Here is a 63,115-nt window from a genome sequence, read left to right as displayed (position 1 = left end):
TGTGTGAGTGGTGATGGGATGGGGAGGTGGTGTGGAGGGCGGTGGGGAGGCGGTGGGGTGTGGGCACGGTACGGGGGGCGGTGGGGATGTGGTTGGGTGTGGGGGTGGTGGGGTGGGAGGCGGTGGGGGGATGGTGGGGTGGGTTGTCGGTGGCTTGAGGGGGAGGTGGCCTGGGGTGCAGTGGGGTGGGGAGTCAGTGGGGAGGTGGTGGGGTGTGGGGTGGTGGTGGGGAGGTGGTTGGGTGTCGGGGCGGTGCGGGGGGGTGGTGGGGAGATGGTTGGGTGTGGGGGGCGATGGGGTGGGGAGGTGGTGTGGAGGGCGTTGGGGAGGCGGTGGGGTGTGGGGTGGTGGGGTGGCAGGGCGGTGGGGTTGGGGGCTGGTGGGGTGGGGGTTTGGTGGGGAGGTGGTTGGTGTGGGGGGCAGTGTGGTGGGGAGTCGGTGGGGAGGTGGGGGGTGGTGTGGAGGTGGTTGGGTGTCGGCGTGGTGCAGGGGTTTGTGGGGAGATGGTTGGGTGTGGGGGGTGATGGGATGGGGAGGTGGTGTGGAGGGCGGTGGGGAGGCGGTGGGGTGTGGGCACGGTACGGGGGCGGTGCGGATGTGGTTGGGTGTGGGGGTGGTGGGGTGGGAGGCGGTGTGGGGATGGTGGGGTGGGTTGTCGGTGGCTTGAGGGGGAGGTGGCCTGGGGGGAGGTGGGGTGGGGGGAGGTAGGGTGGGGAAGCGGTGGGGTGTGGGGTGGTGGGTGGCAGGGCGGTGGGGTTGGGGGATGGTGGGGTGGGGGTTTGGTGGGGAGGTGGTGGGGTGTAGGGGGTAGTGGGTTGATTGTGTGTGGGGGCAGTGGGGAGGTGGTTGGGTGTGGGGTGCAGTGGGGTGGGGAGTCAGTGGGGAGGTGGTGGGGTGTGGGGTGGTGGTGGGGAGGTGGTTGGGTGTCGGGGCGGTGCGGGGGGGTGGTGGGGAGATGATTGGGTGTGGGGGGCGATGGGGTGGGCGGTGGGGAAGCGGTGGGGTGTGGGGTGGTGGGGTGGCAGGGTGGTGGGGTTGGGGGCTGATGGGGTGGGGGTTTGGTGGGGAGGTGGTGGGGTGTGGGGGGCAGTGCGTTGATTGTGTGTGGGGGCGGTGGGGAGGTGGTTGGGTGTGGGGTGCAGTGGGGTGGGGTGTCAGTGGGGAGGTGGTGGGGATGTGGTTGGGTGTCGGGGCGGTGCGGGGGGGTGGTGGGGAGATGGTTAGGTGTGGGGGGTGGTGGGGTGGGAGGTGGTGGGGTGGCGCTGTGGTGGAGTTGGGCAGTGGGGTGGGGAGGTGGTGTGGTGTGGGGGGCAGTGGGGAGTTCATTGAGTGTGGGGGTTGTGTGGGGGGCGGTGGGGAGGTGGTTGGTTGTGGGAGGGGGTGGTAGGGTGGGGGGTCGATGGGCAGGAGGTGGGGTGTAGGGGGTGGTGTGGAGGTGGTTGGGTGTGGGGGCAGTTGGGAGGTGGTTGGGTGTGGGGTGCAGTGGGGTGGGGTGTCAGTGGGGAGGTGGTGGGGATGTGGTTGGGTGTCGGGGCGGTGCGGGGGTGTGGTGGGGAGATGGTTGGGTGTGGGGGGCGATGGGGTGCGGAGGTGGTGTGGAGGGCGGTGGGGAGGCTGTGGGGTGGTGGGGTGGCAGGGCAGTGGGGTTGGGGGCTGGTGGGGTGGGGGTGTGTAGGGCGGTGGGGAGGCGGTGGTGGGGTGTGGGGGGCAGTGGGGAGTTCATTGTGTGCGTGGGTTGTGTGGGGGGCGGTGGGGTGGGGGGTTGGTGGCTTGAGGGGGAGGTGGGGTGGGGGGAAGTGGGGTGGTGGGCGGTGGCTTCGGGGGGAGGTGGGGTGGGGGTTGTGGCTTGGGGGGTCGGTGGGGTGGGGGTTTGGTGGGGGGGTGGTGGGGTGGGAGGTGGTGGGGTGGCGGTGGGGATGGGGGGCGGTGGTGTGGGGAGGTGGTGTGGTGTGGGGGGCAGTGGGGTGTGGGGGGCAGTGGGGTGTGGGGGGCAGTGGGTTGATTGTGTGTGGGGGCGGTGGGGAGGTGGAGGTGAGGTGGTGGAGTGTGGGGGCGGTGCCGGGTGCGGTGCGGAGGTGGTTAGGTGTGGAGCGTGGTGGGGTGGTGTGGCGGTGGCTTGAGGGGGAGGTGGCCTGGGGGAAGGTCGGGTGGGGGAAGGTCGGGTGGGGAAGCGGGGTGGTGGGGTTGGTGGGCGGTGGGGTTGGGGGGCGGTGGGGTGGGGTGGTGGTGGTGGGGTGTGGGGGGCAGTGGGTTGATTGTGTGTGGGGGCGGTGTGTGGGGCGGTGGGGAGGTGGTTGGGTATGGGGGCAGTGGGGTGGGGAGTCGGTTGGGAGGTGGTTGGGTGGGGGGTGGTGGGGAGATGGTTCGGTGTCGGGGCGGTGCGGGGGGTGGTGAGGAGATGGTTGGGTGTGGGGGGCGATGGGGTGGGGAGGTGGTGTGGAGGGCGGTGGGGAGGCGGTGGTGTGGGGAGGTGGTGTGGTGTGGGGACGGTACAGGGGGCGGTGGGGAGGTTGTTGGGTGTGGGGGGCGGTGGGGTGGGGAGGTGGTGGGTAGGGCGGTGAGGTGGAGGTGGTGGGTTGTGGGGACGGTACGGGGGGAGGTGGGGATGTGGTTGGGTGTGAGGGGCGGTGGGGTGGGGAGGTGGTGGGGAGGCGGTGGGGTGGGGGGTAAATGGGCAGGAGGTGGGGTTGTAGGGCGGTGCGGTGGGTGGTGGTGGGGAGGTGGTGGGGTGTGGGGGGAAGTGGGGAGGTGGTTGTGTGTGGGGGCAGTGTGGGGGTCAGTGGGGAGGTGGTTGGGTGAGGGGGGCAGTGGGGTGGGGAGGCGGTGGGGTCGGTGGGAAGGTGGTGGGGGGTGGTGGGGAGGTGGTTGGGTGTGAGGGCGGTGGGGAGATGGTGGGGTGGGAGGAGGTGGGGTGGGGGGAAGTGTGGTGGTGGGCGGTGGCTTGGGGGGGAGGTGGTGTGGGGGTTGTGGCTTGGGGGGTCGGTGGGGTGGGGTGGCTGGGCGGTGGGGTGGGGAGGTGGTATGTGGGGGGCAGTGGGGAGTTCATTGTGTGTGTGGGTTGTGTGGAGTGGGGTGGGGGGTTGGTGGCTTGAGTGGGAGGTGGGGTGGGGGGAAGTGGGGTGGTGGGTGGTGGCTTGGGGGGGAGGTGGGGTGGGGGTTGTGGCTTGGGGGGTTGGTGGGGTGGGGGGAGGTGGGGTGGGGAGGCGGTGGAGTGGTGGGCGGTATGTTGGCAGGGCGGTGGGGTGGCAGGGCGGTGGGGTGGCAGGGCGGTGGGGTGGCAGGGCGGTGGGGTGGCAGGGCGGTGGGGTGGCAGGGCGGTGGGGTGGCAGGGCGGTGGGGTGGCAGGGCGGTGGGGTGGCAGGGCGGTGGGTTTGGGGGATGGTGGGGTGGGGGTTTGGTGGGGAGGTGGTGGGGTGTGGGGGGTAGTGGGTTGATTGTGTGTGGGGGCGGTGGGGAGGTGGTTGGGTGTGGGGTGCAGTGGGGTGGGGAGTCAGTGGGGAGGTGGTGGGGTGTGGGGTGGTGGTGGGGAGGTGGTTGGGTGTCGGGGCGGTGCGGGGGGGTGGTGGGGAGATGATTGGGTGTGGGGGGCGATGGGGTGGGGAGGTGGTGTGGAGGGCGGTGGGGAAGCGGTGGGGTGTGGGGTGGTGGGGTGGCAGGGTGGTGGGGTTGGGGGCTGGTGGGGTGGGGGTTTGGTGGGGAGGTGGTGGGGTGTGGGGGGCAGTGGGTTGATTGTGTGTGGGGGCGGTGGGGAGGTGGTTGGGTGTGGGGTGCAGTGGGGTGGGGTGTCAGTGGGGAGGTGGTGGGGATGTGGTTGGGTGTCGGGGCGGTGCGGGGGGGTGGTGGGGAGATGGTTAGGTGTGGGGGGCGGTGGGGTGGGGAGGGCGGTGGGGAGGTGATGGGGTGGGAGGTGGTGGGGTGGCGCTGTGGTGGAGTTGGGCAGTGGGGTGGGGAGGTGGTGTGGTGTGGCGGGCAGTGGGGAGTTCATTGTGTGTGGGGGTTGTGTGGGGGGCGGTGGGGAGGTGGTTGGTTGTGGGAGGGGGGTGGTAGGGTGGGGGGTCGATGGGCAGGAGGTGGGGTGTAGGGGGTGGTGTGGAGGTGGTTGGGTGTGGGGGCAGTTGGGAGGTGGTTGTGTGTGGGGGGCCACCAACACCCCACCCCACCGCCCCCCACACAACCCCCGCACACAATGAACTCCCCACTGCCCCCCACACCACACCACCTCCCCACACCACCTCATTCCACACAACCCCCGCACACAATGTACTCCCCACTGCCCCCCACACCTCACCACCTCCCCACCCCACCGCCCTGCCACCCCCACCCCACCGACCCCCCAAGCCACAACCCCCACCCCACCTCCCCCCCAAGCCACCGCCCACCACCCCACTTCCCCCCACCCCACCTCCCCTTCAAGCCACCAACCCCCCACCCCACCGCCCCCCACACAACCCACGCACACAATGAACTCCCCACTGCCCCCCACACCACACCACCTCCCCACACCACCGCCCCCCATCCCCACCGCCACCCCACCACCTCCCACCCCACCACCTCCCCACCGCCCTCCGCACCGCCTCCCCACCCCACCGCCCCCCACACCCAACCATCTCCCAACCATCTCTCCGCCGCCTCCCCACCGCCCTCCCCACCTTCCACCCTCCCCACCTTCTTCCCTCCCCACCTTCCTCCATCCCCACCTTCTTCCCCTCCCCATCCAACTCCCACCTTTAACCCCTCTCCACCCACACACCAACTATTCAAATTGTCACCCAACCCCCACCATCTTCCCTCCACATTTTGACCACAACTTTTATCCCTGTCCACCCACCACCACCATTTTCCCCTACTTATCCTCCCACCACCTTCTTCCCTTCCCCATCCACCTCCCCACCCCACCACCCTGCCACCCCACCCCACTTCCCCCCACACCCCACCACCTCCCCACCACCCCCCACCCCACCGCCCCCCAACCCCACGTCCTGCCCATTGACCCCCCACCCCACCGCCTCCCCACCACCTTCCCACCCCACTGCCCCCCACACCCAACCACATCCCCACCGCCCCGGTACCGTCCCCACACCCCACCACCTCCACCTCACCGCCCTCCCCACCACCTCCCCACCCCACCGCACCCCACACCCAACAACCTCCCCACCGCCCCCCGTACCGTCCCCACACCCCACCACCTCCCCACACCACCGCCTCCCCACCGCCCTCCACACCACCTCCCCACCCCATCGCCCCCCACACCCAACCATCTCCTCACCACCCCCCTCACCGCACCAACACCGAACCATCTCCCCACCACCTCCCACACCCCACCACCTCCCAACCGACTCCCCACCCCACTGCCCCCCATACCCAACCACCTCACCACCACCCCCACACCGCACGCACACACAATCAACCCACTGCCCCCCACACCCCACCACCTCCCCACCAACCCCCACCCCACCGCCCCCCAACCCCAAGGCCCCCCAACCCCACCGCCCCCCAACCCCACCACCCCGCTTCCCCACCCGACCTTCCCCCACCCCACCTCCCCCAGGCCACCTCCCCCTCAAGCCACCGCCACCCCACCCCACCACCCCCCACCGCCTACCACCCCACCACCCCCCACACCTAACCACCTCCGCACCACACCCAGGACCGCCCCCACACTCCACCACCTCACCTTCCCACCCCACCACCCCCCAGCCCTGCCACCCCACCGCCCCCCACCCCACCGCATCCCCACCCTACCTACCCCCACCCCACCGACCCCCCAAGCCACAACCCCCACACCACCTCCCCCCAAGCCACCGCCCACCACCCCACTTCCCCCCACCCCACCATCCCCTCCCACAACCAACCACCTCCCCACCGACCCCCCCACACAACCCCCACACACAATGAACTCCCCACTGGGTATGGGGGCAGTGGGGTGGGGAGTCGGTGGGGAGGTGGTTGGGTGGGGGGTGGTGGGGAGATGGTTCGGTGTAGGGGTGGTGTGGAGGTGGTTGGGTGTGGGGGCAGTTGGGAGGTGGTTGGGTGTGGGTGGCGGTGGGGTTGGGAGGTGGTGGGGTGGGAGGTGGCGGGGCGGTGGGGTTTGGGGGCGGTGGGGAGGTGGTGTGGTGTGGGGGCGGTGGGGAGGTGGTGTGGTGTGGGGGCGGTGCGGAGGGGAGGTGGTGGGTTGGGAGGTGGTGGGGTGGCGCGGCGGTGGAGTTAGGGGCGGTGGGTTGGGGAGGTGGTGTGGTGTGGGGGGCAGTGGGGAGTTCATTGTGTGTGGGGGTTGTGTGGGGGTCGGTGGGGAGGTGGTTGGTTGTGGGAGGGGGGTGGTGGGGTAGGGGGAAGTGGGGTGGTGGGTGGTGGCTTGGGGGGAGGTGGGGTGGGGGTTGTGGCATGGGGGGTCGGTGGGGTGGGGGGATGTCGGGTGGGGAGGTGGTGGGGTTGGGGTGGTGGGGTTGGGGGTGGTGGGGTGGCAAGGCGGTGGGGTGGCAGGGCTGTGGGGTGGGTGGTGGTGGGGTGGGGAGGTGGAGGTGAGGTGGTGGAGTGTGGGGGCGGTGCCGGGTGCGGTGCGGAGGTGGTTAGGTGTGGAGCGTGGTGGGGTGGTGTGGCGGTGGCTTGAGGGGGAGGTGGCCTGGGGGAAGGTCGGGTGGGGGAAGGTCGGGTGGGGAAGCGGGGTGGTGGGGTTGGTGGGCGGTGGGGTTGGGGGGCGGTGGGGTGGGGTGGTGGTGGTGGGGTGTGGGGGGCAGTGGGTTGATTGTGTGTGGGGGCGGTGTGTGGGGCGGTGGGGAGGTGGTTGGGTATGGGGGCAGTGGGGTGGGGAGTCGGTTGGGAGGTGGTTGGGTGGGGGGTGGTGGGGAGATGGTTCGGTGTCGGGGCGGTGCGGGGGGTGGTGAGGAGATGGTATTGGTGTATTGGGTGTGGGGGGCGATGGGGTGGGGAGGTGGTGTGGAGGGCGGTGGGGAGGCGGTGGTGTGGGGAGGTGGTGTGGTGTGGGGACGGTACGGGGGGCGGTGGGGAGGTTGTTGGGTGTGGGGGGCGGTGGGGTGGGGAGGTGGTGGGTAGGGCGGTGAGGTGGAGGTGGTGGGTTGTGGGGACGGTACGGGGGGAGGTGGGGATGTGGTTGGGTGTGAGGGGCGGTGGGGTGGGGAGGTGGTGGGGAGGCGGTGGGGTGGGGGGTAAATGGGCAGGAGGTGGGGTTGTAGGGCGGTGCGGTGGGTGGTGGTGGGGAGGTGGTGGGGTGTGGGGGGAAGTGGGGAGGTGGTTGTGTGTGGGGGCAGTGTGGGGGTCAGTGGGGAGGTGGTTGGGTGAGGGGGGCAGTGGGGTGGGGAGGCGGTGGGGTCGGTGGGAAGGTGGTGGGGGGTGGTGGGGAGGTGGTTGGGTGTGAGGGCGGTGGGGAGATGGTGGGGTGGGAGGAGGTGGGGTGGGGGGAAGTGTGGTGGTGGGCGGTGGCTTGGGGGGGAGGTGGTGTGGGGGTTGTGGCTTGGGGGGTCGGTGGGGTGGGGTGGCTGGGCGGTGGGGTGGGGAGGTGGTATGTGGGGGGCAGTGGGGAGTTCATTGTGTGTGTGGGTTGTGTGGAGTGGGGTGGGGGGTTGGTGGCTTGAGTGGGAGGTGGGGTGGGGGGAAGTGGGGTGGTGGGTGGTGGCTTGGGGGGGAGGTGGGGTGGGGGTTGTGGCTTGGGGGGTTGGTGGGGTGGGGGAGGTGGGGTGGGGAGGCGGTGGAGTGGTGGGCGGTATGTTGGCAGGGCGGTGGGGTGGCAGGGCGGTGGGGTGGCAGGGCGGTGGGGTGGCAGGGCGGTGGGGTGGCAGGGCGGTGGGGTGGCAGGGCGGTGGGGTGGCAGGGCGGTGGGGTGGCAGGGCGGTGGGGTGGCAGGGCGGTGGGGTGGCAGGGCGGTGGGGTGGCAGGGCGGTGGGGTGGCAGGGCGGTGGGGTGGCAGGGCGGTGGGGTGGCAGGGCGGTGGGGTGGCAGGGCGGTGGGGTGGCAGGGCGGTGGGGTGGCAGGGCGGTGGGGTGGCAGGGCGGTGGGGTGGCAGGGCGGTGGGGTGGGGGTGTGGTGGGGTGGGGAGGCGGAGGTGATGTGGTGGAGTGTGGGAGCGGTGCGGAGGTGGTTGGGTGTGGGGGGTGGTGGGGTGGGAGGCGGTGGGGGGATGGTGGGGTGGGTTGTCGGTGGCTTGAGGGGGAGGTGGCCTGGGGGGAGGTGGCCTGGGGGGAGGTCGGGTGGGAAAGCGGTGGGGTGTGGGGCGGTGGGGTGGCCGGGCGGTGGGGTGGGGGTTTGGTGGGGAGGTGGTGGGGTGTGGTGGGCAATGGGTTTATTGTGTGTGGGGGTGGTGTGGGGGGCGGTGGGGAGGTGGTTGGGTATCGGGTGCAGTGGGGTGGGGAGTCAGTGGGGAGGTGGTGGGGTATGGGGGGGTGGTGGGGAGGTGGTTGGGTGTCGGGATGGTGCGGGGGGTGGTGGGGAGATGGTTGGGTGTGGGGGGGCGATGGGGTGGGGTGGTGGTGTGTAGGGCGGTGGGGAGGCGGTGGTGGGGTGTGGTGACGTTACGGGGAAGCGGTGGGGAGGTGGTTGGGTGTGGGGGGCGGTGGGGTGGGGAGGCGGTGGGGAGGTGGTGGGGTGTTGAGGCGGTACGGGGGGTGGTGGGGGGGTGGTTGGGTGTGGGGGGTGGTGGGGAGGTGGTTGGGTGTGGGGGCGTTGCAGGGGGTGGTGGGGAGATGTTTGGGTGTGAGGGTCGGTGGGATGGGGAGGCGATGGTGTGTCGAGGTGGGGTGGGGAGGCGGTGGGGAGGCAGTGGGGTGGGGGGTCAATGGGCAGGAGGTGGGGTGTAGGGGGTGGTGTGGAGCTGGTTGGGTGTGGTGGAGGTGCGGGGGGCGGTGGGGAGTTGGTTGGGTGTGGGTGACGGTGGGGTGGGGAGTTTGTGGGGTGGGGTGGGGAGGCGGTGGGGTGGGGAGGCGGTGGGGTGGGGAGGCGGTGGGGTGGGGAGGTGGTGGGGTGTTGGGGAAGTGCGGGGGGTGGTGGGGAGGTGGTGGGGTGTGGGGGTGGTGGGGAGGTGGTTGTGTGTGGGGGGCGGTGGGGTGGGGAGGTGGTGGGGTGGGGATGCGGTGGGGTGGAGGCGGTTGGGTATGGGGGCGTTGCGGCGGGTGGTGGGGAGATGGTTGGGTGTGGGGGGCGGTGGGATGGGGAGGCGGTGGTGTGTCGAGGTGGGGTGGGAAGGCAGTTGGGAGGGCGGTGGGGAGGCGGAGGGGTAGGGGGTCGATGGGCAGGAGGTGGGGTGTAGGGGGTGGTTGGGTGTGGGGCCTTGCGGGGGGCGGTGGGGAGGTGGTGGAGTGTCGGGGGCGGTAGGGTGGGGAGGTGGTGGGGTGGGGAGGAGGTGGGTAGGAGAAGAAGGTGTGGGTGGATGGGGAACGGAATAAGCTGGGGGGAGGATAAGGGGGGTGGAAAAGGTTGGGGTTGGTTGGCAGGGATAAAAGTTGTGGGGAAAATGGGGAGGGAAGAGGGTCAGTAGTAGAATGGGGAAGGTAAGAGTGTGGGGTGTGGAATGGGAGGGGGAAGAAGGTGGAGGTGGAATGGGGAGGGGTAGATGTTGGGAGAATGGGAAGGGAAGAGGGTGGGGTGGAATGGGGAAGGGAAGAGGGTTGGGGGTAGAATGGGAAGGGAAGAAGTTGGGGTTGGAATGGGAGGGTAGAAGGTGGGGAGGGGAAGAAGTTCGGGTGGGACGATAGTGGGGGATGCGTGGGAGGGAAGGGATGATGGTGGTGGATGGGTGGGGAGGGAAGATGGTGGCATTTGGTAGGTAGGGAAGAAGGGGGGGCTGGGTGTTGATTTGAATAGTTGTGTGGGTGGGGAGGGGATAAAGGTGGGAATTAGATGGGGAGGGGAAGAAGTTGGGGGTAGGTTGGGAGTGAAGTTGATAGGGGGTAGGTAGGGAGGGAAGTAGATGGTGGTGGGTGGCGAGGGGAGTAGTTGTTGGGTGGATGTGGAGAAGAACGTGGGGGGTGGATGGGTAGATAAGAATGTGGGTGCTGTGTGGGGAGGGAAAAATGTGGGGGTGGGTGTGTTGGGGATGAGAATGGGGAGAATGGGAAGGGGAAGAGGGTGGGTTGTAATGGGAGGGGAAGAAGTTGGGGTTAGATCGGGACGGGAAGAGGGTGGTGGTGGTGGGGAGTGTAAGAAGGGGATTATGGGGAGGGGAAGAAGGTGGGGTTTGAATGGCGAGGTGATAAAGTTGGTTGAATGGGTCGGGAAGATGGTGGCAGGTGGGTGGGTTGGGAAGAAGGTGGGCGTTCGGTTGGGAGGTAAAGTATGTAAGTGGATGGGGGAAGGAGATTGGGGTGGATGGGGAGGGGAATATGGTGGGTGGTGGGAAGTAGGTCAGGGGTGAATGCAGTGGGAAGAATGTGGGGATGGGTGGGGAGTGGGAAAAGGTGGGTGGTGGGTGGGGAGGGGAAGAGGTTGGAGGTGGATGGGGAGTGGAAGAAGGTGGGGGTGGATAGGGAGTAGAAGAAAGTTGGGGGTTAATGGGGTGGGGAAGAAGGTGGGCAGTGGAATGTGAGGGGAAGGAGGTGGGGTTGGGGAGGGAAGAAGGTGTGGGGTGGGTGGAGATGGGAAGAATGTGGGTTTTGACTGGAGAGGGGAAGAAGGTGGGGGAGGATGGGGAGGGGAAGAAAGTGGGGGGGAGGATGAGGAGGGGTGAAATGAGGGGGTGGTTGTGGAGGGTGAGATGTTGGGGGAAGATTGGGGAGGGGAAGAAGTTGGGGAAGAATGGGGAGGGGCTGGGTGGAATCAGAAGGGAAGAAGGTGTGGGTGGAATGGGGTGGGGAAGAAGGTGGGAGTTGGTTGGGAGAGAAGAAGGTGGGGCGTTGATGGCGAGGGGAATAGTTGGGGGCTGGATCGGAAGGGAAGAAGGTGGTGGGTGGGGAGGGAAGAAGGTGGTGGGTGGGGAGGGAAGAAGGTGGTGGGTGGGGAGGGAAGAAGGTGGTGGGTGGGGAAGGAAGAAGGTGGTGGGTGGGGAGGGTGAAAATGTGGGGGTGGGTATGGAGGGGAAGTGGGTGGTGGTGGAATGGGGAGGGGAAGAGGGTGGTGGGTGGAATAGGAGGGAAAGAAGTTGGGGGTGGGTGTGGAGGGGAAGAAGTGTGGGAGAGAATGGTGAGGGGAAGAGTGTAGGGATGGAATGGGAGGGGAAGAAGTTGGGAGGTGGAATTGGATGACAAAAAGGGGGTTGGATAGGGAGGGGAAGAAGGTGGGGGGTGGAATTGGTGGACAAAAAGATTGGGGTTGGATATGTAGAGGAAGAAGGTGGTGTAAGGGATACTGGAAAGTGAGGAGTAAAGTAAGTGCTAATTAAGAATGAAGTATGATGGGTATATCAGGGAGAAGGGATCATGGAATGTGAGGAAGGTTTAAACAAGTATAATAAAATAGGGGTCTTCCAAACAGGATAGCAAGTAGATAGATTTAGCAAATCTTGGTGGTTGATTAACAAAGACATGATATTTCCTGTGAAACAAGTTTGCAGGAAGACACATAAACTGATAAGAAGTTAGAATACACGTAGACAGAATTACCTAATGCTAAACCAATACAGGAGGAAGAAGAATGTTAAGGGGGAAGGTACCTCTGTACTGAAATGAAATGTATAAAAAGTTGCGTAAGCCCCAATATCAGTGTGTATTCCCAGGGTGAGGGGAAGCACCCAACTTTGTATTGTTGTAAAATTATAATAAATGTTCTTTGTTCTCAATTTTTGTCTCGAATTAAATCTGTGAAGGCAGCTCTGCTTCTCAGAACTGGGGTGGGGGTTGTCCAGGATTGCACTCCCTCCACTGACAAAGTGCCTGACTATGGGGGTAGGTGCACCCCGGCTGATTCAGCTGGACTCCCGGACGACGGGTAGCTGGTCAGTGGACAAAGTGAGTGATACCCAAGAAGAGGCATTGAGAAGAAATGACGGGAGGACGTTAAGGAAGCGCGCTAGGAATAGCTACTGGATTCCGGTAAGAGGAATTTTATTTTCCTGTCAATATGGGAGGAGGAAGTAGCAAGGGAAAAAGTCCTGAAGAAGCAAAGTGGAATAAGATACAAAAATATAGTCCGTCAGGATTAATGTTATCCAATTGGGGTGCGGGGAAAACCCGTGAGAAGGATAAGCAGACCATGGTCAGATATTGTTGTCAGGAATGGGTTATGAATCCCATAAAGGGGAGTGCGGTATATTGGCCAAAGTTTGGATCCGACGAGGACTGGATGTGTCAGGCATTGAACATCTGGCTCTACCAAAATCAAGGAGATAATACCGAGACTAGAGAATATGCAACCTGTTGCCTGAGTGGATTGTCTGATCAGATGATTTTGAGCGAGAAGGAATTTAGAAATAAGAAGATAAGGAACCTTCTGCCCCCGAAATAAAATGATGGGATGTGTTACATTCCCTTCCTCCACCTTATGTTTCCCCTGTGCCGGCTCCCATTCCTTCCCCCTCCCCTACGCTTTACCCTTCTTCACCTTCCCCTCCTCCACAGTTAAAGAAAGAAGGAAAAAGTAGGAGTGGTATGATGACTCGCTCACAGAGTGCAAGATTACCGCCTCAATTGACACGGGAGGGAGGAGACTTTGATTGTGAGGGTCATTCAGAAGAACAGTGTGAGGCCCTTCGGGAGGAAGGGGCAGGACTCTGATTTGTCTCCCTGAGGGCAGGAACCTAACCATCATAGAGGAGGAGATAAGCCAGAAACTAACTGGATGAGACCTTTACGAGAGGTTCCCTTGGGAGGGGATGCAGGGGGTCTCAGATTTGTGAATGTGCCTTTGACTAGTACTGAGGTGCGCAATTTTAAGAAGGAAATGACCTCTCGGATAGAAGACCCTCAGGGATGTGCAGAACAATTAGATCAATTTTTGGGACCTAATATATACCTGGGATGAATTAATGTCTATTTTTAAGGCTCTATTTACTTTGGACGAGCGTGGAATTATCCGCCAGGCAGGGATCAGAGTCTGGGATAGGGAACACCGGGGGGGGTGGGGGGGGGCCAGAGGCGATACCTGGAGAAGTTAAATTTCCCCTAGTAAACCCAAATTGGGATAAAACTACTAATGATGGTCGCACACGAATGGATGAGTTCAGGGTTAATCTAATAAGAGGAATAAAGGAGTCTGTTCCAAAAGGACAGAACTTTAAGAAGGCATTTGAGGTTCCCCAAGGTCCCGAGGTGAGCCCCAAGGTCCCGAGGAGAGCCCTTCTGCATTTCTGACTAGATTACGTGTCGCCATACAGCAATAAGGGGGTTTAAATATAGAATCCCCAGCAGGTGAACAGTTGGTATTGACGGGTTTTATTACAAATTCAGCCCCAGATATCAGGAAGAAATTACAAAAAACAGAGAATTGGCATGAACAGGGAATATCTCAGCTTTTGCAGATCGCACGAAGGACATATGTCCAGAGGTCTGAAGAAAAACAGAAAGGGAAGGCTAAGATTTTGATGCAGGCAGTAAAGGAAGTTGTGGATGGAAAGCAAGGAAGTGTTAGGAGCCGTGTGTCAGCTCCTGGATGTTGGGAGGAGCACCGGGTGTGGGGAAGTAGAGACCAGGGCAGAAGTAGGGGTAGAGGAGAATTCCGGGGATGGCTACCATTCCTGGGACCCCATGGAGACCCTGGCAGAAATTGGGAGACAGGAGCATTAGTTTGCTATTATTGTAAAAAGGAGGGACACTTTAAGAGGGAATGCCCAATGCGGGCCAGGGAGACGCGATCTTACGCATTGATGGAGGCAGATAATGAATAGGTGGTCACGGTTCTCAGTCAATGCACACCATGGGGCTGCACGGAGAACCATTGGTAAATTTAAGCGTAGGACCCCACGGTGACAAAATGACTTTCCTAGTAGACTCCGGGGCAGCTCGCTCTAATAATGTATGATGGCCCGAGGGTGTTACTACAGAAGGGACGGTGATGATTTTGGGAGTGGAGGGGAGAGATTTTGTGGTCCCTAAATTAAAGATGTAAAGATACAAATGGGATGAAAAATTGTAACAGAGGATATCTTGTTAGTTCCCCAAGCTGGGGTTTGCTTGTTGGGACGTGATTTACAGGACCAATTGGCTATCGGTAACAGACCACAGGGATCAGGTATCGGGGTTTAATTTTATGTACTGACGGAGGAGGACCAGGGACTAATAAATCCTAGGGTATGGGCAAAAAGAGGCAATAGAGGAGGGTTAGATGTTCCTCCCCTGCAAGTTAGTCTAAAGGACCCTGACCAGGTAGTTCGACAAAAACGGTATCCAATTCCTATGGCTGGCCGAAAGGGGCCGCAGCCAGTAATTGACCAGTTGGTGAAAGATGGTATACTCGAACCTTGTATGTCACCTTTTAATACCCCAATTTTACCTGTCCAAAAACCAGACGGTACATATCGATTAGTGCAGGACTTGAGGGAGCTGAACAAAATTATTCTCACCCGTCACCCGGTTGTACCTAATCCCTATACAATAATGGGTAAAATCGATCCCCATAGTAAATGGTTTAGTGTGATTGACCTGAAAGATGCTTTCTGGACCTGTCCGTTAGCAACAGAGAGCAGAGACATGTTTGCCTTTGAATGGGAAAATCCTTTTACTGGACGCAAGAATCAATATCGGTGGACGGTCCTTCCCCAGGGCTTTACAGAATCACCAAATTTTTTGGCCATGTTTTAGAACAAGTACTAGATGAGGCCCCTCGGAGAGAGGATTGTTAATTAGTACAATATGTTGAAGATTTATTAATCATGGGGGAAATGTATGATTTGGTTAAACTATACACTGTTGATTTATTGAATTTTCTAGGGAATAAGGGTCTTAGAGTGAGTGAATCGAAGTTGAAAATTGTTCAATCCGAGGTTAAATACTTAGGTCATTTGGTTAGTCAAGGAATTAGGAAGATAAGTCCAGAGAGAATACGCGGTATTTTGCAGGTCCCGCTTCAAAAGAATGCTCAAGAACTTAGGAAATTCCTTGGTTTGATGGGATTCTGTAGAATTTGGATTGAGAATTATTCTATCCTGGTCAAATTTCTTTATGATAAACTTGCGACTCTAGGGGGCGAAACTGTTGTCTGGACGGAGGAGGAGATTAAAGATTTTACCTTGGTGAAACAGCGTCTTGCTAGTGCCCCGGTTTTGGCCATACCTGACCTAAATAAGCCATTTGAACCTATATACAAATGTGAAAGACGGTGTGGCCATGGGAGTATTAACACAAGAACTGGCAGGCTTTAGACAACTAGTTGCCTTTCTATCAAAGATTTTAGATCTTGTTTGTCGTGGTTGACCAGAATGTGTGCAAGCAATTGCAGCCACTACTATTTTAGTAGAGGAAGGACGAAAAATTACGTTTGGTGCCCCGATGATACTTCACACCCCTCACACAGTTCACACCATTCTCTTAAACGTGCCGGAAGGTGGCTTACTGATTCCAGAATTTTGAAGTATGACGCAATCCTTATGGATAGGGATGATTTGACACTGGTTACAAATAAAGATCAGAATCCAGCCGCCTTCTTGGTTTCTCCAGATTCTGATAAAGTCCCCAATAATTTAGAGCATGTATGCACAGAAGTGATTTGCAGACTAAAATTAGAGATGATTTAAGCGATGAACCTTTACGAGAGGGTGAAAGATGGTTCATTAATGGATCTTCCGGCTGCATTGATGGCATTCGTTATAGCTGGTATAGTGTAGTGGACGGGAATGAAGGAGTTGTGATTAAGGCCGGTCGTCTCCCCGGTACTTGGTTGGAACAATCCTGTGAATTGTATGCCCTCTGTAGAGCTCTTCAGGGTCTAGAGGGAAAGGTGGGCACAATCTATACTGACTCCAAGTATGCTTTTGGTGTAGTACACACCTTCAGAAAGATTTGGAAAGAGCGGGGAATGATAACCGGGAAAGGACAAAATTTGATCCATGAGAACTTAATTGTTCAATCCTGAGATGCTCTTATGTTACCTGAGGAGATAGCTGTAGTTCATGTACAAGGCCATCAAATTATTGATAGTCCTGAACCCCAGGTAACAGATGGGCAGATGAAGCTGCCAAACAGGCTGCACTATCAAAAATCATAGAGATGCAGCTGTTACACCCACCCCACATGAGATTCAAAAGACTCCCATCTTTTCACAGGAAGAGGAGGTTTATATGAGAATCAGGGAATGCGTCAAACTGCGGGTTATGGTGGACGGTAGAGGGACGCCAAGTCCTGAATAAGGCCTTGGCTCGTCAAATTAATGATCAGCTCCACCAGCAGACACACTGGGGAATGCAGGCACTTGTTGATGCCTTTGTACGGTCCTTTAATTGTTCTGGAATATATACCATAGCCAAACAAAGTACACGGGGATGTCCAATTTGTCAGCGAGTGAATAAGAAAGTAATGCGCCATGTAATGCCTGGGGTTCACGATATGCCCCTACGCCCATTTCAACGAATACAGATTGACTTCACGGAATTACCTAAGATAGGGGTTGATCAATATCTCCTGGTGATGGTGGATTATTTTACTCGATGTGTTGAGGCTTTCCCGACCCCTAATGATCGTGCTAACACCGTTATCCGTATATTACTAGAGGCTATTGTTCAGTGTTATGGCATTGTTCAAACCATTGACTAAGATCAAGGTACACATTTTACCTCTCAGGTACTCCAGGGTGTGTGTAAAATCTTGGGGATAGATTGGCAGTTACACACCCCATGACACCCCAGAGTTCAGGCCGTGTTGTGCGGATGAATCAGACCCTGAAAAATCAACTCACTCGACTTCATGAGGAAACTGGCCTCTCCTGGGTTAAATACTTACCTTTAGCTTTAATCAGGATTCGCACAGATCCTCGTAAGGACCTTGCTGTCTCACCATCTGAGATGATGTTCGGTCTTCCCTACATGGGCTTCCACACCGATTCCCCTACCCCTGAGGCTAACGACCTCTAAATATTTACAGGGGCTTTCCACTTCTTTGTATGACTTAAAACAGAAGGGATTATTCGCTCAAACCCCACCCTTGGACTATCCCATTCATTCCATTAAAGCAGGCAACACCATGAACTCTAACCTATATGGGACGGCCCTTATTGTGTACTTTTGATTACAGACACTGAAGTACGAACAAAAGAAAAGGGATGGACTCTCGTGCAATGTGTTAAGCGTGCTAATCCACAGACTAAAGACGTTGACAATATCCCCTCTCCCTGGCATGCAGTCTCGCATCCTTCTGGACTGAAAGTCACGCTCCACCGAAAAAAATTGTTATAATGTTATTTTTACTATTTGCGGTATTGTTTTCTTGCTGGTTCCCAATTTTTGGGAAACTACCCAATTGTACACAATGTATTAAGTCCTCCTGGAATAGGGGCAGCAGAGGTGATAGTTACTTTGAAGAATGGATAAGTTTACCTTTAGAATGCAAACGGGGCACAGGTAGGAAGTGCATTCACAGTGGGGTACCTTATTTAATATGGTTTAATTTAGGATCCAAACATGGACCAGGGAAGCAAAACTGTCCTAGGGGAGTGGCTTGGGTCTGCATCCTGGCCTCGACGAGTATTAAAATATGGTACAGAGGAGATGGTGGGAGAATTATAAGGCAAAACATCAGTCAGGGCTATAAATGGAGTAGGATTAAAGGGGATATATATGCTGGTGCTCGCAGACAGGTTGCTATTCACTGTTAGGTGACAATAAGTGGGTAGATTTGAGTCAACAAACAGCTGACTTGCTGGGGTTGAAGAATTGTTGGATTTGTGGAGGCCCAACTAGAGATGGTACCTGGCCCTGGCAAGGTGAGCCTTTGGATATATGGGAACTTCTACGCTTTAATGATACAACTAATAAAATTGAACTCCCCTCCCAAGCTTGGCATCTTGCAAATCATCCATTGGGTGACGAATGCATCCGGAAGGCTGAAGGCCGTCACTATAAGGGGGATTCCAGTTGTAAACGACTTAAGCTGCTCAAGAATACTACAGCGCCTGCCTCGCTCGACCGGGGCCGGGGCCGCCGCCTCCCCCTTGCCTCAGTCCGGGCACAGGGGGAGCAGCGGCGGCGGCCCCAATCCGGGCAGGAGCAGGGAGGAGGCGGCGGCCCCGGCCTCGGTCGGGTGGGGAGGCGGAGGCCCCGATCCGGGTGGAGAGTTGTGGGTGGCGGCCCCGGTCCGGGCACAGGGAGAGCGGCGGCAGCCTCGGCCCTGGTCCGGGCAGTATGGACCAACCTAAGAGGGGAGGCAGACCCCTCCAGCCCGGGTAAGAAACCTGCATAGGAGAAGGTCACTCCGATATAAAACCTACGACCCAAGGACCTCGCTGCCACGTCCCAGCTTGCTTGGCCACGGCACACGAACCATGGGTGTAAAGGGTGGGGCCAGTACTGCGCACACTGCACTCCACCTAAAAGCTCCTTTGCGCAGGCTTGAGGACAGGTCCACGTCCTCCCCCTCCACGTCCTCCCCCTCCACGTCCTCCCCCTCCACGTCCTTTAAATCTTCATCCACGAAGCCAAGCCAAAGAAGAAAAAGAAAGAACAAAGACATGATATTTCCTGGTAAACAAGTTTGCATAAACTGATAAGAAGTTAGAATACACGTAGACAGAATTACCTAACGCTAAACCAATCCAGGAGGCAGAAGAATGTTAAGGGGGAAGGTATTGAAATGAAATGTATAAAAAGTTGGGTAAGCCCCAGTATCAGTGTGTATTCCCAGGGTAAGGGGAAGCACCCAACTTTGCATTGTTGTAAAATTATAATAAATGTTCTTTGTTCTCAATTTTTGTCTCGAGTGAAATCTGTGAAGGCACCTCTGCTTCTAACAGTGGGGAGGGAAGAAGGTGGTGGGGGGTGGGTGGGTGGGGAGGTAAGTTGATGGGGTGTGGTGTGGGTGGGGAGGGAAGATGTTGGTGGTGGTTGTGGATGGAAGATGGTGGGGGTTGGTGGTGAGGGGAATAGTTGAGGGGTGGGTGGGGATGGAAGAAGGCGGGTGTGGGTGGGGAGGGGATTAGTTGCTGGGTTGTTGGGGAGAGGAAGGTGGGGGGTGGGTGGGGGAGTGGAAAGTTGGGATGAATCGGGAGGGAAAAAGGGTGGGGTGTGTGTTGTGAGGGAAGATGGTGAGGGTTGGTAGGGAGGGAAGAAGGTGGGGGTGTTAAGCATGGGGAATAGCTGAGGGGTGGATGGGGAGGTAAGATTGTGGGAGGTGAATGGGTAGGTAAGGACGTGGGGGCTTGATGGGGAAGAGAAAAAGTTGGGGGTGGGTGTTGAGGGGAAGAAGTTGGGGGGAGAAAGTGGGGGTGAAATAAGAGGGAAGAAGGTGGGGGTTGGATAGGGAGGGGAAGAAGGTGTGGGTGGAATGGAAGTTGGTGGCGGGTGGATGGGGAGGGGAAGAAGGTGGGGGTGGAATTGGAGGAGAAAAAAGATGAGTGTTCAATAGGGAGGGGATGAAGGTGGGGAGAGAAGAAGGTGGGGGAAGGTAGTGGGGTGGTGTGTGGGGAGGGTAGATGGTGGGATGGGGTGTGGGTGGGGAGGGAAGATAATGGGGTTTGGTAGGGAGGGAAGAAGGTGGGGATGGGTGGTGAGGGGAATAGTTGGGTGGTGGGTGGGGAGGGAAGAAGGCGGGATGAGGGAGGGGAATGAACTTAAGGCATGGATGTCCACATGGAAATTGGATATCGTGGCCATCAGTGAAACGGTTGCAGGAAGAGTATATTTGGCAGTTAAATATACCAGTATTTTGTTTTCGGCATGATAGAATAGTTGGGAGGGGTGGGGGGAATAAAAGGTGGAGTTGCATTGCTTATTAGAGAGGACATTATAGCAGTGCTGTGGCAGGATGGTTTGGTGGGATTGTCCAACTGGTTTATTTGGGTAGAATTGAGGAATGGTGTATTATAGACGACCAAATGGGCTGAGAATTAGAGGAGCAAATGTGTAAGGAGTTTGCATATATGTGTCATAAACATAAGGTGGTAGTTATGGAAGACTACATTAACTGGGATGCCCATAAAGTAAGAGGGCTGGATGGGGCAGGGTTTGTTAAGTGTGTTCAGGAAAGTTTTTTTAATCAATATGTCGGAGAACTGACTTGAGAGGGGGGAGTATTGGATCTCCTATTAGGGAACGAGATAGGTTAGATGACAGAGGTTTGCGTTGGGGAACACTTTGGGTCTAGTGATCACAATACTATTAGTTTTAGGTTAGTAATGGAAAAGAATAGAGGTGGGTCAAAGATTGAGATTCTTGATTGGAAGAAAGCAAATTTCAAGGGGATGTGAAATGATTTGGAGGGTGTGGATTGGGATATTCTCAGGGAAGAATGTAAAAGATAAATGGGGGATCTCAAAGGAGAAATTCTGAAGGCACAGAGTCTGTCTGTCCCTGTGAGGATTATGGGAAAGGTTAGAAATTGTAGGATGTCTTGGTTTTCTAAAGATATTTGGAACCTGGTTTGGAGGAAGAGGGATGTGTACAACAGATATAAACAGCAGGCAGCGGATGAACTGCTTGAGGAATATAAGAAGTATAAAAAAAAACAAGAAATCAATGAGATCGGCTAAAAGGAGAAACGTGGCTGCTTTGGCAGGAAAAGTAAATATAAATCCAAAGGGTTTCTTTATGTACATTAAAAGTAAAATAATAGTGAAGGATAAAATTGGACCCCTTGAAGATCAGGGGGGTAGCTCTGTGAGAAGCCAGAGGAGATGGGAGAAATTTTTAATGATTTTTTTAATTCCGTATTCACTAAGGAAAATAATATTAACCCAGATGAAGTGAAGAAATATGGTCGGGAGCTCATGGATAATGTAAGGATTAATGATTAATGTTGGCTATAATGAAAAATATCAAGGTGGATAAATTTCCAGGTCCTGGCAAAATAATCCCTCGGTCCCCGAGGGAGGTTAGTGAACAAACAATGGGGATGTTGACAGAAATATTTATAATGTCACTGGCCTCGGGGGAAGTGCCAGAGGACTGGAGAGTGGCTCATGTTGTTCCGCTGTTCAAATAAGCATCCAAAAGTATACCTGCTAATTATAGGCCTGTAAATCTAACAATGGTGGTGGGTAAATTAATGGGAAGTGTTCTTAGAGATGTTATATGCAACTATTTAGAAGGACAAGATTTGTTTCGGAGTAGTCAGCATGGTTTTGTACGCGGTAGATCATGTTTAACAAATCTTGTAGAGTTTTTCGAGGAGGTTACTAAAAAGGTAGATGAGGGGAAGGTGGTGGATGTTGTCTATCTGGAGTTTAGTAAGGCTTTTGATAAGGTTCCCCATGAGAGGTTAGTAAGTAAGGTGGAAGCATTAGGTGTTAATGAAGTAGAGAAATGGATTCAGAAATTGTGGAAAATTGTTTATAGAATTGGAGGCCGGTCATGAGTGGAGTGCATCAGGGATCAGTACTGGGTCCACTGCTGTTATATATATTAACGATCTAGATGATAGGGTGGTAAATTGGATTAGTAATTTTGCAGATGATACAAAGGTTGGTGGTGTTGTGGACCGTGAGGATGATTATCAAAGTTTACAGGGTGATATTGGACAGTTAGAAGAATGGGCTGAAAGATGGCAGATGGAATTTAATACTGATAAATGTGAGTGCTACATTTTGGTAGGAATAATCAAAACCGGCCATACATGTTAAATGGTGGACAATTGAGGAGTGCAGTGGAACAGAGATTTGGGCATCATGGTACATAATTCCCTGAAAGTTGAATCACATTGGATAGGGTGGTGAAGAAGGCATTTATAAATCAGAGTATAGAACACGGGAGTTGGGATGTTATGTTGAAATTGTATGGCATTGATGAGGCCAAATTTGAAATATTGTGTGCAGTTTTGGTCACCAAATTGCAGGAAAGATATAAACAGAACAGAGAAGAGGTTTACGAGAATGTTGCCAGGATTTCAGGGTTTGAGATACAGGGAAAGGTTGGGCAGGCTGGGGCTTTATTCCCTGGAGCATGGAAGGTTGAGGGGTGTTTTGATAGAGGTATTCAAAAGTATAAGGGGAAGAAGTGAGATCGATGGTAATATTCAAGGAAATGTTGGATAGATATATGGACAGGATAGGTGTGGAGGGTTATGGGCTGAATGCAGGTTAGTGGGACTGGGTGGGAGAAGATGTTCAGCATGGATTAGTAGGGCCGAACTGGCCTGTTTCTGTGCTGTAAATGGTTATATAGTTACTGCATTCCCCTATCTAGCCTGCTTGTCACATCATCAAAGAATTCCAACAGCTTTATCAAGCAAGATTTTCCCATAAGGAAACCATGCTGGCTTTGGCCTGTCTTGTCATGTGTCTCCAAGTATTCCATCGCCTCATCTTTGACAATCGATCCAACATCTTCTCAACCACTGACGTCAGGCTATAATTTCCTTTCTGCTGCCTGTGTTCCTTCTTGAATAGTGAAGTGACATTTCCAATTTTCCAGTCCTCTGGGACCAAACCTGAATTTATTGATTCCTGAAAGACAATTTCCAGAACCTTCACAATCTCTACTGCTTCTTTCAGAACCAAGGGTGTAATCCATCTGGTCCAGGAGACGAATCCATGGAAAGGTGCAGCCAGTCAGAATTTTAATTTCATGGGAGTCCACATTTCAGAAGTCTTTCGCTGAAGCCGGAAAATTGACCCAACTGTGAAGGAAGCAGACCAACACATGAAGGTTGTGCATAGTGTCGAAGGTTGCCGTAGGTTACCACAGGATATAGACAGGATGCAGAGTTGGACAGAGAAGGGGCAGATAGAATTCAATCCAGATAAGTGTGAAGTGATGCATTTTTGTAGGTTGATCATATAGGTGAAGTGTTTGGTTAAAGACAGGACTCTTAACAGTGTGGAATATGAGATGGACCTTGGGGTCCAAATTATAGATCGTTCAATATTGCCACACATGTTGATAGAGTAGTTAAGAAGGTTTCTGGAATACTGGCCTTCATTGGTCGGAAGATTGAGTTCAAGAAATGTGCGGTAATGTTGCAGCTCTATAAAACTGTTGAGGCCACTTTGGAATAATATATTCAGTTCTGGTTGCATCATTACACAAAAGATGTGGAAGCTTTGGAAAGGGTGCAGAGAAGATGAACCAAGATGTTGCCTAGATTGGAGAACATGCCTTATGAGGAAAGTTAACAGACAGAGTTTTTATCTTAGGAGTATAAAGGGATTAGAGTTGACAATAGAGGTCTACAAGATTATGAGAGGCATCAATCATGGACCTTTTTCCTGGGGCAATAATAGAAAATACCAGCAGTCATGTGAAGAAGGTAAGGGGAGGAAAGTTTTGAGGAGACACTAGGAGTTAGGTTTTTACACAGTGTTAGAAATAGAAGTACCTTAACAGAAATTGCTCGAGACAAAAATTGAGAACAAAGAACATTTATTACAACAACAATGCAAAGTTGGGTGCTTCCCCTTACCCTGGGAATACACACATACACTGGGGCTCACCCAACTTTTATACAGTGAATTTCAGTATCAGAATACCCACCCCCTTACATTCTTCTGCCCCCTGGATTGGTTTGGCATAGGCAATCCTTCCTGCCTACGTGCAGTTTTTGGAGGACCAGGGGGTATCCTGTCGGTGTCCTCTCATGTCATTATCCCCATTGTCCTTATTCACAACCTTGCCCTTGTCCCCATTCACACCTTTCCAACTCTCAGAGCTACAGTCCCTTCATTTGCAGAGTTCGCTAATCCTGTCTAGGGTTTACTAATTTAATATGCCTAACTTGATAAATCTGTGTATGGCTTACTAATTATATATGTAGAACTTGGTACTTCTGTCTAGGGCTAGGAGACCCTTATCTCATCCAGACTATCTCAACTTCCTACATTCTATTATTCCTTACCTCCCCTTATCTTATTCATACGGTGGGCTCACTGATCCTGTCCAAAAGACTAGAAGATTCTAATCTTACATAGGCTGACTCTGTTTCCTGCATTCTAATTTCCATGCTTAGCCTGTTCTTACTGGTTTAATCCATCACTCCACATGTCTGCACTAGTTTCCCCATCTTTCATATTTTTATGTCAAGTTACTTCATCTCTCACAATCCTCACTTCTCTTTCAGATCAGTGTCACTGATCTGTCAAATAAAATGTGCTATTGCTAAAGTTGGTCTTTCTCCCAACGAATTGGTGAAACAGCGCCTTATTAGCGCCCCAGTGTTGGCTTTACCCAACCTTAATAAGTCTTTTGACCTTTATACTAACGCAAAAAGGGGTGGAGCAACCGGTGTTTTAACACAAGAAAAGGCAGGCAGCAGGCAGCCAGTTGCTTTTCTCTCAAAAGTTTTGGATCGAATTGCAGTGTCATGAGCATCCATTTGGGAAACACACACCCCTTGAGTTATAGAAATAAGGGTCCGCAAAATCATGAAATGAATACCAGCCTTTAGGTAGGGGAGCACCACACTGACCAGAATAGTGAGTCCTGCTGCTATCAGGGCTGTGAGTATCAGGCTCCAGTTCTCAGTAAAAAGTCAAGTCCATCCCACATCAGTCCAAGGTTGCCAAGTCTGAACATGGGCATGGGAAGATTTTTGTCGAAGTCCTGAAGCAGTGTCTTTAACCGCCTGACTGTTGTAAGCATTGTCAGTCCTGATTCTCGCACAAATGCTGCCTCCAGCACCCAACGAGCAATAGAGAGCCAGGTGGTTTCGTTGAATCATTGCTTGTAGCTGTAGTCTTCCTTCAGCCCCTACATTCAGGGCCATCGCCGTCCGTTCGGCGACGATCTCCAAAGCCGCCTGGAGTCTGAACAAACGATTTAAATGCCCAGCACCTTTAGTATTCTGGAGCTGTTTACTTCGTTGATAATTGGAACTCCCCTTACAGTGGTGGGTGGCATTTAACAGTTGGACTGGCTGTGTAACCCAAAGGATGCTTTAGAATAGCACAGGTTGGGGAGGGGTGTTTCTTGTAACTTAATCTGTGAGTTGTAGCCTGCCTGCGAACATTAGCATATGTATCAACTCTCTCTCTACCACATGTACAATCCTGACAATTATCCTGTCTGCCTTTGTGCCCACATCTACCTTGTGCTAAACCATTAAAACTGATGTTGTAAATATCTGCAGAGTCCAAAAACCCATTAAAATCATCATATTGAGAGGTGTTCTGTGCCCCTGGTCCATATTTGAAATCTACATTAACCCCTAAGCAGACAGTTCCTGTAAATATTTATTGATATATTGGTCATTAGCCTCAGGGATGGCAGTATCAGTGTGGAATCCCATGTAAGGAAGACCAAACATCATCTCATATGGTGAGACAGCAAGGTCTTTACGAGGAGCTGTGCGAATCCTGATTAAAGCTAAGGGCAAGCATTTAATCCAGGAGAGGCCAGTTTCCTCATGAAGTCGAGTGAGCTGGTATTTCAAAGTCTGATTCATTCGCTCAACCCGGCCCGAATTCTGGGGGTGCCATGGGGTATGGAGCTGCCAGTCAATGCCCATTCTTTTACAAACCCCCTGGAGTACCCGAGAAGTGAAGTGTGTACCACGATCCGAGTCGATGGTCTGGATCATCCCATACCGTGGAATTACAGAATCCAGCAGTACTCTGATAACGGTGCTGGCACGATCATTCGGGGTCGGGAAAGCCTCAACCCATCGTGTGAAATGATCTACCATCACCAACAGGTACTTGTAAATACCTATCTTAGGAAACTCTGTGAAGTCCACTTGTATGCGTTGGAAAGGGCGTACAGCGATATCGCGACCACCAGGCATTACCTGGCGCATGACCTTATTAATCCTCTGACAAATTGGGCACCCCTGGGTACTCTGTTTGGCTAGAGTGTAAACACCTGAACAATGAAAGGAGCGAACAAAAGTGTCGACAAGTGCCTGGGCTCCCCAGTGTGTCTGTTGATGGAGCTGGTCAAACAGTTGCCGTGCCAAAGCTTTATTCAGGACTTGGTGTCCTTCGGCTGTCCACCACAACCCATCACTTGTTTGACGCATCCCCTGATCCCTCATATAAACCTCCTCCTCTTGTGAAAGGATGGGAGTCTTTTTAAGCTCCTGTGGGATGGGGAGGAACAGCTGCATGTTTAGCAGCTGCATCTGCCTGTCTGTTGCCCTGTGCTTCAAGGCTGTCACCAGTTTGATGACCCCGTACATGGACCACAGCTATTTCCTCAGGTAAAGTCAGAGCCTCCAAGGATTGGACAATTAGGTTCTCATGCATCAATTTCTGTCCTTTTCCCGTTATCATTCCCCGTTCCTTCCAGATTCTCCCAAAGGTGTGTACTACCCCAAAAGCGTATTTTGAATCTGTGTAGATTGTGCCCACCTTATTTTCCAGACCTTGGAGAGCTCGACAGAGGGCATATAATTCGCATGACTGGGCTGACCAGTGACCGGGAAGGCGACCGGCTTCAATAACTACCCCCTCATTTCCATCCACTATACTATATCCGCTATAGCGAGTGCCATCAATACAGCGGGAAGAGCCATCAATAAACCACCGTTCTCCCTCCTGTAAAGGCTTATCACTCAAATCTTCTCTAATCTTAGTCTGCAGGTCTATCACTTCCAAACATATATGCTCTAACTCATTGATTGTGTTGGGAGAGGTTGGAGCGACTAAAAAGGCTGCTGGATCATGTTCTCTACTTGTAGTCAGAGTTAGATCATCCCTATCCATCAAGATCGCTTCGTATTTCAAGTTTCTAGAATCTGTAAGCCACCTACCAGCACGCTGTAACAGAATATTGCAAACGGTGTGAGCAGTGTGTACTATCATCGGGGCACCAAATGTAATTTTTCGTGCTTCTTCAACTAAAATAGCAGTGGCTGCGATAGCTTGAACACATTCTGGCCAACCACGACAAACAGGATCCAAAACTTTTGAGAGAAAAGCAACTGGCTGCCTGCTGCCTGCCTTTTCTTGTGTTAAAACACCGGTTGCTCCACCCCTTTTTGCGTTAGTATAAAGGTCAAAAGACTTATTAAGGTTGGGTAAAGCCAACACTGGGGCGCTAATAAGGCGCTGTTTCACCAAGTTAAAATTATTAATCTCTTCTTCCTTCCAAACTAGTGCTTCACCCCCTAGAATCGCGAGTTTATCGTAAAGAAATCGAACTAGATTAGAATAATTTTCTATCCAAATTCTACAGTATCCCACTAGACCAAGGAATTTCCTGAGTTCTTGGGCATTCTTAGGAGGTGGGATCTGTAGAATACCTTGTATCCTTTCTGGACTGATCTTTCTGGTTCCCTGACTTACCAAATGACCCAGGTATTTAACCTCTGGTTGTACGAATTGTAATTTGGATTCACTCACCCTGAGACCCTTCTTTTCGAGAAAATTCAAAAGTGCAATGGTATATAGTTTAGCTGATTCATACGTCCTTCCCATAAATAATAAATCGTTGACATATTGAATTAACTGACAACTCTCTTCCCGAGGAGCCTCCTCTAATATTTGTTCTAGGACCTGGCCAAATAAGTTTGGTGATTCCGTAAAGCCCTGGAGTACGGTCCACCTGTATTGATTTTTACGTCCCGTAAAAGGATTCTCCCATTCAAAAGCAAACATATCTCTGCTCTTTGCTGCTAACGGGCAGGTCCAGAAAGCATCCTTGAGGTCAATTACGCTAAACCATTTACTGTGGGGATTAGGTACGACAGGGAGACGGGTGAGAATAATTTTGTTTAGTTCCCTCAAGTCCTGTACTAATCTATAGGTACCGTCTGGTTTTTGGATGGGTAAGATTGGGGTATTAAAAGGTGACATACAATGTTCTAGAATGCCATCTTTCACCAATTGGTCAGGTACTGGCTGCAGCCCCTTTCGGCCAGGCATTGGAACGGGATACTGCTTTTGCCTAATAATCTGCTCAGGATCTTTTAAGGTAACTCGCAGGGGAGGGATATGTAACACTCCTCTAGTGCCTCTTCCTGCCCATACTCCAGGATTTATGAGTTCCCGATCCTCCTCACTTAATACATATAGGTGAACCCCAATACCTGATTCTTGTGGTCTGGTGCCGATAGCCAATTGATCTTGTAAATCACATCCCAGCAAACAAACTCCAGCTTGGGGAACTAGTAAGAGATCCTCCGTTATAACCTTTTCTCCCATCTGTATCCTAACATCTCTTAATACAAGGACCGGGAAATCTCTTCCCCCTACCCCTGAAATCATTATTGTCCCTTCTATCCTCACACCCTCGGGTGGGTGTGTGAGAGATGGGAAAATTGATCTAAAATTATGAACATGGAAGAAACTAAAGTTCATCAGTAAATGGCTGTAACCAGTACAAACAGGATGAACTTGGGGGTTAGGATGCAGGAAAGCAGAGTCAGCACGATTAACATAAGAATCTTCTAGTCTTTGTGACAAGACCATAAGGTAAGGAACAATAGAATGTAGGAAGTTGAGGTAGTCTGGATCAGATAAGGGTCTCCTAGCCCTGGACAGAAGTACCAAGTCCTACATATCTAATTAGCTAACCATACACAGATTTATACATATGAAATTAGCCAACCCTAGATAGAATGAGTCAACTCTGCATATCAAGAGACTGTAGCCCCGAGAATCAGGAAGGTGTGAATAAGGACAATAACATGAAGGGACACCGACAGGATACCCCTGGTCCTTCAAGTGTACTGAAACTGCACGTAGGCAGGAAGGATTACCTATGCCCAACCCATCCAGGGGGCAGAAGAATGTAAGGGGGAGGGAATTCTGATACTGAAATTGACTGTATAAAAGTTGGGTGAGCCCCAGTGTGTGTGTGTATTCCCAGGGTAAGGGAAAGCACCCAACTTTGCATTGTTGTAGTAATAAATGTTCTTTGTTCTCAATTTTTGTCTCGAGCAATTTCTTTAAAGGTACTTTAATTTCTAACAAATGGGGGATCGTCCGGGATCACACTCCCTCCACTGACAGAGTACCCCGACGACGAGAGTAGGTGCACCCCGGCTGATTCAGCTGGACTCACGGGCGACGGGTGGCTGGTCAGTGGAAGAAGCGAGTGATATCCGAGAAGAGGCATTGAGAACAAACGACGGAAGGAAGCGCACTAGAGCAGTACTACTAGAACTCGGTAAGAGTATTTTACTTGTTTATAAGCATGGGAATAATGGGTAGCAAGGAGGAGAGTCCTGGTACAGGATGTGAACACCAGATAGCTACGTACAGCCCGCTTGGGTTGATGTTATCTGAGTGGGGCACAGGAAAGACCCGTGGCAAAGAGAAACTGACAATGATCAGGTATTGTTGTATTGAATGGGTTAAATACCCGGTTAAAGGGAGCTCCGTGTACTGGCCAAAATTCGGATCCGAGGATGAATGGATGTGTCAAGCTTTGAACCTATGGCTCTATCAAAACCAGAAAGACAATGTTGAGAGCAGGGAATATGCAGCCTGCTGGCTCAAGGGACCCATTGAACAACTGGTTTTGAATGAGAAAGAATTCAGGGATAAGAGAGAGGAGGAACCTTTTGTCCCTGAATCACAGGGTTGGGATGTGTTACATTCCCTCCCTCCACCTTATGTTCCTCCTATGCCGGCTCCTATCTTTCCTTCCCCTCCTATGACCTACCCTTCTGCACCTTCCCCACCTCCCCCACCACTAGAGAAGAGAGAAGAGAGCAGGAGTGGTATGATAACTTGCTCACAAAGCACTCGATTACCACCTCTGTTGGCAGGAGAGAGAGGTAACTTTAATTCAGAACAGCGTGAGACTCTTCAGGAAGAAAGGGCAGAACCCTTTGATTCATTTCCCAGGGAGCAGGAACCCAGACCTAATAAGCCAGAAACCAATTGGATGAGACCACTGCGGGAAGTTCCCATGGGAGAGGGTCTCGGTTTCGTAAATGTGCCCCTGACCAGTACTGAAGTGCGTAACTTTAAGAAAGAACTGACCTCCCTGATAGAAGATCCCCAGGGATGTGCCGAACAGTTAAGACCAATTTTTGGGACCAAATATATATACAATATGGGGGTCTCGACATAGAATCCCCAGCAAGGGAACAATTGGTACTAACAGGTTTTGTTACCAACTCAGCCCCAGACATTAGGAGAAAATTACAAAAGACAGAAAATTGGCATGAGCAGGGAATAACCCAGCTTCTACAGATCACACAAAAAGCATTTGTCCAGACATCTGAGGATAAGCAGAAAGCAAAGGCTAACATTTTGATGCAAGCAGTTAAAGTAATAGTAGATGAGTAACATGGAAAAAGGCACGGACTGTGTGCCAGCTCCTGAATATTGGGAGAAGCGTCGGGAGTGGGAGAGTAGAGACCAGAGATAATTTCATAAATCACGACTTCCCACTTCAGTCACTGACCAATATTGATTAAAATTCATGCTAAAAATTAAATGTCATAAATGATCGTTTTTCAATACTGTAGAATTAGCGAATTTAACTACCAGTTAATTCCAATTTATGAAATAAATTGTATTCAAATGTGATTTTGCACAGGGAGTACCTGAGAGTTGTGATGTTATAACATTTGCAGGGAGAAATGTTTGCGCAAATAGGGTGAGTTCTACACGTCTTATTTTAAGTGTATGTAAGATAAAGAAAGGATCTGATGTGTAAAGTGGCTGCATCAGCCAGTTGAAGGGGGAGTGTGCATGTCCCTTTAAGTGCACTGTGGCACTTGAAATTGAGGCTCCAGGCTCCTGTCTTGCAGTTAGAGGTATGGAGCCCTATCAATAGATTTAGTACATTTCTTCTACACATTCAGCAGTCAAGGTCCGTGAGTTTAAAGATCACCCACCTCTGGAGAATAAAGATACCTCTGGGGATTCTTATAAGTTTAATCATTCATTTCTCTGATGCATTTTCCTCCAGAGTGAAATTAATGCCTCAGCACAATTTCTCTGTATTGCCGCTGTTATTTAATTCACGATAACTTTCCCCCATTCATCAGGTTTATATTTAAATCCGGTAGTGCGGAAGTTACATTGTAAATAATCACGGAGGTAAATCACAACTGGATTCAACTTAATGGAGAAATAAACCTGCGAACTGGTCTATGGTGGTGTGTGACTACTGCAATAGGTGGAATATGATTTACATTGGTGGCATCGTTCAGAACAATTGGGCGCATAGGAATAATAGCATTAATTACTCACAGATCTTGTACCTGATACTATTCACTACGTCCCGGCTTCAGGACTGGGAAATTGGCATGGTACAGAGAAATTGGCATGGCACCAATATTTCTTGATTCAATAATGACTCCACAAGCTCCAGGATTCATGCAGCTAAACTTTAAGTGCAATATTATAGAAACTAGCCGGTACTTAAATGATTGTGTGTGCAATCAACATTGGAAAAATATGAAAGGTAATACAGGTGCTCCCCTACTTATGATTTTACGATGACACAATAGCATGACTGTCATTTACTTTCATATAATGTGTTAAAGGTCATCACAAGCATCATTGATTTCCTCGTTGGTTAATCACATTTTCGGAAAGCTTACAGGGACTGTTGGGAGAGAGCAAGGTAGTGGGATCCGTATGGGGACTGATACAGCGCTGTCGTTAGAGAGTGGGGCAGCGGGATCAGTATGAGGACTGATACAGTGCTGTCAATGTTAGACAAGGTACGTCTCCAATTAAGATTTTTTTCAACTTATGCTGGGTCTGCTGGAACGCAACCCTATCGTAAATTGAGGAGCACCTGTGATGTTCTTCTATCTAAAGCCAGCTTTAGATAAACTCTTATCATTCTGACAAATCCAGGTCTAAGTCTAATTTTCCTCCAGCCTTTGAGCAAGCGCTTCCACTGCTGCATCTTACTGATCACCTCCTCACCAATGAATCAGAAGACCATGGTGTATGACACTCACTGCACAAGCAGTCTGAAAATGTGTACAAGCCTGTTCAACTTCATTTTACAAAATCAGCAATCGGTTCCAGGCTCCCCAATGCTCTCTGTGGAGAGAAAATTGCCAGATTTTTACCCTAGTGAAAATCTAGTGATTGGTTATATGTAAAAGCATGGCAAGAGGATCAACTAAAACCTGCCTGGGATGGTCCCTGCTGTGTACTTTTAATTACAGACACTGCAGTAAGAACAAGAGAGAAAGGCTGGACCCACATTCAAAGAATTAAACCAGCTTCTGAACCACAACATCACGACACACAGATTCAACCCTCAACCTGGCGTGCAGTTCCTCATCCTTCAAACCTGAAACTTACACTGCGCCGTGACAAAGTGCCGTAATGTTACATTTATTGTTGTATTTTAATGGTTTATACAGTTATTGTTGTATTTTTTATTGCCGTATTTTAATGGGTTTTACATTTATTGTTGTTTCCTATTTTAATGGTTTATACAGTTATTGTTGTTGTTTCCTATTTTAATGGTTTATACAGTTATTGTTGTATTTTATTGCAGTTTTTAATGGGTTTTACATTTATTGTTGTTTATTCTTTTTTTTGGAATATTGTTCGTTAAATGGATATGTCACTTCAGTACTCGCTATGTTTTAAGTCCTCCTGGAATAGGGGCAGCAGAGGTTACAATTGTGCTCCTTTAGAATGTAGACAGGGCATAGATTTAATGTATAGTCATAGTGGGATATGGGTTAACAAGGGATTCCAATACGGACCAGGGGAACTGAACAGCTTTAGTGGAGTACATCTAATTTGTATCTTAGCCTACACAGGTATTAAAGACAGGAGTTTTAAAGCGATAGCACAAAGGACATGGTGGGACAAAGACAGACAGAATGGTAGTCAGGATTGTACATGTCGCAGAGAGAGAGAGTTAATACATATGCTAATGTACACAGACAGGCTGCAACCCACAAGTTCAATGATACCCATGCTAATGTTAGCAGACAAGCTGCAACACACAGTTAAATCACAAGAAACAATCCCCCCCCAGCTTGGTCTCTTTTCATCACCCCGTGAAGGGGAGCACCAGTTACCAACAACGTGAGCTGCTTGACACTTTAATATCAGGCTCCAGACAGCCTTCGGAGATCGGTGGCCCTAGGGTTCGGGGCTGAAGAGGACATCAGATACTAGCCACAATTCAACGGAACCACCTGACTACTGCTACTCGTTCGCTGCTGAAGGCAGCGTTTCTCACAGACTGCTACTTGTTCGCTGCTGAAGGCAGCGTCTCTCACAGACTTCGTCAGGACAATGCTTACAAAAGTCGGGCGGTTAAAAGACACTGCTTCAATGTTTCAACGTGAATCTGCCCATGCCCATGTTCAGACGTGGCAACTTCGGACTGATGTGGGATGGACTAGACTCTTTACTGAGAACTGGAGCCTGATACTCGCAACCCTAATAAGCAGCTGGACTCGCTACTCTGACCTTCATGGTGCTCCCCTACCTAAAGACTTTACACAGGTGTTACATTTCGGTTATTGACCAGCTGGGTAAAACTACACCTTACACTTGAAAGATCAGTATTACTGATCTAAAAGAAAAGTGAGGAAGGGGGTGGGGGGGATCAGTCACACTGACACTAGTAACCAAAGATCAGTAACACTGATCATGGTGAAAGATCAGTATTACTGATCTAAAAGAAAAGTGAGGATTGTGAGAGATGGGAAAATTGATCTAAAATTATGAACATGGAAGAAACTAAAGTTCATCAGTAAATGGCTGTAACCAGTACAAACAGGATAAGCTTGGGGGTTAGGATGCAGGAAAGCAGAGTCTGCACGATTAACATAAGAATCTTCTAGTCTTTGTGACAAGACCATAAGACTAAGATAAGGAGTGGTAAGGAACAATAGAATGTAGGAAGTTGAGGTAGTCTGGATCAGATAAGGGTCTCCTAGCCCTGGACAGAAGTACCAAGTCCTACATATCTAATTAGCTAACCATACACAGATTTATACATATGAAATTAGCCAACCCTAGATAGAATGAGTCAACTCTGCATATCAAGAGACTGTAGCCCCGAGAATCAGGAAGGTGTGAATAAGGACAATAACATGAAGGGACACCGACAGGATACCTCTGGTCCTCCAAGTGTACTGAAACTGCACGTAGGCAGGAAGGATTACCTATGCCCAACCCATCCAGGGGGCAGAAGAATGTAAGGGGGGAGGGCACTCTGATACTGAAATTGACTGTATAAAAGTTGGGTGAGCCCCAGTGTGTGTGTGTATTCCCAGGGTAAGGGGAAGCACCCAACTTTGCATTGTTGTAGTAATAAATGTTCTTTGTTCTCAATTTTTGTCTCGAGCAATTTCTTTAAAGGTACTTTAATTTCTAACAGGTGTAATATACTAGACCGGGCTGCCCTGGAATATACTAAGAATATCATCCTATCACTGTGGGGTCCTATGTTTAAATTTACCAATGGTACTCCGTGCAGCCCCGTGTATTGACTGAGAACCGTGACTTTCCTATTCATAGTCTGTTTCCATCAGGGCATACGATCGCGTCTCCCTGGCTCGCATGGGGCACTCTCTCTTGAAGTGTCCCTCCTTGTTACAATAGTAGCAGACCATTGTTCCCACTTCCCACTTCCTAGTTGGGTCTCCCCGGGGTCCCGGGAATGGTTGGCGTCCCCGGAATCCTCCTCTACTCCTTCCTCTACTCTGGACCCTATTTCCCCACCCCTGGCTCTCCTCCCAATGCCCAGGAGCTGGCACAAAGTCCCTACCTTTTCCTTGCTGTCCCTCCACAGCTCCCTTAAATGCCTGCATTAAAATCTTAGCCTTTTCCTTCTGCTTATCCTCAGATCTCTGTATAAAGGCTTTTTGCGCAATTTGTAGAAGCTGGGTTATTCCCTGCTCATGCTAATTCTCAGTTTTCTGTAATTTCCTCCTTATGTCTGGGGCTGAATTTGTAACGAAATTCGTTAATTCTAATTGTTCCCCTGCTGGGGATTCTATATCCAGACCCTCATATTGCTGTATAGCCGCACGCAATCTATTCAAAAATGCCGAGGGGGTCTCGTCGGGTCCCTGAGGAATTTCGAATGCCTTTTTAAAGTTCTGTCCGTTTGGAACAGATTCCCTGATTCCTTTAATCGGATTAGCCCTATACTCTTCCATTAATACCCGACCATCATTGGTATTTTTATCCCAATTAGGTCTAGCCAAGGGGAATTTAGCTTCTCCAGGTCCCCCTTGGTGATCCCGATCCCAGACTCTAATCCCTGCCTGGCGAATCATTCCACACTCATCCAGGGTAAACAGAGTCCTAAATATAGCCGTTAATTCATCCCATGTATATATATTCGGTCCTAACAATTGATCTAATTGTTCAGCGCATCCCTGGGGATCCTCTATCAGGGAAATCATTTCCCTGTTAAAATTACACACCTCCGTACTGGTCAAGGGCACATTTACAAAACCAAGACCCCCTCCCACGGGAACCTCCTGCAGGGGTCTCATCCAGCTAACTTATAGCTTATTATTTCTGAAATCCTGCTCTTCAGAAACTGACTCACAGTATCCTGCCCTTTCTTCCAGTAGGTTCTCACTCTGCTCAAAACTAACCTTGCCTCTGTCTCTCATAGGCAATCTAATACTTTGCGAACGGGTTAACAAGCCACCCCTATTCTCTTCTCCTTTTGTTAGTTGCGGGGGAGGAGGGGAAGGTGCGGAAGGGTAGAGCACAGGAGGGGGGGATAGATAGGAACTGGTAAAGGAGGGGCATAGGGTGGAGGAAAGGAATGTAACACATCCCATCCTTGCGTCTCAGGTACAAGGGGTTCCTCATCCCTCTTGTCCTCACTTCTCTTTTCGCTCAGGACCAGTTGATCAACCGATCCCCTGAGCCAGCAGGCGGCATATTCCGCCTTTGATTCTTATACAGCCAGATGTTAAGTTCCTGACACATCCAGTCATCCTCGTATCTGAGCCTCGGCCAATATAGCGAGCACCCTTTAATAGGGCCTTTAATCCATTCCAGACAACAGTACTTAATCATGATAAGTTTGTCTTTTCCCCGGGTTCTCCCCGAACCCCAGTCAGATAACATTACACCTAACGGACTCTGTTTGGTTATCTGATCATCCAATCCTTCACTAGGATTCTCTTTCTTACTGCCCATACCTCCCATACTGACAGGTATAAAAATTTCTCTTACCAGATCCAGTAGCTATACTTATCGCGCTTCCTTAACGTTCTCCCGTCGTTTGTTCTCAATGGCTCTTCTCGGATATCACCCACTTCTTCCACTGACTAGCCACCCGTCGTCCGTGAGTCCAGCTGAATCAGCTGGGGTGCACCTACCCCCGTCGTCGGGCACTCTGTCAGTGGAGGGAGTGTGATCCCGGACAAACCCCCATTTGTTAGAAAAAGAAGTACCTTAACAGAAATTGCTCGAGACAAAAATTGAGAACAAAGAACATTTATTATAACAACAATGCAAAGTTGGGTGCTTCCCCTTACCCTGGGAATACACACATACACTGGGGCTCACCCAACTTTTATACAGTGAATTTCAGTATCAGAATACCCACCCCCTTACATTCTTCTGCCTCCAGGATGGGTTTGGCATAGGCAATCCTTCCTGCCTACGTGCAGTTTCTGTGAACTTGGAGGACCAGGGGTTATCCTGTCAGTGTCTTCTCATGTCATTATCCTCATTGTCCTTATTCACAACCTTGCCCTTATCCCCATTAACACCTTTCCGACTCTCAGAGCTACAGTCCCTTCTATGCAGAGTTCGCTAATCCTGTCTAAGGTTTACTAATTTAATATGCAATACTTGATAAATCTGTGTATGGCTTACGAATTATATATGTAGAACTTGGTACTTCTGTCTAGGGCTAGGAGACCCTTATCTCATCCAGACTATCTCAACTTCCTACATTCTATTATTCCTTACCTTTCCTTATCTTATTCATACGGTGGGCTCACTGATCCTGTCCAAAAGACTAGAAGATTCTTATCTTACATAGGCTGACTCTGCTTCCGGCATTCTAATTTCCATGCTTAGCCTGTTCATACTGGTTTAATCCATCACTCCACATGTCTGCACTAGTTTCCCCATCTTTCATATTTTGATGTTAAGTTTCCTCATCTCTCACAGTATAGAGTGAGTTTGACTGTGTGACATTGTTATGTGAGTGATTCCCACCATGTAAACTTGTTAAGTGTCTGAGTTTCACAGTGTAACCTTGTAATTTCGCTAAATTCGATATTGAAAAAGTTATGTTACTGAGTTCCTCAGTGTAGCCTTTTTAGGTGAGTGAGTTCCACAGTTTAACCATGTTATGTGAATGAGTTCCACAGTGTAAACGTCACGTGAGCGAGTTCCACGGTATACTTCTGTTTACTTAGTGAAACCCATATTCAAAACTATATATTAGTGTGTCCCACAGTACAAACTTGTTGTGTGAGTAATTTACACAGTGTGACCTTATGTGAGTGATTCCCACCATGTAAACTTGTTATGTGTCTGAGTTTCACAGTGTAACCTTGTAATTTTGCTAAATTCGATTTTAAAAATGTTATGTTAGTGAGTTCCTCAGTGCAAATTTTTTAGGAGAGTGTGTTCCACAGTGTGAGTGAGTCCCACCATTTGACCTTGTTATATGAGAGAGTTTGAAAGTGTGACGTTGTTATGGAAGTGAATTCCACAGTGTTAACCTGTCTAGTTAGCGAGCCTCAGAGTGTAACATTGGTATAGAGTGAGTTTGACTGTGTGACATTGTTATGTGTGTGATTCCCACCATGTAAACTTGTTATGTAAGTGAGTTTCACAGTGATACCTTGTAATTTCGCTAAATTTGATGTTGAAAATGTTATGTTAGTGAGTTCTTCAGTGTAACCTATTTAGGTGAATGAGTTCCACAGAATAACCTTGTTATGTGAGTGAATTCCACAGTGTAACCGTGTTATGTGAGTCAGTTCCACACTGTAAACGTCATGTGAGAGAAATGCACAGTATAATTTTGTTTACTTAGTGAAACCCTTATTCTAAACTATATGTTAGTGTGTCCCACAGTGTAAACTTGTTGTTTGAGTAATTTACACAGTGTGACCTTGTTATGTGAGAGTCCCACCATGTAAACTTGTTATGTGTCTGAGTTTCACAGTGTAACCTTGTAATTTTGCTCAATTCGATATTGAAAATGTGATGTTAGTGAGTTCCTCAGTGTACCCTTTTTAGGTGAGTGAGTCCCACAGTGTAAACTTGTCAAGTGAGAGAGTTGCACAGTATAATTTTGTTTACTTAGTGAAACCCATATTCTAAACTATATGTTAGTGTGTCCCACAGTGTAAACGTGTGTGAGTAATTTACATAGTGTGACCTTGTCATGTGATTGATTCCCACCATGTAAACTTGTTATGTGCCTGAGTTTCACAGTGTAACCCTGTAATTTTGCTAAATTCGATTTTAAAAATGTTATGTTTGTGAGTTCCTCAGTGCAACTTTTTTAGGTGAGTGTGTTCCACAGTGTGAGTGAGTCCCACCATTTGACTATGGAAATTGTGGAGGCACTGGTCAACATTTTCCAAAGGTCCCTGAGGATTGGAGAGTGGCTGATGTGGTGTCGCTTTTTAAGAAAGGATGGAGGGAGAAAACGGGAAATTATAGACCGGTTAGCCTGACATCAGTGGTGGGGAAGATATTGGAGTCCATCATAAAAGGAGAAATAGCAGAACACTTAGTCAGTAATAATAGTATAAGGGCTAGTCAGCATGGATTCCTTAAGGGTAAGTCATGCTTGACTAACCTTCTGGAATTTTTTGAGGATGTGACAAAGAGGGTGGACTCGGGAGAGCCAGTGGATGTGGTGTATTTTGACTTCCAGAAGGCCTTTGATAAGGTACCGCACGGGAGTCTAGTGGGCAAGATCAGGGAGCATGGTATAGGAAATTGGATAAGAGATAGGAAACAAAGGGTTGGAGTAAATGGGTCTTTTTCAGAATGGCAGGATGTGACGAGTGGAGTGCCTCAGGGATCGGTGTTGGGTCCTCAGTTGTTTGTAATTTATGTTAATGATTTGGATGAGGGGATTATAAATAACATGAGCAAATTTGCAGATGACACTAAACTGGGTGGCGGTGTGGGGTGTGAGGAGGATGTAAGGAAAATGTAGAGGGACTTGGACAGGCTGGAGGAGTGGGCGGCTAAATGGAAGATAAATTTCAATGTGAACAAATGTGAGGTTATTCATTTTGGGGGAAGTAATAGGAAAGCTGAGTATTATTTAAATGGAAACAAGCTAGGGAGTGGGGAAGTGCAAATGGATCTGGGTGTACTTGTTCACCGGTCACTGAAGTGAATTCCTCAGTGTCATGCAGGTTCAGAAAGCTGTGAAGAAGGCAAATGGAATGTTGGCTTTCATAAAGAGGGGATTGGAGTATAGGAACAGAGACGCCCTTCTGCAATTATACAGGGCCCTGGTGAGACCCCACCTGGAGTATTGCGTCCAGTTCTGGTCTCCAAACTTGAGCAAGGACATACTAGCTATAGAGGGTGTGCAGCGCAGATTTACAAGGTTAGTTCCAGAGATGGCAGGGTTGTCATATGCAGCAAGGCTAGAAAAACTGGACTTGTATCCATTGGAGTTTAGAAGGATGAGGGGGGACATGATTGAGGTATACAAAATCATCAGGGGGATAGACAAGGTGAAGTCTGATTACTTGTTCCCAATGATGGGGGAGACGAGGACTAGAGGGCATAGTTTAAGAATACAGGGTAGGCCCTTTAGGACGGAGATGAGAAAGCATTTTTTTACCCAGAGAAGTGTGAATCTGTGGAATGCTCTGCCACAGAGGGTGGTAGAGGCGGATTCACTGACTATGTTCAAAGGAGAGTTAGATAAGACTCTTGTGGGTAACGGAGTTAAGGGTTATGGGGATAAGGCTGGAAAGGGGTACTGATGGTAATGATCAGCCATGATCTAAAATGGCGGTGCTGGCCCGACAGGACAAATGGCCTACTCCAGCTCCTATTGTCTATTGTGTTATATGAGAGAGTTTGAAATTGTGACGTTGTTATGGAACCATTGAAAATGTGATGTTAGTGAGTTCCTCAGTGTAACCTATTTAGGTGAGTGAGTTCCACAGTGTGAGTGAGTCCCACCATTTGACCTTGTTATATGAGAGAGTTTGAAAGTGTGACATTGTTATGGAAGTGAATTCCTCAGTGTCAACCTGTCTAGTTAGTGAGCCTCAGAGTGTAACATTTGTATAGAATGAGTTTGACAGTGTGACATTTTTATGTGTGAGATTCCGACCGTGTCAACTTGCTATGTGTCTGAGTTTCACAGTGTAACCTTGTAATTTTGCTCCATACAATGTTGAAAAAGTTATGTGAGTTCCTCAGTGCAACTTTTTTAGCTGAGTGAGTTCCACAATGTAACCGTGTTATGTGAGTCAGTTCCACAGTGTAAACTTGTCATGTGCGAGAGTTGCACAGTATAATTTTGTTTACTTAGTGAAACCCCTATTCTAAACCATATGTTTGTGTGTCCCACAGTGTAAAGTTGTTGTGTGAGTAATTTACAACGTGTGACCTTGTTACGTGAGTAATTCCCACCATGTAAACTTGATATGTGTCTGAGTTTCACAGTGTAACCTTGTAATTTTGCTAAATTCGATATTGAAAATATTATGTTAGTGAGTTCATCAGTGCAACTTTTTTAGGTGAGTGTGTTCCACAGTGTGAGTGAGTCCCACCACTTGACCTTGTTGTATGTGAGTGTTTGAAAATGTGACGTTGTTATGGAAGTGAATTCCACAATGACAACCTGTCTAGTTAGTGAGCCTCAGAGTGTAACATTGGTATGGAGTGAGTTTGACAGTGTGACATTGTTATATGTGAGATTCCCACTGTGTCAACTTGCTATGTGGGTGAGTTTCACAGTGTTACCTTGTAATTTCGCTAAATCCCACATTGTAAATGTTACGTGAGTGAGTCCCACAGTTTGACCTTGTTATGTGAATCAGTTCCACAGTGTGACATTGCTGAGGTCATGAGTTCCACATTGTAAACTTATTATGTGAGAGATTTCCACAGTTTAACTTTCTTATTGAGGGGGATTCCACAATGTGAATGAGTTCCACAGAATGAGCATGTGATGTGATTTTTACCTGCCGTCTAACCTTGTTATGTGAGTGAGTCCCACATTCTGACCTTGTTATATCACTGGTGTTCGATATTGAAAATGTTTTGTTCGTGAGTTCCACAGTGTAACCGTGTTATGTGAGTGAGTTTAAAAGTGTGATGTTGTTCAGGAAGTGAATTCCACAATGTCAACCTCTCTAGTTAGTGAATCTCAGAGTGTAAAATTGGTATGTTAGTGAGTTTGACAGTTTGACGTTGTTATGTGTGAGATTCCCACCGTGTAAACATTTTGTTAGTCAGTTTCACAGTGTAACCTTATAATTTTGCTAAATTCGATTTTAAAAATGTTATGTTAGTGAATTCCTCAGTGCAACTTTTTTAGGTGAGTGTGTTCCACAGTGTGAGTGAGTCCCACCATTTGACCTTGTTATATGAGAGATTTTGAAAGTGTGACGTTGTTATGGAAGTGAATTCCACAGTGTCAACCTGTCTAGTTAGTGAGCCTCAGACTGTAACATAGGTATGGAGTAAGTTTGACTGTGTGACATTGTTATGTTTCAGATTCCCACCGTGTAAACTTGTTATGTGTCTGAGTTTCACAGTGATACCTTGTAATTTCGCTAAATTTGAAATTGAAAATGTTGTTAGTGAGTTCCTCAGTGTAACCTATTTAGGTGAATGAGTTCCACAGTATAACCTTGTTATGTGAGTGAATTCCACAGTGTAACCGTGTTATGTGAGTCAGTTCCACAGTGTAAACTTGTCATGTGATAGAGTTGCACAGTACAATTTTGTTCACTTTGTGAATCCCACATTGTAAACTTCATGTTAGTGAGTTCCTCAGTGTAAACTTGTTTCGTGAGTCGTTTACACAGTGTGACCTTATCATGTGTGTCCCAAAATTTGACCTTGTTTCCTTAGTGAAACCCATATTCTAAACAATATGTTCGTGTGTCCAATTGTGTAAACATGTTGTGTGAGTAATTTACACAGTATCACCTTGTTATGTTAGTGATTCCCACCATGTGAACTGGTTATGTGTCTGATCCAACAAATCTCTCTCTGCAAACCCTACGGAACTTTCCTGAGTGGCAAAGCCTTGTTAACTTTATACATGTTCAATTCCGTGCACAGTATCAGAATTGCCTACAACCATTGAACTTGGAAGAATGAGAAGTGAGATTGAACTGTGAACCAAATAACTTTTCTAAAATTTATACACACATCATATACACACACACACACACACACACACACACACACACACACACACACACACACACACACACACACACACACACACACACATGGGCTTAGACTTAGAAGGGGATTAAGGTTAGTTAAGTTAATATAGATAAGTTAAAGTTTGATTCTGTTTTCATGTTTAAAAATAATTAAAAACAACTTATGTTTAAATAACTGCTTGCCTTGGTGAATGTCTATTGCTGCTGGGTTTTGGGGTCCTTTGGGCTCATACCACCCCCTCCAGCCATGTGTCTCCCGGAACTGGGGGTCTCTGTGCTGCTCCCTGTCTCTGGGAGCTGGGGGTCTCTGCACTGTTCCCCATCTCACAGAGCTGGAGGTTTCTACACTGCTCCCTGTCTCCTGATATTCTCCACCAGTCCTCCAACACAACCCAGACTCCCTGGAGGTGCAGAAGGATTAGTGAAAATGTGGATAGTTTCGCCAGGGTGGGGTCCATACAGGAGCTTGATAACAGCAGGGAGTCCATGGAAGGGGGATGGAGGGCATTCAATGGTGTGCCAGCAGGACGCTGCTGAGGGTGCAGATTCCCTTGGGCTTTCGATGGGAGAAGGCACTGGTTATTCCACTGGTTTAGGTGAGGCCAGGGTCCAAATTAGAGCTGGCGCAGGTCATCAAGAGATGACATAACAGGTGCCTGGAACTGTGATGAGAATAGTAAGGGCTGGCAGAGGTAGGTAGGAGGGGGTAGTTGTGTTCCGACGAGGGATTGCTGAGGGAGAGGCCACATGGATGGGACTTCGAGGCAAGGACCTTCTGATTGTCTGCAGGGATGGGGCCTGTAAATAGACTCGCAGACATCCAGAACATGGCATCTTTGACCCACTACCATCAGGAAGTAGATATGGAGGAACAAAATCAGGCTGCCAGGCAGGGAAATAACTTCTTCCCACAAGCCATGAGATTGACAATGCAATGTGAGTTGAATGGGTCCATCCTCAACATCATCCCCGCCGGGTCCATCCCCTATTCTGTCCCCTGCCAGATCTGTCTCAAATCCCGTCCCCCACCGGGTCCAACCCCAATACCGTCCCTCACCTGATCCATTCCCAATCGCATCCCCAGAGACAGGGAGCAGCACAGAGACCCCCAGTTCCGGGAGACACATGGCTGGAGGGGGTGGTATGAGCCCAAAGGACCCCAAAACCCAATACCGTCCCTCACCTGATCCATTCCCAATCGCATCCCCGCTGGGTCCATACAAAATCCCATCTCCCGCCGAGACCATCCCCAATACCATTCCCACTCATTCTGTCACTAATCCTTTTGCCCACCATGTCCTCCCACATATCCTATTCCCCATTGGTCCCTCCCCAAAGCCCCTGATCCCCACCAGGTCCATCCCCAAAGCCATTGTCCCCACCAGCTGGTCCCCAAAGCCCCCACCTCCCTACTGGTCTCATCCTGAAGCCCCATCACTCCGCTGGGCCTGCCCCAAAGGCCCATTCCCCATCATGGGTGATCTAGTGAGAGGATCGGTCTGGTGGGAGGAGAGACATTTTGGGGAATGGGGGCTTTGGGGATGGGCCTGGTGGGTGACAGGGGACAGTATTGGAAATGGACCAGGAGGACAGAGACCACCCCTGGAGTTTCAGTTCACCATCGGGTCACTCACCTTGGCCGACGGACGTTCTTTGATCTGCGGGAACCCGAATTCGGTGCAGTTGGGGTTTGTCTCCCAGATCTGCTCCCTGGCTGAGGTCACCAATACCTGTTGGGACAGAAACCATCTTCACCACTGGCTCAGGGTGGGGGAAGCAGGAGGGTGACAAGGGGAGGGGGTGCAGTGTCTGTGTACCAGGTCAGGGACATGGGACGAGTCCTAGAACTGGGGTGGTGGTGAAGGCTGAAACCTAGGGGCATTTAAGAGGCTCTGAGTCATGTGGATGAAAGATGAATGGAGGGTTATGAGGGAGGAAGGGGTTAGTTATTTTTATTTTGGTAGGAATACATCGGTCGGCACAACATCGAGGGCCGAAGGGCTTGTACTGTGCATCTCATATTCGATGTTAAACCTTTTGGTCTTTGAGCACGCGGACATGTCGGGGAGGGACCGTGGCCAATTGGCACATTCCAGGCTGCAGGAGTACATGCTGATGGATGCACGGAGGCTGACACAGCCAACACGAGATGGAACATAATCCTCCCATTACCAGGCACTGAGGGGCTGAGGCCAAGGGGAACCCCTCCAATAGCAGAAGGGGGCAATAACTACATGGTATCAAAGTGGTGGCAATGAAGCTAATCAGAGTTGTTTGCAGCAATGTGCAGTGAAAGGAATATGTGGATGCAACACGAGGAGGTGAAAAGACTTGGAACGGTCTTCCTCTTTGGAAATAATTTGTGAATAAAGTCAACTTTGCTGGGTGGGGGAGGGGGGAAGAGAAAAGCTCTAACTCAGTCAACTTTGCTTCATGAGATACATTCACCGATCCAGGATATCTCCTCTGCACCCGCTCCAAAGACCAAGGTCAAATTTATTACCATTGGATAGCACAAGTACTACCTGATGAAACAGCATTCTTGGGGTAAACACATGCAAACACACAACCAAGCCCTCGCACCAACAGACAAATGATACACGTGCAGCACGTCCAGAAAAATAACTCAATATTGTTGAATAAATAGCAGAGTCGAGGAGTATTTGTATGAGCAGCTCATCAATCATTCCACGTTCTCCATGCATGGTGGTACCGGCTCTGATGTTCCTGGATCTCTTTCCCGACGGGAATAGCTGGATGATGCTGTTGGCCGGGTGAAGGGGTCTTCGATGATTTTGTCAACGATCCTGGTAGATCACATTAATATTTGGGGTGGGGCTGGGCAGAGGGCGTCCCCAGTGTTTCTCTCGGCCACTCCTGGTCCCGTAGATAGAAGACCGATCATTTAAAAATATATATTATTCAGAAATTAAACACCACAAAGAATTCACACAATTAATAATAATTCAAATCAAATACATAGTTAAAAGAAAGAATAAAAAATCCCCTCATACACTACCCCCATCTCCCCTCCATCCCCTTGCCAAAAGAAAAATAAAAATGAAGACAAAGGACTCCCAGGAGGAATGCCGATTACTTTAACATTCCTTTTCATAAACTGAGGCCTTATAGAGAAAGGGAATGTCAGAGCTTCATTTAAATATTCACTCCCACCCTTTGTAAATATGGGCTCCATATTCTTACAAAATATATGGGTGTTGCCATCTGCTAACCAGGACGCCATCCAGTACACAAGATGGCTGACGAACGTGGTGACTGTGCAGATTCCGCGGGGACAAACAAACTTTGTCCCAGGTGAAAACCCACATGGCGGGAAGCAATGAGCAATGGAGGGAACACCCACCAATCTAAGGCCGACGCTGCCGTCTCGTAAGTCCTGTCGTCAGCAGCGGGAGAGAATATATGCAGAGCTGCCGGTGCAACAAATGTGTCTTCAACTTTGACTTCTTGGGTGTGTGTCATTCTTTCCACATTTCGGGGTATCGTGCATCCTTCATTGGTGACCCCGGCAGGTGCAACCGCCAGATGATGGACCAGGTGGCTCTTCAAGCAGTTTAGTTGAAGCTGTCAATGTTCTGGGCGTCACAGCCACATGTGTGGTTCGAACAGACCGAGGCCCAATTCTACCAGATCACCGCCAAGGACATATGTGACTACTATGTGGTGAGCTCGTTCGAGTAGGACATGGCAGCAGGGGTCTTCGACCCCCTGCAGCATCCTCCAGAGCAAGGTAAATACAATACCCTCAAGGAGCGATTAACCCCCATCTTTGGGTTCCCACGGACAGAGTCCCATCCACCCTCCTGAACCAAATGCTCGCCCTTGCTGAGGGACACAGGACTTGTCTGCTCTTTGAGCAGATTTTGCTGGAACAGCTGCCCATGTGCCTCCCCCTGCACATGGTACCAAAGCAGGCAGGAGGGTGGAGGCCATGTGGTTACTATCCCTGCCCCAACAGGACAACCACAGTAGAATTTTACCTCTGCAGGAAATTGGACTTACGATAAACCTTACTAAGTGCCAGTTCAGGCTGGAAATGTTTGACTTCCTGGAGGGTCGAATCAATAGGCATGGAGCTAAATCCCTGCTTGAAAAGGTAGAGGCTGTTTGGTGATTCCCCAAACTCCCCCCCACCACAGTAAAGGGACTGCAAGAATTCACTGGTATGATTAACTTTTATCACCGATTCATACCGACAGCAGCCCACATCATGCACCCACTTTTTGCACTTATGGCGGAGAAACAAAAAGAGATTAGCTGGGACAATGAGGCTTTGGAGGTGTTCAGAGGGCCAAGGATGCACAGGCCCACACCACCCTTCTGGTACACGCCAGGCCGGAGGTGCCAACCATTCTCTCAGTAGATGCTTCCAGTACAGCAGTAGGGGGCGCACTGGAGCAATTCATCGAAGGGCAATGGCTGCCCATGACCTTCTTTAGCAGGCACCTCTGGCCACCCAAACTCAAATACAGTGCCTTTGACCGAGAGCAATTTCTGCTGTACCTGGCAGTCAGACACATCAGGTATTTTTTGGAAGGTAGACAATTTAGGGTCTTCATGAACCAGAAGCCATTAACCTTTGCCTTCCATAAAGTGTTGGACCCATGGTCGGCCAAGCAGCAGCGAAACCTCTCATATGAGTCTGAGTTCATTACAGACATTCAACACGTCGTAGATAAAACCAACATTGTGGCCGACGCACTGTCCCACCCCGCGATCGAGTCTGTCCCAGGGAATAGACTCTGCAGTCCTAAGCAGGGCACAGCCGCAAGACACTGAGCTCGTGTCATACGGGACAGCAGTTTCCTGGCTCAGGCTGGAGGCTGTCGCCATTGACCCTGGTAAGTAGATGCTGCTCTGCGACTTCTCCACTGGCAAACTCTGCCCCATCGTGCCGGCAGCGTGGAAATGACAGGCTTTCGATGAGGTGCACAATCGGGGGCACCCAGCCATCAGAACTGTCAAAATGGTGGCCAGTAAATTTGTCTTGCACAGCCTCCAAAAACAAGTTGTCATTGGGCCAAGACCTACACACTCAGCCAGACGTCCAAAGCGAGACACACGTCAAGGCACCCTCAGATATTCAAGCTAGCATGATATAGGTTCAGTCACATCTATATTGTCATAGTAGGGTCACTAACAGTCTCCCGCAGGATGAGTTATCTTCTCACCATGATTGACTGCTCCATGAGGTTCCCAGAGGCAGTCCAGCTGTCTAATATAACCACTGAGACCTGATTAACACCTGGGAGTCACATGAGTCCTGGAGTTTATGCCTTCTGATAGAGGTACAAAGTTCATGTTGGGACTCTGGGCGGCACTGGCCAACTTGCTGTGATGCCAGCTTCACCATACCAGGGTGTACCACCCTGAGTCCAGTAGGTTGCTGAAGAGGTTCCACAGGCACCTAAAGGCAGCCTTGATGGCTTTGGCTTGAAGGGCCGAACTGGACAGATGAGCTAACCTGGGTCCTCCTGTGGATCCGCACTGCACCAAAAGAAGACCTCAACACCTCAGCAGCCGAGATGGTGATACCAGGAATTTTTTGGCCGCTGCCAAGAATCCAGAGGACCTGACGGCCTCAATGACAAAACAAAAGGAAAGACGGGAACTTGAGCCCCTCTGCAGCCTCCTCTGTACAGCCAGGCCAAATACTTGGATCCCAAAATTTCAGGGACCTGTGAGTACATTTTTGATCAAAGGGTGGCCATAGAAAGTATTCAGACACAACGCATCGACATATGTGCTGTATATCGATGCGAAGGAAGAGACCTTCACCATCAACCACCTCAAGCCAGCACATCTGAACTTCAGCAAACTCAGCCCCCACTCAGCCCCCACGATGCAGAGTTTGAAATTTAGATGCAAAGTTAATAACATCCATGATGGTAGGGATGTACTATTTAAGAAAAATTCTCTGTAAAATTCAGGAGATCAACCATTTCCCTTTGTGATTTATTCGATTGTAGTGAGCCTAGGTCCTTTTCAATTTCTTCTTGAGTGGCTCTGATGGATATAAATTTGTATAAATCTGTGTCATTAATTTCTATTGGATTATATGAGAGTTAACTTGCTCCAGTTTGAATTGCATCAGTTGTCCTTCACCTTTCTTCTGTTCTCAGTTGCCAGGACAAGACCATGTGGCTTTCTCTCATCAGGTCGTTTTCAGCTCTAGAAGGATGTGACCTATTGGAGCTTTTTTTGTTTAAAAATTCCTTGGAACTAGACTGTTGGAACTCCTTTTCCAATTTCCAAATTTGTTTCCAGCTCTTCTATTTCTCCCATGTATTTCTTCTTCATCCCTTTTGTATGTGATATTGTTTGTCCCCATAAAATATAAAACTATTGGGAGAGGAGGCACAGTTTGACTCGCAGAATAACTTTATCTGGTCGCTTACATCCTTGCCAAAATCTGGTTTTTGAAGATGGGTGGGGTTCGAACGCCATCTCTGTGACTTAGTTGTTTTTTCTGGCATCGAGATAGACAGGGTCAAAGGTTCAAGATAAGTATTCAGACGAATGTTCTCCGAATTTGCTGTGTTGATAACAAAGAAAGGCCAATCCGAGTCGAGGAAAAATGGAGGCATTGGCCTCCACACATCTGTCAAATTTTAATCTTTCAGGAAAGCCAAGGTAGTTTTGCCTGCTTTTATTCGGGATATTCTCGAGGTGACTTGTCCAGAACAGGATCCAAGCAAAAACTAAAGCCACCCCCTCCAAGTATATTTTGTTGTCCCCTGATACCTTGAGAAAAATATTCTGAATAAAGGAATCATTTTCACTGTTAGGTGGTGGGAGATTTAAAAGTCTCCAGGGTTCTGAGTAAATCTGACCATCAACTAATACATATCAGCCTTGTGGATCAATCATCGTCTCTCAAAGTGTTGTTATTGATTACCCTGGCCTTGGTGTGAACAGATGATGTTAATACCTGTCCTATCGATTCTTTCCTCAGTTTCTTAGGCTCCTGTGTGAGAAGATGGATTTCTTATAGAAAGGCAATATCAATTTGCAGTTTTTTTTCCTGTCAGGTGGGCTGGCCTCCGACTTCACTGGCAGGCCTTGAAGTGGCCCCGCCATTTTCATCACCGTAAGGCCCCTCGATCTGTTCTGGAGGTTTCCACGTTGATTCCTTGTTGTTTTTGCTTGCAGATTTACTTTTTATGTCATTCTGCTGATCCCGGAGCATTCCCTCATCATTTGTAAGTATTTTGACTCCTTTTTCTCCCGGAAATAATTGTCTCGACAGACAACTGTCAGAATTAGCTCAATAGCTGAATCTAGTTGCTTCGACTTTGGTCTCTGGTCCATACTGCAGCTGTCTGACCAAAAGTGGGTTTGGGGGTTTTTAATAGATGTAAAATGTTTGTGTTTGGAGAGCCCCTGGGCCAGCGTCCATCTCACTTCACTACATCATGCGACCCTCACTAGGAGATCATAAGGAAAGTTTGCTTGAATGGAAATTTGTGGTGGTACGTCATCGGCCAACTGCAGGGGGGAACCTCTGTACCTGAAGAAGTGCAAGGAGACAGGACAACACCTGGTCAGCTGTCAATCAGTCGGCCTGAAGGGATCAAGCCCAACCCGGTTGGGTGTCAATCACCCTCCAGGATAAAACCCTGCGCTGGCCTCCCGAGGCCTCACTCAGAGTTACTGCAGCTACCCCCAGCCTGGCTCTGTAGAAGTCTTTGTGGATTAAAGCCTGTTGTACTGTCTTTACCTTGTGTGCATCTGATTCTTGCTAACAGCGCACCACAATTTAATCCACAAAATGTTCCCATGCCTGTCATGGAAAAACTCCTGAGCCCAGGGAGCTTCGAAGTTGACCCACACCACCCAGAAGCCCAGACACGCTTTGAGATATGGCAGCACGCGGTCGAGGCAATCATCGAGGCGCATGCAGGTGGCATCCTGGACTCAGATCGGAAGAGGCCGGTCCTACTCTGGTCAAAGATGGGTCCCCACGCCTTCCAGGCAACCAAAGGCTGCTCCATGTGCAAGAGCACAATGGACACCTTTGAGAAATTGTACAAGACCCCCATTAATGCGGTCTGACCAAGGTACCTCTTCAACACCCAAGCAGAGCAACCCAGGGAGATGGCTTACTTGGGACACCTGCGAGAGTTGGCCCGACCGTGTCTGGCTGAACCCGGGGAAGGCTGACCCGGGACGCCTTCGTCCGAGGGCTACGCTTGTGGGCCATCCAGCAGAAGCTGATGGAAGATAATGTCTACGCCCTGACCAAGACAGGGCAAGTGTTCTGAAACCTGGAAACTGCAGCAATGCACATCGAAGCCTTCGATTCTAAGTTCACCCTTGTTCCCTCATGGCCCTCTCACACTGCAGCTGCAGCCATAGACCGAGCTGTGGAGGAGAACGTCGCTGCATCAGGTGCCCGGCATTCCTGTAAGTACTGTGGGTCCTGGTGTGGGTCAGACTGACTATCATGCCAACACTGCTCAGCTAGGAACCAGTACTGTTCCCGATGCGGCAAGAAAGTTGACTTTACTAAAGTGTGGCTCTCAAAATCAGCCGGCAGCTCAGTGGCCCTCTATGACCTCCCCACTTCCCCGCGGACCCCTCCAAATACGCGAGCGGGGTGGTGCCAATTTTCCCGCTACAACTTCTGCCTTCCACAACTCTGACGGTGCAGCATCTGGCTCTGCCAGTGACGATTGCAGCATGTACCCCGAGTACCTGGACTAGCCACAGCGCTCGCCAGCATCACTTCTGTCTCATGGTGTGACATCAATTCTGGCTGACATAATGACGTTACTGCCACCGGCCCCAACGATGTCACTTTCTCCGACACAATGAACATGGCTGGGGGAAGCACCCATGTGACGCCGCCATCTTGGGCCAAGCAGCGGCCGACACAGCAGGCCCCCGATGATGATGAGAATGACATAGTCAACACAGGTAATGTTCAGGCCACCCAGCTGATGCTCTCCATGACTCCGGACACCATCAGTTGCTGCACGCCACACCCCATAACCAACGTCGATGTGGTCAACACGAGCAATGACTAGGACACCCTACCGACGCTCCACAAGCCTCCAGATGCCATAACCGGAGAGCGATGTCTCTGACCCTGAGATGGTCCTGGCTGCCACCACTCCGACCAGTGACATCCCTCATGACCTCAGGAGCTCTATGAAGGTCGTGCAAGTCAACGGGCAGGTAACAAAGAGCCTGTTCGACAGTGGCAGCACAGAAAGCTTCATTATCCCGAGTGTGGCCCACTCCCCGACTTTAAAAGTCCACCCCACCACCTGCTCGATCGCCCTCGCTGCCAAGAATAAGACTGTTGGTACCCTCAGGCGCTGCTTGGCCGATATTACTGTGGGAGGGGAGACATACACAGGGTTCAGGTTCCTGGTCATGCCCAAACTCTGCGTCTCAGTCCTCCTGGGCCTCAATTTCCATTGCCACATGCAAAGTATCACCCTTGCCTTCGCGGGCGCCAACCTCCACTCACGTTACACAGTATGCCAACCTAGCAGTCCTGCCAACCTTCGGCCTCTCGCATCACCCCACCGGCACTCTTCCCTCATCTTATATAAGGCTGCAAGCCAATTGGTGCCAGAATTAGGCGCTATTGTTCCGCAGACAGAGACTTTATCAAGGCGGAGGTGCGGCGACTCCTGGTAGAAGGTGTCACAGAGCCCAGTAACAGCCCCTGGAGAGCCCAAGTCCTGGTGGTTGAAAGGGGTAGTAAGCCGAGAATAGCCTTGGATTACAGCCAGACTATTAACCGGTACATCCAACTGGATGCCTACCCCCTGCCGAGGATCGTTGACATGGTCAACGAGATAGCCCGCTACCAGGTTTTCTCCATGATTGACCTGAAGTCGGCGTATTACCAAATCCCCATCCACCTGAAGGACAAACCCTACATCACCTTCAAGGCAGACGGGAGCCTGTACCCGTTCTGCCGAGTTCCCTTTGGGGTCATGAACGGGATCTCCATCTTCCAGCAGGAGATGGATCGCAAGGTAGACAGCACAAGCTAAAGGTGACGTTCCCGTATATGGATAATGTCACTATCTGCGGCCGTAAACAGTAGGACCACGATGCTAACCTGGAAAAATTCCTCCAGATGGCTGGGGAGCTGAACCTCACTTACAACAAGAAGAAGTGTGTGTTTAGCATCACCCACCTCGCCACCATGGCCCATGGTGTCCTCAGCCCAGATCCAGAAAGAATGCGCCCATTAATGGAGTTACCTCTCCCCCACACGCTAATAGCCCTCTGCAGGTGCCTTGTCCTATTCTCCTATTACTCGCAGTAGGTCCCTCGCTTCTTGGACAAGGTCCACCCACTAGCCCAAGCTACAACTTTTCCCCTCCCACCTGAGGCACAGGCAGCCTTCATTCGCATCAGACACGACATCGCAGACGCCATGATGCAGGCCGTGGATGAGGAATCCCCATTCCAGGTGCAGAGCAATGCCTCTGAGGTATCTTTCACCACTACCCTCAACCAAGGGGGGCACCTCATCACTTTCTTGTCTAGCACCCTCCACGGCTCCAAGCTAGGGCATTCCGCCATTGAAAAGCAGACCAGAGGTAATGGCCAGGTGGAAAGGGAGAATGGCACCGTCATGAAGGCGACATTCCTGGCCCTCAGATCTAAAAATTTGCCAATATCTCGCTGGCAGGACATCTTGCCCAAAGCCATTCACGCCATCTGATCTTTACTTTGCACCACTACAAACACAACCCCGCATGAATGCCTCCTTGCTTTTCCTAGGACATCAGTGAATGGTTCCTCCTCCCTTCCTGGCTGACCACCCCAGGGCTGGTTCTGCTTCGGAAGCACATCAGGGGCCCTAAAACGGACCCACTGGTTGAAGTGGTTAACCTCATACATACAAACCCTCAATACGCCTTTGTGAGGTATCCGGATGGCCACGAGGACACTGTGCCAATTCGAGACCTGGCAAGGGCTGGAGACCCTGAGACCGCCTTGCTGGCTACTGACCATGCCGCGTACCCGATCGTGCAGCATTAGAGCACAACACTGGAGCCTGAGCTGCTTGCCTTGCAGCCAGACGTCCAGGCATCTACCCCCCATGCAACAGTGGAAGAGCTCCCAACAGTCCGGGAGTTCACCGCTGACACCCCTTTTCAGACAGTCCCTGCAATGGATGCTTCCCTGTCGGTCCCCTCCCCGGAGGAGCACCATATGGACATGCCGGCCCTACAGCGGTCCGGCAGACAGAGGAGGGTGCCTGAGCAGCTTAACCTCAAGCTCAAGGGTAGCCAAACTTGCTTAATGTAAGAGCCACAAACAATAAAGCTCAGATGCTTGAGAGTCAGTCGCAGATGAACAAAATTCCCACAGACGTTTTCATTGTTACATCCACATTTTGTAACAAAAATATTATAGCAATGTTCAGAAATGGATGTTAAATACCATCATATTTATTCATGCCTGCAGTTTCTAAACTGTTAATTTGTATTCGTTTCAGTTATCATAAAGACACAGACATGTTAAAAAAGGAGAGATATTTTAATCAGATTCCACCCTACAAAATTAGTCATTAAAATCATATCTTTTTATGACTAAAATAAAATTCTACAAATATCAGGCTATTAAAGACGCAAGTCGGGCAAGCGAGGGGGTGGGGTAATCGCCAGTGCGAGTCGGTGAATTGAAGGTGGGGGGAAGAAACCGGCAGCGCGTGTAGGCCGGGCGAGAGGGGTGGAGACCAGCAGTGAGAGTTGGCCGGGCGAGGGTGGGAGGAGACCAGCAGCACAAGTCATCCAGGTGAGAGGGGGGGACCTGCATCACGAGTTGGCCGGGTGAAGGGTGGGGGAAACGGCAGCGCGAATTGTGTGGGCAAGGTGGGTGGAGATCAGCAGTGCGGGTCGGGGCGGGGGTGTTGGGGAGACCGTCAGCACGAGTTGGGGGGTGGGAGACTGGCAGCGAGTCGCATACATGTGGCTCGCTAGTCGCGGTTTGGCCACCCCTGCTCGAGCTGATGGTGGGGCGGGGGGGTGGGGTTTGGTGGGTTTTGTCCTGCTGCTGTTGTGTTACTGTACTGTTGCTGTTACTATGGTTGTGGGGTCACCCTCGGGTGTTGTGTTCCAGTGGGTTCCAATTTTTAAAGGGGGGTAATTGTACTGATATGATGGTATGCGCTGGCTGCCCCTCCCTTCGGGTGTCCTTCTACCTTGGGTCCTCCCTTAGTCCTGCCCATGTGACTCTGGCCCATAAAAGTCGAGTCCCCTCTCCTTCCCACTCATCTAGCCTTGGACCCGGGCCAGCAGTCTCTCATGAAATAAATCCTATCGTTCCCCTCAGTCTTTGTCCGAGGCATTATTGGGGCAACTGAGACCGCCCAACAATGATCTTTTAAAAAGACTGGAAAGAACGGGAACATGTGACAAAGTATCTTACCAAATAAAGATAAAAATAAATAAAGAGTTGGGGTCGCAAAATCAGGGGAATGGGAGAAGTAAACAAGGACGGGTTTTAAGATGACGAGTGGAACAGCTTTTGATAGGTTAAATAAACAGTTGCTCAGTTAAATGACCAGATAAATTAACAAAGGAGTGGTTATGAACACAAAGAAATGCATAAAAAAGGTCGTTGTACATCAGTGGGTCTGCCTTCTCTGAAGGAGACCTGATCTTGCAAGAAAGTTGAATCACTTCACTCACTGTGAGATGATTTCATCAGTAAGCTGGGTTTCTCACAGGAATCAGTTACAATTTAATTCTCTTTTCTTCTTCAAATATAATTAAAAACTACTTTTCTTTAAGTAACCCAGTGCTGTGGTGCCTATCTTTTATTGATGGTTTTTGGGGTCCTCTGGACTCCGTAACAATATGTACTATAACCATATAACCACTTACAGCACAGAACAGGCCAGTTCCGCCCTACTAGTCCATGCCGTAACAAATCCCCACCCTCCTAGTCCCACTGACAAGCACCCCTCCAGTCCTCTCCTATCCATGTAACTATCCAGTCTTTCCTTAAATGTAACCAATGATCCCACCTCGACCACGTCTGTCAGAAGCTCATTCCACATCCCTACCACCCTTTGCATAAAGAAATTTCCCCTCATGTTCCCCTTATAATTTTCCCCCTTCAATCTTAAACCATGCCCTCTAGTTTGAATCTCCCCCATTCTTAATTGAAAAAGCCTATCCATGTTTACTCTGTCTGTCCCTTTTAAAATCTTAAACACGTCTATCAAGTCCCCTCTCAATCTTCTACGCTCCAGAGAAAAAAAACCCAGTCTGCACACACTTTCCCTGTTACTCAAACCTTGAAATCCTGTCAACATTCTCGTGAACCTTCTCTGCACTCTCTCTATTTTGTTTATATCTTTCCTATAATTTGGTGACCAAAACTGTACACAGTACTCCAAATTTGGCCTCACAAATGCCTTGTACAATTTCATCATAACCTCCCTACTCTTGAATTCAATACTCCGATTTATGAAGGCCAACATTCCAAATGCCTTCTTCACCACACCATCTATCTGAGTATCAGCCTTGAGGGTACGATTTACCACAACTCCTAAATCCCTTTGTTGCTCGGCACATCTCAATAGCCTACCATTTAATGCATATGACCTATTTAGATTTGCCTTTCCAAAATGTAACACCACACACTTATCTGTATTAAATTCCATCAGCCATTTCTCAGCCCACACCTCCAGCCTTCCTAAATCACCTTTTAATCTACGGTAATCTTCCTCACTGTCCACAACACCACCAATCTTTGTATCATCCGCAAACTTGCTTATCCAATTCTCCACCCCTACTTCCAGATCGTTAATATATTTTACAAACAATAGTGGACCGAGGACCGATCCCTGAGGAACTCCACTAGTCACCGGTCTCCAATTGGACAAACAATTTTCTACCACTACTCTCTGACACCTCCCATTCAACCATTGCTGAATCCATTTCACTACCTCCTCATTTATACCTAATGCCTCCACCTTTTTTCCTTACCTCCTGTGGGGAACTTTGTCAAAAGCTTTACTAAAGTCTAAATAGACAACATCCACAGCTTTCCCTTCATCTACCTTTTTTGTAACCCCCTCGAAATACTCAATCAGGTTTGTCAAGCATGATCTACCCCTGACAAAACCATGCTGATTACTCCCTAGCAATCCCTGTACCTCCAAATATTTGTAAATACCATCCCTCATGTGAGAGATGGGAAAACTGATCTAAAATTATGAACATGAAGGAAACTAAAATTCATACATCAGTTAATGGCTGTAACCAGTACAAACAGGATGAGCTTGGGGATTAGGATGCAGGAAAGCAGAGTCAGCACGATTAACATAAGAATCTTCTAGTCTTTGTGACAAGAGCCACCATAAGACTAAGATAAGGAGTGGTAAGGAACAATAGAATGTAGGAAGTTGAGGTAGTCTGGATCAGATAAGGGTCTCCTAGCCCTGGACAGAAGTACCAAGTCCTACATATCTAATTAGCTAACCTTACACAGATTTATACATGTTAAATTAGCCAACCCTAGACAGGATGAGCCAACTCTGCATACCAAGAGACTGTAGCCCCAAGAATCAGGAAGGTGTGAATAAGGACAATGACATGAAGGGACACCGACAGGATACCCCCTGGTCCTCCAAGTATACTGAAACTGCACGTCGGCAGGAAGGATTGCCTAATGCCAAACCTCTCCAGCAGGAGGCAGAAGAATGTAAGGGAGAGGGTATTCCTATACTGAAATCAACTGTATAAAAGTTGGGTGAGCCCCAGTGTATGTGTGTATTCCCAGGGTAAGGGGAAGCACCCAACTTTGCATTGTTGTAAAATAAATGTTCTTTGTTCTCAATTTTTGTCTCGAGCAATTTTTTTAAAGGTACTTCTATTTCTAACACTCAGAACACTTTCCATCAACTTGCCCACCACAGACGTCAGACTCACGGGCCTATAATTCCCAGGATTACATTTGGACCCTTTCTTAAACAGCGGAACCACACATGGAGTAATTCATGTTCTGTTCTGGGATTTTAAATAAATATTAAGAAAGAGAGAAAGTGTTCAGCCTGGACTAGAAGGGCCAGGCTGCCTGCTTCAGTGTGTCATTGTGAGATGGTTCTAGGAATGGTGCATCTTTGAATATCTGTACCATGTCTAAAGTCTAGTAACTTGTCGTGTAGAACTGTAAGGTCAGGCAGCTTTTACACCTTAAAAGGAGATTTTCTTTGGGGGTTTCCTCAACTTATAATCATATAATTAATAATAGATCAACATCAGGCAGGTTTTACACCTTAAAAGGAGATTTTCTTTGGGTTTTCATTGGTTGGTTTGAGTGACATCACAATCCCCATTCACTATATAAACATCATGCAGTGGGCAAGTGATCGGATTATCTGATTGATTTTCAGCTATATTCAACGACTCTCGCATCTAATTATGCTTCAAAAAAATAAAATTACCCCAATATATTTCCCATCTCACCACCCCACTAGAAAAATGGATACGATAATAGAAGAAGACGACGAAGATTTCACAATCGTCCTGAAAGACTCAGGGAGTTCAGGTCACTGTCACCCCAGAGAACATCCAGTTCGCATTGCATGGGAGGAGGATACGCCGATAAGACCATGGCGGATCCTCCTTAGAAACATCTTGAACCGGGTGGCAGTGACCTGGAGAATGTGCTGCTGTCTTCAATGAAGAACCATCCTTGGGCATCTCCAATGCCCCATCCTTGGGCATCTCCATCGCCTGCCCGAGAACATCAACATTATGGTGCCCATCATCTCTGCATAGAAAGTGTATAATTGTCTAAAATGCCTATTTTTAATAAAATATGGAATGTTAACTTTATAAAACCGAGTGCAGGTGTCATATCTGCTTTTACCTCTATGTCTGGCAGTTCATGCTCTGCGCAAAATCAAAACTCTGCCTGCACATCTCCTTTAAACTTTCCATCCTCTCCCCCTCTCTCATCTTCATGCTGTGCCCTCTAGAATGGAACATCATTATTGTGAGGACAAAGGTTCTGACTGTCCACCCGATCTGTGGTATTGGTTGACAATGTAATGAAGTGAATGTGCTGGGTAGAAGAGTTAAGATGTTATGATAACCCTATTCTGAAAGATAGAGCAGACTTTTAAATGATTATCACCTCTTCCATAAATAAAGCCAGCCCCTGGTCTTCTGCACAAATAACACTATTCCCTGCTGTTACACATAACCAGCTGTCAGACGCAGCCCATTCATAAACGGGTTCCCACCCAAAAACAACTGATGGCACAACAAGCTTGTCAAAGAGAATGTGGAAACATCAAAAGCCTGCAGAGGGAGCAGAGCAAAGGCCCTAATGACTTTGCTCCAGTGTCTTTAATTTAACTAACCCTGTTCAAAATCATGATCACTGGGGAAGCAACATTGACATGTGCCAAGTGCTAAGCTCACACTGTCTTAAAGGCCCCTTTTGATCATATCTGCCACAAATCCATATCTTTTCATTCTAGAAAGCCAATTCTATGATAACCATTTTCCTGTCTTTAGAAATAAGAAAACACTGTAACACCTCAGCTTGAAACAATCCCCTCGAAGAAATGGTCACTTAATCAAATGCACCAAAATGTCTTCAATATTGTATTCAGTAACCTTGTACTTTGAATGAGGTTCAACAGTACTGGGGAGGTGACCTTGTCGACCCAACCCTAATTACTGCTCATTCCCACTAGTAGGACTCGAATCAATTCTCTGTGTGTTGGACTTTGTGGTTTGGTTGGACTTCTTGTACCTTGACAGGACTAAAGTGTAACATTGGCGGAGTCGGTAATCTCTCGCTGGGAAGATCACTATGTATGGTGTAAGTGGCCACAAGGTCACTGGGACATCGGACGGAGCAGCAGTGCACCTTGGGACCCTTGAGCCCGAACTCTTTCCCATTGTGGTCCCTCATACGAGGTTGATCTGGGTCCCTGCCGAGAGAAAAAGAACCAGGCAAAGAATCCAAGACAGCGCATATGGTGCCAAGGGCTTATGCTGAGATTAGCTACAGTGTTTCCATTGGAAGGAGATTGTCTGACTCTTGGGTATCATTTTAGGGCAGCTGGTTGCGTTTCAACCAAGTCAATTTTAAACTATTTGAACATATGGTGCCTTTCGGGCACTAAAAACATCCCCAACCTCTGCCCCGGCTGTGGGATGCCCACGATTTGACCGTCCATTTCAACTGTTTGTCACCTTAAAAGAGGAAAGTGTGACAGCGGTTCGGACACAGTATCGTGGGAAGGAACGGAGACTGGTGGCATATTTTTCTTTTCAACTAGACCCCGTAGCCCAGGGGCTCCCTCCGTCACCCAGATCCTACCTGCCTTACCTGCCATGATTACGGTTGCCCAAACACCATGTTCTATCAGCAAGTTAAAGTTTATCCACAGCACTGGGTGGCTTCATTGCTGACATCGACATAATCACGGCACCTTACACAAGGTTGCAAGGTGTACACCTTACACCTTACAAGGCTGAACTGCTACAAAATATCGCTTCTGTCAAACCCCGACCTGACTTTTTACAATTGCACTATGATCAACCCTTCTGCCTCACTCAGCACCCACCCCCAACCCCACCACCCCCCACCCCCAACCCCCACCACCCCCACCCCCACCCCCCACCACCCCCACCCCCCCCACCCCCACCCCCCACCCCCACCACCCCCACCCCCACCCCCACCCCCCACCCCCACCACCCCCCACCCCCACCACCCCCCACCCCCACCCCCCACCCTCACCACCCCCACCACCCCCCACCCCCACCACCCCGCACCCCCACCACCCCCCACCCCCACTCCCCACCCCCACCACCCCCCACCCCCACCACCCCCATCCCCACCCCCACCCCCACCACCACCAATGGAACTGGACAACCCTGAACAAAACGGTCTCCACAGGAATAAACCTCACAGGAATGAGACCTGATTTAAAGGACACACCAATACCCTAACCCTAACCCTCCCTCCCCATCAACCACTCCCTCCCCATCACCCCTCCATCCCCATCAACCCCTCCCTCCCCATCAACCACTCCCTCCCCACCACTTCTCCCTCCCCATCACCCCTATTTATCCACCAACCCCTCCCTCCCCATCACCCCTATTTGTCCACCAACCCCTCCCTACCCATCACCCCCTCCCTTCCCACCACACTTCTCTGCCCACCAACCCAGGGTGAACACTGGAAGGGATGCTGGAGTCAGAGAGAAACTTCTGACAACACAATTTTCTCATGGCTGCACTGCCACATAGTTTGCCATGAGGATGTTACACAACCCCACCCATCCCCTCAGAACTGGCTACGCATCCTGTTGATTAGGCGGCCGAACCCGGAGCTTGGGCACAGCCATTTGCAATGGCTGTGACATCTCCAGATGGGCCACCTATAGGCAGTCCACCGTAAAAACTTCCTCTCTCCCCCCAATGTCCAGGGTGAAGGTTCCGCCGGCTTGTTGCAAGACTTTGTATGGCCCCTCGTACGGTCGCTGTAGTGGTGCACCTTGTGGTTCCTTCCGCACAAAAATGAACTGGGCTCAGTCGAGCTCTTTGGGAGATGAAATGGCCGGGTGCCATGGCGTACAGGTGGTGGGGGAGCTAGGAAGGCCAGTTGCCTGCGTAGGTTTGCCAGCAGGTTTTTGTCGGTGGCTGTGATGTCAGGGTCTGGGCTGAAAAACTCACCCTGCAGGGAAAGCAGTGCGCCATAGATCATCTCCGCTGCTGAAGCCTGCAGGTCCTCCTTGAGGGCCGTCCTAATCCCGAGGATGACCCTGGGTAGTTCGTCCGCCAAGTTTGATCCAGAGACCTTGGCCATATGCGATGCCTTCAGGTACCTGTGGAACCTATCTACCAACCCTTTGGACTGCGGATTGTATGATGTGGTGTGGTAGAGCTTGACCCCCAGGAGCTTCGCCATCTGAGTCCACAGGGCAGACCTGAACTGCCTCTCTGTCGTTAGTGACATGCGCTGGAACTCCGAAATGGGTGATCTATTGGCTGACCAAATTCCTGGCACATGTTTCCACGAGGCCTTCTTAATCGGGAAGGCCTCTGGCCACCTTGTGGCCTGATCCACCATCCTGAGGAGGTAACGAGCCTCCTTGGACACTGACAGGGGCTAACTGCCGGGTCGAAGTTCTGGATGGGGGCTCGTGTGTGTCACTGGACCTTGGATATCTGGCACCTGGTACAGTTCCTGGCCAGTTCTGCCACCTCCTTCTTCAGCCCGTGCCACACAAACCACTCTGTGACCAACCGCACGGTTGTCTTTACTGCTGGGGGAGCGAGGTCATGGATCAGACTGAAGACCTACACCCTCCACTGCGGCGGGACCACTGTTGAGATGTCGCAGAGCAATGTATCCGGGCTGCTGGACACCTGGATATCCTTGAGTTTGAGGCCCGACATGGTGGTCCACAAGCCTGTGACTCTCCATCATTCCTCTGTGCCTGAGCGAGTTGCTCGTAATCCAGGCCAGGCACGACAGTGTTGATGGCTGGACGGGAGAGCACATTTGCCACTACATTGTCCTTGCCAGCCCTGTGTCGGATGTCGGTCATGAACTCAGACACGTATGAGAGGTGGCACTGCTGTCTGGTGGACCACGGATACTTTGGCATCGCCAGAGCTTTGTATGGCCCCTCGTACGGTCATCAGTGAGGGTCTTGTGATCTGTGAAGGCTGTGAACAGACTACCCTCGAGGAAGTAGCGGAAATGCCAAATGGCCAAATATAGCACCACGAGCTCTGGGTTAAAGTCACTGTATTTGAGCTCTGGTGGGCATAGCTGCTTGCTGAAAAAGGCCAGTAGGCACCATTGTCCATCGAGCCACTGTTCCAGAACCCACCACTGCCATAGCTGATGCATCCATGGAGAGCACCGTGTGTGCTTCCAGCCATGGGTGGACCAGCGCTGGCTAGAGCTTCCTTTGTCATGATGAAAGCCCTATCCGCTTCCTCTGACCACAATAAAGTCTTTTCTTTTGTGGCCATAAGTGCAAACAATGGGCTCATGGTGCGCGCGACTCCAGAGATGAAACGATTGTAAAGGTTCACCATCCCCGTGAACTTCCTTCAATCTGCTGCTCCAGAACTCCACCAATCGCTGTTCCTGAGGTATCAACTGTGAGGGCTGTGGGTGCATTTGGCCTGGGTGGACTGGAGCGCAGCTTCCACGAATACTCATGCAGAGTCGTCCCAGGTCAAGTCTTTCGCCTTGCCAGTCATCAGGGTGAAAAGTGGGCGTATCACTCGAACAGCTGCAGGGATGAACCTCTGAGAAAAGTTCACCATCCCCATGAACTCCTGCAGTCCGCTGGTCATACTGAGCCTCGGGGATTTGCGGATGGCCTCCACCTTGCTGAGTAGTGTTGTGGCCCCGTCTTTGGTAATCCTGTGACCCAGGAAGTCAATCGTGCTCAGTCCGAACTAACATTTGGCCAGGTTGATTGTAAGGCCCAACTCACATAGGTGATTGTAGAGTCTCCTCTGCCTTTATTGAGGCTGGAAAGGCTACTTTTATACAGTTGGAGTTCCCGCCGTTAGGTTGATTGGCTGACATCAAACGCATGAATAACTTAAACGGGATCCCGCCCGCGGGAACATTCTTGCATACGACTCCCCTTCTTCCCCAGCCTGGTGTTGCTTTGTTAGCTGGGCAGCCTGGTGTTAGGAATTAAAGTACCTTTAAAGAAATTGCTCGAGACAAAAATTGAGAACAAAGAACATTTATTACTACAACAATGCAAAGTTGGGTGCTTCCCCTTACCCTGGGAATACACACATATACTGGGGCTCACCCAACTTTTATACAGTCAATTTCAGTATCAGAATGCCCTCCCCCTTACATTCTTCTGCCCCCCTGGA

General features: G+C 50.2%; 1 long non-coding RNA gene across 1 annotated transcript; it reads right to left on the bottom strand.

Annotated features, from left to right (window-relative positions):
* Window positions 1-22,480: 22,480 nt before the first annotated feature.
* On the bottom strand, window positions 22,481-57,486 carry LOC138750495 (uncharacterized). Its single transcript, XR_011349365.1, has 3 exons — window positions 57,427-57,486; window positions 43,859-43,954; window positions 22,481-22,631 (listed from the first exon to the last, which is right to left on the bottom strand). It is a non-coding gene; the product is annotated as an uncharacterized lncRNA (long non-coding RNA).
* Window positions 57,487-63,115: the final 5,629 nt, after the last annotated feature.

Source organism: Narcine bancroftii, unplaced genomic scaffold, assembly GCF_036971445.1.
Source record: "Narcine bancroftii isolate sNarBan1 unplaced genomic scaffold, sNarBan1.hap1 Scaffold_154, whole genome shotgun sequence".
Lineage (NCBI taxonomy): Eukaryota > Metazoa > Chordata > Chondrichthyes > Torpediniformes > Narcinidae > Narcine > Narcine bancroftii.
Note: the sequence above shows the minus strand (reverse complement) of the source record. Positions and strands in the feature narration are given on the sequence as shown.